This window comes from Bidens hawaiensis, unplaced genomic scaffold, assembly GCF_021521415.1.
Source record: "Bidens hawaiensis isolate Kalapana, Puna unplaced genomic scaffold, B.hawaiensis_p1.1 tig00010563_1, whole genome shotgun sequence".
Lineage (NCBI taxonomy): Eukaryota > Viridiplantae > Streptophyta > Magnoliopsida > Asterales > Asteraceae > Bidens > Bidens hawaiensis.
The window spans coordinates 370,881-442,969 of NW_027491806.1; the positions used below are offsets into that span (position 1 = coordinate 370,881).

The 72,089-nt window shown below is 37.3% G+C and overlaps 7 protein-coding genes across 7 annotated transcripts; 4 read left to right on the forward strand and 3 right to left on the reverse strand.

Annotated features, from left to right (window-relative positions):
- The first annotated feature begins 9,135 nt into the window (after positions 1 to 9,135).
- On the forward strand, positions 9,136 to 10,280 carry LOC143535519 (protein Asterix-like). Its single transcript, XM_077029745.1, has 3 exons — positions 9,136 to 9,275; positions 9,847 to 9,947; positions 10,078 to 10,280. Exons 1-3 carry the CDS (start codon positions 9,144 to 9,146, stop codon positions 10,136 to 10,138), a joined length of 294 nt encoding a protein of 97 aa, XP_076885860.1. The 5' UTR covers positions 9,136 to 9,143; the 3' UTR covers positions 10,139 to 10,280.
- A 2,759-nt stretch (positions 10,281 to 13,039) lies between these two features.
- LOC143535529 (biotin carboxyl carrier protein of acetyl-CoA carboxylase 1, chloroplastic-like) lies at positions 13,040 to 17,477 on the reverse strand. The gene is made up of 5 exons (XM_077029755.1): positions 17,408 to 17,477; positions 15,510 to 15,673; positions 14,654 to 14,710; positions 14,433 to 14,563; positions 13,040 to 13,382 (listed from the first exon to the last, which is right to left on the reverse strand). The coding sequence occupies exons 1-5, from the start codon at positions 17,475 to 17,477 to the stop codon at positions 13,040 to 13,042; spliced, it is 765 nt and encodes a 254-aa protein (XP_076885870.1).
- Positions 17,478 to 27,628: 10,151 nt separating this feature from the next.
- Positions 27,629 to 28,788, forward strand: LOC143535520 (protein Asterix-like). The gene is made up of 3 exons (XM_077029746.1): positions 27,629 to 27,768; positions 28,340 to 28,440; positions 28,586 to 28,788. Exons 1-3 carry the CDS (start codon positions 27,637 to 27,639, stop codon positions 28,644 to 28,646), a joined length of 294 nt encoding a protein of 97 aa, XP_076885861.1. The 5' UTR covers positions 27,629 to 27,636; the 3' UTR covers positions 28,647 to 28,788.
- Positions 28,789 to 30,535: 1,747 nt separating this feature from the next.
- LOC143535522 (biotin carboxyl carrier protein of acetyl-CoA carboxylase 1, chloroplastic-like) lies at positions 30,536 to 33,196 on the reverse strand. Its single transcript, XM_077029747.1, has 4 exons — positions 32,879 to 33,196; positions 31,195 to 31,266; positions 30,994 to 31,059; positions 30,536 to 30,690 (listed from the first exon to the last, which is right to left on the reverse strand). The coding sequence occupies exons 1-4, from the start codon at positions 33,173 to 33,175 to the stop codon at positions 30,667 to 30,669; spliced, it is 459 nt and encodes a 152-aa protein (XP_076885862.1). The 5' UTR covers positions 33,176 to 33,196; the 3' UTR covers positions 30,536 to 30,666.
- Positions 33,197 to 46,783: 13,587 nt separating this feature from the next.
- LOC143535530 (uncharacterized) lies at positions 46,784 to 47,848 on the forward strand. Its single transcript, XM_077029756.1, has one exon. The coding sequence runs from the start codon at positions 46,784 to 46,786 to the stop codon at positions 47,846 to 47,848; it is 1,065 nt and encodes a 354-aa protein (XP_076885871.1).
- Positions 47,849 to 63,999: 16,151 nt separating this feature from the next.
- LOC143535532 (uncharacterized) lies at positions 64,000 to 64,545 on the reverse strand. Its single transcript, XM_077029757.1, has one exon. It carries the CDS (start codon positions 64,543 to 64,545, stop codon positions 64,000 to 64,002), a length of 546 nt encoding a protein of 181 aa, XP_076885872.1.
- A 4,889-nt stretch (positions 64,546 to 69,434) lies between these two features.
- Positions 69,435 to 70,016, forward strand: LOC143535533 (uncharacterized). The gene has a single exon (XM_077029758.1). The coding sequence runs from the start codon at positions 69,435 to 69,437 to the stop codon at positions 70,014 to 70,016; it is 582 nt and encodes a 193-aa protein (XP_076885873.1).
- Positions 70,017 to 72,089: the final 2,073 nt, after the last annotated feature.

The window sequence follows — 72,089 nt, forward strand, 5'->3', positions numbered from 1 at the left end:
TGTTCTGGGGGAGTCGTTGGAAACTCAACTCCAAAGGTTCATATCTCTAGTGACTGAAATGAGATCTGCTAGTATTTATCTAGCAACTTCAGAGATAAACAACAAACTGGTGAACTCATTGCCAAAGAGTTGGGATATGAATATTGCTGTTATCAAAAAGACTAAAGATCTCAACAAAATGTCTATCTCTGAGATGATGGCTACTATCAAGGCATGTGATATGGACGACAAGCAACGTGAAATAAACCATGCGAATTCTTACAGTGCAGCTGGTTACAACGTTGCCTCCAACAATGCTCTTATTTCTCAAGATAGTTTCTCTATGCTCAAGGCCACTCAGCAACCTCCAACCCAAGGAAACTTTCAGATGTTTAAGTCCACTCAAGGCCAGTCTTACTCTACTCCGCCTCAGCAAACTCCAGTTTTCTTCACCAAGTCTGCACAACCTTCATCTGCTGGCACTGCTCAAGGTCAGAATTCAAGCTAGTTTCCCTCCATTCCGAAAGAGACTCAGGAGAACATAGCTCTAATGGCAGGATTCATGAACTGCTATAATGCATTTCTAGCTGGAGACTTGGTTCAACCAGTTGTGGCTGCTGAACTCGATCAGATTCACCCTGACGATGTTGAGGAAATGGATATTGCTTGGCAAATCGCCATGGCAGTGTTTTGTGCCAAGAAATTCATTAAGAGGACTGGTATAAACAATTGGAACATGCCTAATAATCAGAAAGTGGGGTTTAACAAGAACACTCTGAGATGCTATAACTGTCATGAGCCGGGTCATTTTGCTCGTGAATGCACTAACCCAGCGAAGGAAGGAAACACAGAAAAGGCGTTGGTTCCAGTGGGTAATGCTAGGGGAGATGTTGGTGAGAGTTCGGGAAATGGTGAAAGGGGATTGATTGCTCAACAGTTCTCTTGGGAGGATTAGATGGCTGCTCTCAACATTGGAAGTCAGACCGCAAATTTTGCAAATGTTGAAGACATTGAGGAGGAAAACGCTGCTGAGGAGCAAGTCAAGGAACTTCAATTCGCATTCATGGCGTTCACTTCCTCCAACTCATCTGAGGTAAGCTTTCAACCATTTTCTCTAGATTGTGTTGACAAAATCAACTTATATAAACTTCATAATGACAACTTGATTAGAGACATGGAAAGAGTAAAATCAGAAAACTTTAAACTTAAGAAAAATGAAAAATCCTTCTTAGATAAAATAGAAGCATATAAAAAGGATCTCTCTAAGCTTAAGTCTAAATTCAGTGTAAAGTGTTGTCACCACCTAGATGCCAAGCAGGAAATTGTTGAATTAACTGCTAAACTGGAAGCCTCCAAATTGGAAATTTTGAACTTAAATGCTAAATTTGAAAGAGCTGAACTTGATTTTAAAAAGTTCGAGGGTTCCAGTAAGGTATTTAATTCAATGATTGACAATCAATTATGGTGGAAGGAGAAGGAAGGTGAGGGATTAGGATACAGCAAGGTACCTCCACCTTACAATGACAACTATGTTCAACTTCCTGTCACCAAAGAACAGGAAGAAAAGGTACAGGACATGAAGTACGGTAAACATGATAAGAATGACATATCTGATCATGTGAGTGCATCCACCTCAGGAGTGAACGATACTAACGTGTTTACTTCATGTGCAGAGAAAGTAATTGTTGAGGATTGGAATGATGAGGATGATGAAGCTTGTGTTTCGTTTAATAAAGACTTTAATTCTGATGTTACTTTGAAACTACCTGCTTTGAATTCTGTTATTCCGACTGTTTGTGTGGGCTCTGTTTTAAAGAGCAACGATTCTTGTGTGGTTGATTCAGTTGAAACTTTAAATTCTGAAAATGTGGTTTCAAATAAAATTGAAAAATCAAAAAAATTCAACAAGTATCTACCACCTAAATTTGTTAAAGAGGGATGCTCTAATGACAAATAAGGTGATAAGTTTGACAATGTGAAACATGGTTCTCGCAAGTTTAAACAAACTGGTCCACACAACCAGTCCAGACAAGGATTTGCCCAAAATGATTTTTACATAAAGCGACAAACGTGTTTTAACTGTGGCACTCCCGGTCATATTGCCAAAAATTGTCCACATTGTCCATATGTTCCACATTATGGATTTATTAGAGGAATATGCCCTATATGCCTTACAATTCATACAGTCAAAGATTTAGGCATCATACGGCTAATCCCTCTGCCGGTGATTGAAACCGAAACAAATCTAGAAGGTCTAGTCCTCATCAGACCAAGCCTAACATGTCTCGGAAAAGGGGTGGAAACCATGTTCCTACTTCAAAAATTAACTCGATTTCTAAACTTCGGCATGTTGGGAGAACAAATTCGTTTGTTCCCTCTACACGGAAGCCAGAGACTAAACCATCCATTCGTACAAACAACAGTAAATCTTACAATGGTAAATATAAATGGATGCCTAAGTCTCCGGTAAAGAAGGTTTCTTCTTCCATGTTAGATAATCGAGAAGATATGTCATGGCAGCCCGTAACTAGTATAGATGAGTCAGGTGTACCCAGTGTCACTATGGACTGGGTGCCAAAATCTAACTAATCCCGCACTTTGTGCAGGAGCAGCTATGGAGGAATATCATCAGACCGTGGTATGTTGATAGTGGCTGTTCCAGGCACATGATAGGAGACATTTCCCAGCTACACGACATTCAAACTTTTAACGGCGGGTATGTGTCCTTTGCGGGTGGAGAAAAGGGAAAGATCACACAGAAGGGTACTGTAAGTAACGGTGTTCTAAAATTTGAAAACGTAAATTTTGTTCCAGAACTAAAGCACAGTTTGCTGAGCGTGTCACAAATCTGTGACAAAGGGTTTTCAACTCATTTTACTAAAAAGGAGTGTTTGATTTTGAAACCGGTATCATTATACCAGAAGACTGGATTCTTGTTCGATCACAACGAAAAGATAATGCTTACGTGATCGACATGAACAAAAATGTTCCTGATAAAATAACATGCTTGTTTTCAAAATTGTCAGAACACAATGCAATGCTTTGGCATCGTCGTCTTAATCATGCAAATGTGAAAAATCTAAACCAACTTACTAAAAATGATTTGGTACGTGGATTACCCGTTAAGGATTTTGTTATCATTGAAAAGTGTGTGGCTTGTGCTCTGGGCAAGCATCATCGTAAATCTCATAAGCCAAAACTGATCAACACCATCTCCTCAGTTCTTCAGCTATTGCATATGGTTCTTTTTGGTCCAGTTCACGTTTTAAGTCTTTCTCGCAGTTCTTATTGTTTAGTTATCACTGATGATTACTCATGTTTTACTTGGGTGTTTTTCTTGTCCAATAAGAGTGAAACTGCAGAGCTGATCAAAAGATTCATGGTGCTTATGGAAAATCAGTTGGATTTGAAGCTGAAAGGAATTCGTTGTGACAATGGTATGGAATTCAAGAATGCATCCTTAAATCATTTTTGTTCTGAGAGGGGAGTGCTTCGTCAGTACAGTTCAGCTCGGACTCCTCAACAGAATGGTGTGGCTGAAAGGAGAAACATGACTCTTATCGAGGCGGCAAGGACCATGCTATGCGATTCTAAGCTGCCATTATTTTTCTGGGCAGAAGCTATTAATACGGCCTGTTATGTTCAGAATCAGGTGATAATCAACAAATCACAAATGAAGACTCCTTATGAGATTGTCTATGGACATAAGCCTACTGTCGCGCACTTCATGGCTTTTGGTTGCCCATGCACTCTACTGAACCTAGAGTATACTCTGAAATTTGGGGCCAAAGCTGATGATTGCTACTTTGTTGGTTATGCGGGCCATACTGCTTACAGGGTCTACAACAAGTCTACCAAACAGATTCTAGAATCTTATGATGTTCGTTGGTTGGAAGAAAACGAGACTGATGCTCGTGTTGGTTCGGACTGGTTATTCGATTATAATGAACTCTTCAAACCGTTCAATGTGTTTCCGGTCATCAACACAGAACCTTCAGGCAGCACTATAGTGGATGCTCAGAAAGATGACTCACATGCAATATCCCACATCTCTCCACTTATGGATGACGACATCCCAGAACCAGTTAGTGACGACAAACCCGCATCCGTCTCTCAGCCGATAGCAGTTCCGGAAAATGAATGTTCGCCAAGTTCGCCTAAAGATACCGCGACAGTTGAGGGGGAGAGTCCTACTGGTCAGATTTTTGGGAGCACACTATTTCCCGATGTCATTCCAAATGAATATGTCGCCAGCACTTCGTACTCACATAGTACAGTGACCTCCGGATGGAAGAACCCCCTTGCTGACATTGACGTGACCTTGTCAAACTTGAATTCTACCAGTGATGTTTCCGATCAATTACTTCCTTCAAGAATTTAGAAAGATCATCCAATTGAGAACCTCATAGGACCTCTTGAAATGGGCGTGTCCACCAGAAGTCAGACTGGAAATATAAACAGTTGTTTGTTTTCCTGTTTCATATCTCAGATAGAGCCAAGTCTTTTCGCATTAGCTGGGTCGGCGTCGTCATAATGAGGATTAATAAAAAATATTACCATTGTAAAAACGTTTACAGCTAGCATATTTTTGGGGGACAATTGTTGTGGTTCGATTTCTCTACTAAGATCCTAACTAGTATCTTGAATGAGATCCTGACATCCGGGATCCTTAACAAGTTTCCGAATCCTAAACCAGTTTGATTTAAACTAACTAAAATGCTTGCAGGTTACTCTTTGGCTAACAACTTAAAACATGACTCAGTCTTGCTGGTAATTCGGAAGCTCAGTTGAACTAAACACGGGGTTGAAGAATAAGTCATACAACGGTCACATAGTTAGGGTTTTCGGATTTGTAGCTTAGTTTGTTATTACATTTTTCTATAAAAGGAGGCCGATAAGAACACTTAGACACGATCTCTGCACTCACTGCTTACACCTCTGTACTTAGTGATCGTTCTCATTCAGTTCTCGTGTTGTACTTCAAATTTTACTTATTAATAAATTAAGGCAGGAGATAATTTTTCCCTCCCGAGGTTTTTTTCTAAAGATCCTCACCTGGATCCTAGGTTTTTCCTCGCTACATCGTTGTGTCCACTTTACTTTTATCGCATTTACTTACCTGATTATTGAAAAGCACACTACCTCACTTAACGGCTTTGTTCAATTATTGCTTTGGTAATTTTTTACCAAAACAATATATATATATATATATATATATATATATATATATATTTGTCTCAATAAAGGGTTGCTCACCAACTATTCTTATAGTTGGCCGTCTTATTTTATACATGATGCAGGTTCACAAGTTTAATGTTTGCTTTGAAGTTCAAAACGTAGTACCACTATAGGCCTAGGCTAATAAAATAATAAACGGTGTTATCTTTATGCTATGTTATTACCTTGAACACTACTTGTAATGTGTGACATGTTTTAATGTGATGAATAAATATTATAACTTTAATTTGTGTCATGTGCTATGAACCATCACCGTTCACGCTCCGGCGTATAATCCGCTGTCGGTTGGGGTGTGACGGTTATGCTTGCTATTGTTGGTGAGGAACATGTTGAGCCTGCTCATTAAGAACCTGTTCCTACATTTGAGGTTCTTTCTGACGATGAGGCAAAGCTTCCTCCACCAACACCACATGTGGAGGAACAACACCATATAGAGCTGCAGCGTCCTGTACCTACCCCTGAACATATGACCGATGTTAAAGAAATGTTGTAGTGAGCAGCTTTGAAGCCTCCTCAAGCAGTTCCTATTGTTCAGGAGCAACCACCTGAGAGTGATCTAAAAGATAACACTGGTCTGATTCTAAGAAAGAGAAAAAGGAGAGATCCAAGACCAGGTTTTGGTTAGAGGGTCGAGTGTTGTACAAGCCACATATAAGTCGATTATTGCGACTCAGCCTATTGAAAGCCTAGAAATTGAGATGAAAATACCTCAAATGTTGAGCCCTCATGTTCATATGCTCAACATGTTGCTGGAAGTTCAAGTGCATCTAAGAAGTTAACCCATATTCTGTCATTGCAAGATCAGTTACTTTAAGACAAAGGTAAAGGAGTTGATATTGGTTCTACCGCTGTTGATGTTCAAGCTTTACAACGAAGAATGTTTGAGTTGGAATAGATTCAGTTTTTATTTGTGTGAGAATTAATCAGCTGGAAGAAGGGAATGCGGAAAAGGATACCAAGATCATGGAATTGCAAGCAAATCTGGGTGGTTTAACAGCTCTTTATTATGATATGAATCAGAAGCTGGTTAAACGATTTGGTGATTATTTCAAGAACGTTAATGTTCTAGAAGATCAAGAATCTGATGCTATACAAACAGAGGCTACAGATGATGTTCTTGACACTTCTAGTTTTAAAGAATATCTAGCTAGGGAACAAAAGTCTACAGAGCAACGGGTTGAACTGCAAAATAAATTGTTGATCATGAAGAACTCAAATCAGAATGTTACATCTTCCGATAATCCAAAACATTTTGTGTTTGAGATTGGAGAGAACTATTATGATAAATATGGTGATAGATCAGGGATTGTATCCTGGGGATATGATGGTGAGAAGGAGATGTGGTTGATTAAAGGAAAAAGTGGAAACATGGAATATTACAAGAAGGAAGAGGACTTTAGGTCGTGGACCAAAGTTGATTTAACTAAACTATCTAAATCTCCTTTTCATAATTCATGTGGTGAACCTAAGGCCCGAAAATTCTTTAATTTCTTGGATCTACAAGCTTCAAAGGGCTTTCCCGACATGCCTACTGCAGAGTCCTATGTTAAGAAAGCTAAAGGAGTCATTGATCCACATACTAACAAGACAATGAGGACAGTGATGTGGCCAGTTACCGATAAAGTGAAATCGATTCCCATCACCAAAAGATTCCCTGAAGGGGCGCTAGATAATATGCAGTTTTAGGCTTAAGATGGAGAAACCACTTCTGTTGTGATTAGATTCAATAAAGGACAAATCGTGGATCCTAAAGATTTACTAAAGTTTGGTGAGATGGATATCAAGAAACTTGCTACCTTTCAGATACAGGCTGATCCGTTGTACGAGCCTGCTGCCAAAGAATTCACGGGAATGACTACCTCAATTATTCGTACTAAACTGTGGGTTGGAGCATTAAGAGAAGCTCATGCGCATCTTATAAATAAACCGTAATAGAAGAAAACAATAAACCAAGGGGGAGATTGTTAGGGCATATTTTGTGGTTTATGCTTATATATGTATATATACATGTTGATGTAAGATAACTGAAGGTGGGCTTTTGGCTATTGGGCTTGATGTGGGCTTGGGTGGTTGTGGTTTGTAAACACCCTATATAGTCTTGTCTATTATTATTTAGGGTTACACGTCTAAAGGAATATCATTGTAATCGGTTCTCCAAGAAAACTTCTGTACCCGAAGTTTTGATTATAATAAATGTGTGCATTGAAGTTTATCTTGTTCTTTATTTATATTGCTCTTGAATCACCACGGTGTTTGGATTCTACGCATACATCGTGTTTACTTGATATCATATTGTATAGATCGGGATTTGGGACTTACAATATAGAGAAGCCATTGAGAATGCTCTTAGAAAATGTATGGAATCTTTGATTTGCTTTTACTTTGAAATGAATTGAAGTAAACAAACAATGGGCGACAGAGAAGAATGGGTTGTAATTAAAAATAACATAATTAAAACTAATATATAATAATTAAAATATATATATTTCGAATATTAAATATTAGAAGTTTTCATAAGAATAAAGTGCTAAAATCGTCTCTGAGGTTTGATCAATAATGCGATTTTGGTCCAAAAAGATTTTTTTTTTTGCATATGGACCACTGAGGTTTCCTAATTCTTGCCCATTACGTCCAAATCATTAACTACGTTAGTTTTCTTCGTTAACTCAAGGGTATAAATGTCATTTTAGCTTACTACATCCCTTTTCCCTTTTATTTAATTTCTTATAAAACTATCTGATCATTCTCAATTCTCAACTCCCAACTCAAAATTAACCTCCAAAGCAAGATCAAACCCTACAAAGCAAATCAAATCAAATTGCTAATTTGCTCTACACACAATTCCTTTTGCTTCATGTTTTTAACGACGAACAAGGAACAACAACAATCACCTTCACTCCCCTGCCATCAGTAAAGCCTAATATCATAGAAGTCGATTTGAATTCGAAGCACATAATTAATTTAGAACAAAATTGAAGCAGATATTATTGAAGGGGAAGAAAATAGGGTTCAAACGCACGATTGTAGGCCGTATAAACAGTCTTCTTTTATCAATTTCGCCGACGCCGCCTTCTAATTTCCGGCCACACTTGCCGGCCGTCGATTCGAGCACCATTTGAGATAAGTTTTATGTCAATCTACTCGTTTTGATCCACCAAATAAAAGCCCTAAGGTTTCGAGTGTCAAATGTGATGAACGGACACAAATTTTTTATTTGAAATTTGTGGAAATTCTAGGGTTTAGTGTGGAAAGATGAACTGAGCCTGGTAAATATCAGATAGCCTGGTGTGTTTTGTTGGAACTGGGGGTGCTGGACGGGAAAGGGTTAGAGGTGAGTTTGTTGATGAAGATGGGTGTGTGGAGATTAGGGTTTCGGTGGAAAAAGAAGCATGCCTTGTGGTGGTGATTTGGGATTGCCGCGTAGGCGGTGGTGGTATGGTCTTTCACCGGGGGAGGGGTGACGACTCCCAGCAGTGGGGTTGATCGGGGAAGGGGAAAATTGATTGTTGTTATGTATATAGAAGTTTTTTTTTACATTAATTTATGCTTTATGTAAAAAGACTGGAATGCCCTTCTAGTGAAAAGTCGTTTTTATCCTTAACCTAACGATAAGACTAAATGAAGTTAATGATTTGGACGTAATTGGCAAAAAGTGATAAACCTCAATGGCCCATATGCACAAAAGAAACTTTTTGGACCAGAGTTGCATTATTGACCAAACCTCATGGACGTTTTTGGCACTTTACTCTTTTCATAATTAGTAACCGATCCAAGTCCGAAAATTCAGATACGGATATCCGAATATTTTATGGTTATTTTTGTTTTGTTAATTAAATGAAAAAAAAAATGAATGGTTCCTTTGGTATTATATAGTGCGTCCGTTGGGTGTGGACAAGAAAGAAGGAAGCAAAGAGATCTCCGGAAGCATGTCGTCTGATCCCAGGCAGCCGTCATCGGCGAAGCCTTACAAGCCTCAGCCGGTTCACCCAGACAATCTCCCCATCGATTACTCTGGTTTCATCGCCATCATCTTCGGCGTCGCCGGCGTTATGTTCCGTGTAACTAACTAACTTATTATTATTATTATTATTATTGTTGTTGTTATTATTATTATTATTAGATTAGATTAGATTAGATTAGATTAGATCAGATCTGATCTGGAGGACAAACGCCTTGCCTTTGCCTTGATGTTATTTTCTTTAATTCTTTTTCTCATCCTTTTTTTTCTTGAATAAATGTTTCGCTTATGCTTGTAAATGTAACACGAAAGCGTGTTCCTTTGTTTAATGACAAACAGGGTTTTCTTGTTGGTGTCTGTTCGTTTCGAAAGGTACAATTTACAACAATGTGTTTTTGGTCTAAAAAGAATATTAATACTAGAGTAATTTGTAACGGGCCTAAAAAGTCTGATGAATATATTAATGAACGTAAACAAACGAATTTTAATAAATGTAAACTAACCAACATATATGAAGGTCGACGAATTTAAATGAGTGATGAACAAACCAAAAAATAGACGCGTGTTCATCTTCGTTTGTTTATTAAGTAAACGAACTTCCCGCTGAACGGTTCACTGAACGTTTGGTTGGTTTGCTAATTTTCATAGCATGATGGATATTTTTTGTGCAGTACAAGCTTGGTTCATGGCTTGCTCTCATATTCTGTGCTCAATCACTTGCTAATATGAAGAATATAGAGACGGATTTAAAGCAGATCTCTACAGGATTTATGTAAGTTTATTATTATTATTATTATTATTATTAATGTTAATTATCAATCTGTTTCTTTTTTTAGCTAAATATGATATTTGACTCGACATATTGGAGATAAAATATAACCTAATGAAATGGATCGATACAGGTTTGCTATTATGGGAATGGTGACAAATTATTTGAGCCCGACTCGGGGAGTGAAGACTTGAAGTTTCGACTAGGTTTGTATCTAGTCGTTGGAGATTTTATTCGTTTGTAATCGTTTAGTTTCTATGTTGTGACTTGTGACTTTTGGTGGTATTAAGAAGCTGAAACTTGATATGCTTTGAACACTTTGAATAAATGGTTATTTGATAGCTCTGAGTACCTTGTCATGCAGACAGCAAATGAAAATAGGTACTTGACTATGAGCCCCTCCATTGATTTCATTACGTTCATTTATAATTTGTTAAATCATATTTCTGTGCTCTTCAAATTCTGAAGTATGCTCTTCATGATTACTATGACAACGCGTTTTCCCCATTGATACTTTCCTAGCGAAACCTTACCAATAGCTAGCTATTTGTGGAATTTAGTAGACATGATTGTTATTTGTTATCAGAAGGTTGTGTTCAAACCTCCACCAATGCAAGTTTACGTATATAACATATGATTATCCTTCACCCTTTTTTGGCTTTGGGTTTTTTTGGATGAGATCATTCAGAGACAATTTACATTTTTAATCTGCACCTTTCGTCTTTAATCACTGATTGCCTTACATTAATTACACAAAACATCTTTTATGCTTAGGGCTTGCCTTTTTTTGTTAGATTTGCATCTTTATGAGAATAGAACTCCGTGAAGACGTAGGATAGAACTCGATTAGTTATTTAGTTTACTTGTTATTCATTTACATTTTAAGCAAATCAATTAGTTTATATCTGTTTTCAGTTGATGACAAACTGATAGCGGTCAACTTTATTTATTAATTAATTTTATAGATTTTGTCCCACGTGGTTTAGCTTCTATAACCCATTCAGCCAAAAGTAAAATTTTTGAACGAAGGAACCCATGACATGTAATTTTGTTAGGCGTTTTGGCCCATAAGCCGGCGTCCCCCTCACCTGAGGGGCAAAATTGTCTTTTCTGCCAAAGAAAAATATAACTTGGTAACTAAAAAAATGAAACAAAAAAACATCTTTAATCTTCACAACACATGTTAACATGATAAAAGGAAAGCATCTGAAAATAGGGCTGTAAACGAACTAAACAAACACGAACAAGCCTTGCTCATGTTCGTTTGTTAAGAAAATAATGTATTCACGAACGGTTCATGAAAACTTACCGAACGAGATTTTTTGATCGTGTTCGTTCATTAAGGAAATTAATATGTTCACGAACACAAACAAAATCGGCGGAGCCTAGATATTGAGACCGATGTATTCATCAATGTGAATAATGAAAACCTGTAAACGAATCGAATGAACATGAACAAGGGCATGTTCGTGTTCATTCATTTAACTTTAAAAGAACACGGACACTTAATCGAACAAATATTTATGTTCATGTTCGTTTATTTAAAAATGGATATTTGTGTTCGTTTGTTTAAAATCTAAACAAACATAACTAAACAAAGACAAGCGAACATATATGAACAAATGTAAATGAACTTAAAGGAACACAAATTAACAAATATAAACCTTTAAACAGATGACCTATCCAGATAATATTTAAATATTTTCTATTAATACATAAACGAACGTTCATGAACATAAATGAATGAACGAAATATGTGTTCATGTTCGTTCGTTTAATTAAACGAAACAGAAGGTAGATATACAAGGGGAAAACATAGCTCAGAAGCAGAATTTTAAAGTTTCATAAGGAGTTAATAATATCAGGTTGATTTATGTAAAGATGGCAAATTGTATTTATACTAGACAAGGCCACAAGGGCATGTTGGACCGGTAAATAAAGGGAAACCAGTTGAGCAAAAGAAACAAGACAATGGTATTGGGAAAAAAAATCAGTGTCAGAAGGTTTTCATCAGCATTGACATTTCTTGGTCAACTTTGTACAGAAAGTCAAAAGACATATCCCGGTTTTGTTCCTGTATGCGAGCAGAAGTGAGTGGGCTGAACCATATCTCTAGTATACACTTTGGGCTGGGAATTTGATGGGTGTGTTGGGCTGATAAGTTTGGGCCAGGTGATTTTAGATTGGAACCGACACTAAGAAGGAATTCGAGCTTTATTCTTGTAGGCTGTCCTTTGTCTTTGAAAATGTCATTAGATTTGCTTAATTGATGTTGTATAAGGGCCGAGTTTTAATTTTGTATGTTTCATGTTTGGATTGGGCTTAATTAGGTAGGCATGTTTAGAACCCTGTGATTGTTTTGTTGATAAAGTCATAAAGATGTGATTTCTTTTCTACTCGGGGACATGTCGCAAGAGAACAACTACTATCTCCGCCTTTTGTAAATCCTTTTTTGTTATATTTATATAACTACACCAGGGTACCATTCCGCTTTGCCCAATAAAACTGCATGTTGACTTCACCCAACCCCATTTCGAGCCGTACTAACACTAGCCCGTTTCAGCCCAGTCCCGTTTTGACCCATACTAAAGCCAACCAGTTCCAGCCCAATCCAGTTTTGATCCGTACTAAAACTGACCAGTTTCAGCCCAGTCCCAGTTTGGCCCAAACTAAACTGGCACGTTTCAGCCTAATCCAATTTTGACCCATACTAAAACTGACCCGTTTTAGCCCAGTCCCACTTTGAAGTTTGACCTGAACTACAACTGGCACGTTTCAGCCCAATTCAATTTTGACCTGTACTAAAACTGACCCGTTTCAGCCCAGTCCCACTTTGAAGTTTGACCCGAACTAAAACTGGCACATTTCAGCCCAATCCAATTTTAAGCCGAACTAAAACTGACCCATTTCAGCCCAATTTCATTTAGACCCGCTTCAACCCAATCAAATTTTAGCCCATACTAAAACTGGCCCGTTTCAGCTCAATCTCATTTTGGCCCACAATAAAACTGATCTGTCTCAGCCCAATCCCATTTTGACCCATAATAAACCTGATCCGGTTAGCCCCATCCCATTTTGACCCATTACCCAACCTTTCAGTTGCAGTGACAAATATTTACCTTGACAAACGGGGGTGCTCCAGGTGCTGGAGCCCGATAGAAAGTTCCAGCCATTGGGCATTTGAGAGGCGGATGCGAGGACTTTGGCTTTGCAGGGGCTGGTAATGCTGGCGGTGATGCAGAAGCCGCTGGTGCTGAAGTGGTAGGTGCCGCCTGTGGAGGTGGCAGATGTGAGTGGAACATAGGCTGAGGTTGTGAAGATTGCATCATAACAACAGGTGGTGCGGGAGGAGGCGGTAAAGCTTCTTTCTTTCTTATTATGACTTCACAATCATCTTGTTTTATTTGCAGCTCCATTATATCTCTTGAATCCAAATGCCTGAAAAGATAATAATAATATTAATAATAATAATAATAATAATAATAATAACAATAACAATAATAACAAATAATAAAAAAATAACAACAATAGTAATAATAACAAAAATATAATAATAACAATAATAAGAAATCTCTCTTTTATATGAACGGCCAGTTTGTATTTTCCTAAAAATTTTCAAGCCCAAATGTTAAAACTGAAAAACCAAAACCCAACGATATTCAAAAAGTCATACCCAATTCTCGGTTTTGTTTGGTTTTGGTATTTTCGGTTTTCGCATTTTGGTTGGAAAATTTGGTTCAAAAACTAGCCAGACAATTTGGATCCAAAATTTTTGGGCTACACTGTATATCAACTTCTTGTAAATTACTCGGTTTTTCAGTTCCAATCAGTTTGGTTCAGTATTTTTGGGGTTTTTTTTTATAGCAAAACCAACCGAACCACAAAATGAAGTTTTTAAAAACATATAACAGACCTAGGTTCGGTTATTTCAGTTTAGCTAAGTGGGTTATTCTGATTATATTCGGTTATTTCGGTTTCATGCACACCCCTACGAGTTTATACTTTATTAATTTCTTTAAATTACTTAAAATCGGTTTTTGGGTTCCAATCATTCGGTTTAGTTTTTTCAGTTTTGGTTTGACAGCAAAACCGAGTTGACAAATCGGTTTAAAAAGAACATAAATCAAAAGATCAGTTTTTTATAGGGTTCGTTTATAAAAGGTTTCATGCAAACCCCTTTGAATTTATATTTTATTATATTCTTATAAACTACATAGAAATGGTTTTTCCGGTTCAAATAGTTTGGTTCAGTTTTCTCGGTTTTGGTTGATGGCAAAACCAAAACCAAAATGAGAAAACGGTCACTTAAAAACATAAAAACAAACCAACTGTTTTTTATTGGGTTCGGTTACGTCGGTTATTCCGGTTACAGTTCAGTTATTTGGTTTCATGCACACTAATTTATATGGATAACAATCTACTAAACTATACTATTGAAAGATTCAGATTTATTATAATAATTATTATCTAAGAAAGACGTTGGCATACTCAACAAGCCCTGCAACTTGATTCATGAACGCGGTAATTGAGGCAACATCAGGTACCGTGGTCTTAAAAAAAGATATTTTGGTTGAATTTTCTGATGGTGCGGCGCAAACCGATGATTTCCCTTCATCAACCTGAAGATGAACACAAATTTAGTAAAAGGTTGCAAATTAGAATAAAAAATATTTGATGTTATGATGTTGGTATGAACATGTAGCTGTTACCTCATTAAGTTGAGCAGATACTTTCATAACACCACCATTCTGGTTCCTCTTTATTGCCTACAAATAGTTTTAAGATGTTAGCAAATTTGCGATTACAAATTTGCTTTTTATTATGAATTTAGTTGAATAAGTGATTCTTCTAACTTTATACACAGGTAAAGCAGCAAGCGATAGAAAGTCAAGTAAACGAACGGTTCAATGAATTGTTCACAAACCTTCGGTGGGAAGTTTGTTTATGTTCATTTATTTGCCAACGAACAAATTCTTTTTCAAATAGTCAAAAGAATGAACATGAACACGTGTCTCGTGTGAACGTTTGGTTATGTATATTAGTTTATGTTTGTCCATTTGCCTTCATTTATGTTAATTACTTTACGTTTGTTTAGGTTCGTTTGCGTGCGTTCGTACATTCATTTAATTCTTTTAAGACCTGTTACAATTAAGTCTAGTTTCATTCACTATTTTGGCCCAACTCATTGGTCATGATGTCTATACTATACTAGATTATAATACATATAAGGACAAAAAGGTAATTTTACATAATTTTAAGAGTTTAAGTAGATACAACTCTTAAAACATATGGTACAATCGTTTAAAACATATTGTTGACCAATTTTTAAAGCGGCCTTAACATTTTCATACACTAATAATTTTAATAAGAAAATTACACAATATAAACAAAGCATTATTTCCTTTTAACTTGCAATAGTATTTCTAATTTTAAAAAAACATTAACATGTTACGCCCCCCCCTAGTTTATTTTTATTAAATTGTAGCTCAATTATGTTTGCTCGCTTAGGCAGGTGGATGTGAACAAACGAATGGTAGATAGGGAATTAAACATCTGGAAAATTACCTGAATTCCAGCAGAAGAAGATCGAGAAAGCAAAGGTTTGAAATCGGAGTGGAAGAGAACAACAGCGGTGTTGGTGCGTGGAATTGTGTTTTGGATGCGGAGCGATAAGAGCACAGGAGGAGGTTTTAGAGAAACACCACGACGCCATTCACCACCCAAATTAGCTAAAACCAACCGACAGTAGGTGATACAAACACCTCACTCACTCACTCTTAACTCCGTTTCTGTGGGACTTGTCTTTATTTAATTCACTCTTTCTTTGTATGAGTTGTTTATAAAAAAAACACTTGGGTGATATTCAATTTTTTAGTGGTAGAAATTAGGAACATTGTAATTCTGTTGTAATAAAAAGAATGATTAAATAATGATAAAGTTTCAACTTTAGTCGCTGCTTCGTTACCAATAGAATTAGAATGCTTAAATGGTAAAAAAAAATGTTAAAATAGACCAAAAGCTCAAACGAATTCGATACGCTTAAAAGCATCTAAATACACCAAAATATCCAACAAACATAAACAAAATACACCAAAAGGCGTTCAAACAGGTCTAATCACCTAGTCTACCATGTCGCAAGCCACAATTCTTGACTCTATCTTTTTGTTTCTACCCTTTGTTCTCACCACCTTTGATTGTGGATATTTTTTTCCTCATTCGTGCGAGACCTGATGTTATTTCCGGTTCCTTGGAAATTTTTACAGGTCACTTTTCTTGCAGTTCTAGCCTTTTTGTTCATGTTTTCTTTCTCTAAAGGGTCTTTTTTTCCTTTACTGTCAGTCTACCGGGCATCCGTCTTTCTTTTGAAGGTATGGGTTTAATATCATTTATTTTAGGCCAACGTTGCCACACCCATGGGGGGTCTGGTCGTTTTATGGGCAAATTGGTACCAAATGTAAACTGTGGAATATTATTGATAAAGATAAGTTACAACATTTGTACAATGTATTTAAAATAAGGTGTAACCACACAATTATCTCTACCCTGGCACTACTGCAATGCCGTGTTAGAATCTACTAATCTTCTTAGAATCTAATCTTCACATTCGCTTGCACCTCTACCCTTAGTCATTTTCATTACAATGCTAGTCCAAATTCCTATCTACATGGTACCTGAATACATACTAAAAAGTTCCAACTAAAAAGTTGGTGAGTTCGTGAGTTTAGCTCACATACACATAACAGAGTTAAGTTATGAAAGCGTAGGAGTTGTGGGTGTGTAAATGAATGAGGTCCATTCGTTAAACTAAGGGCCATACGCTAAGGTGTTAGCGTATGGAAGCCCATTCGCTAATCTAGGAGCTCATACGCATAGGATTTGGCGTATGAAGGCTCATTCGTTATCTGGAAAGCCCATTCGCTAAGGAGTTTAGCGAATGGGAAGCTATTCGCTACGAGAACACCCCATTCGCTAGAGTGGTTTAGCGAATGAGGCTTGGGCCTATAAATAGGTTGTTCCTGTTCATTTGGGCTTAGAGTTTTGGCCTTATTATTTAAGAAGTAATGTTATGCTGCCAAAATCTCTCTAGAATGATAGGTAGCCTCAAGGTGCACATCGATGCGGATTAAGCTTAACCGTATGTATGTATTGCATTTATGAATCTGTAAGCATTCAGTTATTATGAATATACGAACAATCATTCAGCTTGATTATCGTTCTATTTATCGTCTCATTGATCTATCATACGTGTCATGTTATGCGATTGGATCCAATTAGAGGAAATAACGTTTCCTCAATATTGCCTACTAATATCTTCTAAGACCATAACCTCCAGAAATCTTGTTATAACGACTGTCTTTTGAAGAACACAGTTCTCATTTTTAGGCAAACACATGTCCATTATTCAAATATCAGACATCTAGCTAGATTCTGATTTCAACCAATTGGCATTCAAGTCTACTCACCAATTAGCCCGTATAACCATTGTGTACTCCACCATGTCACATGTTTGCAATTCTCCTTATTGCTAGGCATTCCATGTTCAAATGTAAGACACCCTCACATTGAAGTGTTATTTGATGACATCATCCAACTTATTGATGGTATAAAGAATAGCTCTTTCTTTTAATTACTATGGTAAGCTCTTTCTTTTAATTTATCTGACTTACCAATGGGATAAAGAAAAACTTTTCCTTTATACACAGGTTTGAGATATAATCTCAATTAAAGAAAAGCTTTCATCATAGGTTTGAGATATCATTTCAATGGTATCATCTCGATTACCATCCCCGCATTTCTTGTAGTTTGACATAGTTTGTTTAAGTTTACTTATGACCATACATCGGTACTCATGATTTGAAAAATACCACACCATTGTATTAGTGAGTTCACTGATGTTACCAATAAAGCAACGCATGCCTTATCATAAGTTTCAATCACTTTCTAGCGTCTAAGTTAATCCTTATCATATGGCAGTTAACAAGAAATCACAAACTTAGTCACATATAGGAGACCTTGGAAAGTTGAGATCTACTCAAGATTCTCAAGAGTTATATTATTACCTTAGATTAAATAAAATCCCTCTTTAACTTGTCTATACACATATTCATTCTTGTGTATGTTTTGATTGTTCCACGTTAATTAGTCTTCGTCAAGCATCATAACTGACAAGTACTAGTCTAACATGCTTAGACTATAATACTTAGGCCTTTGAACAGAAGATGCATCATTCTGATTCTTCACAACCTTAAGAGATAACACATTATCTCTTCCTAACATTCATTTCTTAGTTTAGACAAGATAATCCGATTTCATTTGCCGTTCCTAAACCTCACTTTTAGAACATCTTTACACCAAGTTAATCCCATTTCCTAAGGTTATAACTCGTTTTCCTTTAACCTACTATTGGGCTATATTTGTGGTTTATGCTTGTAGGTTGGACTTAGATAGGGTATATTATGTAAGCCGAGATCTTTAGTGGTTCTCGGTGGGCTTTGGGCTTTTGTTGGGCTAGTATACTGGTACCCTATATATATAGATGTCTTTGTATAGGGTTAAGTGGTTCGTTCACGGGTTTTTTGGCCGTCTAAGGGTTATCATAGACGAGTATTGTATTAATAGTGCTTAAGCACCCGACGTTAATATTAACATGTGTTTTGAAGCCATTCTTGTGTTCGACGTGGTTGTGTGTTTATTTGTGTTCTTGAATCATCTAGTGTTGGAATTCCGCACCAACACCTAGATTGTTGATATCATAATTGTAGTGATCCAGATTCGGGACTTACAATTGGTATCAGAGCCTTAGACCTATTCAGGCTCGTTATTGTGATATCAAGGATTCAAGATTTTGATCTTTGGTGGTTGTGGTTGATTTTCCGGTGATATTCGCGTCGGAGAAAGAAAATGTTTTTTTTTGGTTGAAGATTGACCTAATCTTGGTTAAAATTCAAATCCCAGAGATTTCGGGATTTAATTTGTCACCAAAATTATCTGGTCAAAGCATCTTTGGGTTTTCTTGGAAGTTCTCGGACAATTTTCATTGTTTTCGGCCATTATTTGGTCGTTCTCTGTGAAGTTTGTTGGTTCTTGGCCGAATCTGTGTTCTCGGCTACAACGAGTTTTCGGCCACAACAGTTCTCGGCTACAACTAGTTTTCGGCCACAATCAGTTCTCGGTCACACTTAGTTCTCGGTCAATCTTTGGTTCTCGGTTAAGTTTTATTTGGACCTGACACTTGGACTAGGACTATAAAGCTTCCTGGACTAAAATTATCATTAAATTAAAATAAAATGGAACAGTTAACCAACAGCAATGCGTCATCAAATGCCATACTTCATCAAGAACTGGATTCCATAATGGGGACAACAACTCGTGTACCTCGTCTATTGTCTCATGAGGGGTTCAGTGAGTGGAAATTTCGATTCGAGAAGTATGTTAAAATGAAAGATGCTAAGATCTGGAGAAGCATTGTTAAAGGACCCCAAATCATCATGTATTAACGTGAGAACTCAACTGAGGTTGTTGTGAAGCCGGTTGCACAGTATGATGATGATGATTTTTCCAAAGTTGAAGAGGATGAAAGGGCCCTATCAACTATAACCATGGCACTTTCACCTGAAATTGCCCTTGGTTTTAGAGAACTTCAATCTGTTAAGGAACTATGGGAGACATTAATCGAGGTGTATGAGGGAAACGAAGATATGAAAAGGAGTCGCCAAGACTTGCTGCGACAAAAGTTCAACATGTTTAACCATGTTCTGGGGGAGTCGTTGGAAACTCAACTCCAAAGGTTCATATCTCTAGTGACTGAAATGAGATCTGCTAGTATTTATCTAGCAACTTCAGAGATAAACAACAAACTGGTGAACTCATTGCCAAAGAGTTGGGATATGAATATTGCTGTTATCAAAAAGACTAAAGATCTCAACAAAATGTCTATCTCTGAGATGATGGCTACTATCAAGGCATGTGATATGGACGACAAGCAACGTGAAATAAACCATGCGAATTCTTACAGTGCAGCTGGTTACAACGTTGCCTCCAACAATGCTCTTATTTCTCAAGATAGTTTCTCTATGCTCAAGGCCACTCAGCAACCTCCAACCCAAGGAAACTTTCAGATGTTTAAGTCCACTCAAGGCCAGTCTTACTCTACTCCGCCTCAGCAAACTCCAGTTTTCTTCACCAAGTCTGCACAACCTTCATCTGCTGGCACTGCTCAAGGTCAGAATTCAAGCCAGTTTCCCTCCATTCCGAAAGAGACTCAGGAGAACATAGCTCTAATGGCAGGATTCATGAACTGCTATAATGCATTTCTAGCTGGAGACTTGGTTCAACCAGTTGTGGCTGCTGAACTCGATCAGATTCACCCTGACGATGTTGAGGAAATGGATATTGCTTGGCAAATCGCCATGGCAGTGTTTTGTGCCAAGAAATTCATTAAGAGGACTGGTATAAACAATTGGAACATGCCTAATAATCAGAAAGTGGGGTTTAACAAGAACACTCTGAGATGCTATAACTGTCATGAGCCGGGTCATTTTGCTCGTGAATGCACTAACCCAGCGAAGGAAGGAAACACTGAAAAGGCGTTGGTTCCAGTGGGTAATGCTAGGGGAGATGTTGGTGAGAGTTCGGGAAATGGTGAAAGGGGATTGATTGCTCAACAGTTCTCTTGGGAGGATTAGATGGCTGCTCTCAACATTGGAAGTCAGACCGCAAATTTTGCAAATGTTGAAGACATTGAGGAGGAAAACGCTGCTGAGGAGCAAGTCAAGGAACTTCAATTCGCATTCATGGCGTTCACTTCCTCCAACTCATCTGAGGTAAGCTTTCAACCATTTTCTCTAGATTGTGTTGACAAAATCAACTTATATAAACTTCATAATGACAACTTGATTAGAGACATGGAAAGAGTAAAATCAGAAAACTTTAAACTTAAGAAAAATGAAAAATCCTTCTTAGATAAAATAGAAGCATATAAAAAGGATCTCTCTAAGCTTAAGTCTAAATTCAGTGTAAAGTGTTGTCACCACCTAGATGCCAAGCAGGAAATTGTTGAATTAACTGCTAAACTGGAAGCCTCCAAATTGGAAATTTTGAACTTAAATGCTAAATTTGAAAGAGCTGAACTTGATTTTAAAAAGTTCGAGGGTTCCAGTAAGGTATTTAATTCAATGATTGACAATCAATTATGGTGGAAGGAGAAGGAAGGTGAGGGATTAGGATACAGCAAGGTACCTCCACCTTACAATGACAACTATGTTCAACTTCCTGTCACCAAAGAACAGGAAGAAAAGGTACAGGACATGAAGTACGGTAAACATGATAAGAATGACATATCTGATCATGTGAGTGCATCCACCTCAGGAGTGAACGATACTAACGTGTTTACTTCATGTGCAGAGAAAGTAATTGTTGAGGATTGGAATGATGAGGATGATGAAGCTTGTGTTTCGTTTAATAAAGACTTTAATTCTGATGTTACTTTGAAACTACCTGCTTTGAATTCTGTTATTCCGACTGTTTGTGTGGGCTCTGTTTTAAAGAGCAACGATTCTTGTGTGGTTGATTCAGTTGAAACTTTAAATTCTGAAAATGTGGTTTCAAATAAAATTGAAAAATCAAAAAAATTCAACAAGTATCTACCACCTAAATTTGTTAAAGAGGGATGCTCTAATGACAAATAAGGTGATAAGTTTGACAATGTGAAACATGGTTCTCGCAAGTTTAAACAAACTGGTCCACACAACCAGTCCAGACAAGGATTTGCCCAAAATGATTTTTACATAAAGCGACAAACGTGTTTTAACTGTGGCACTCCCGGTCATATTGCCAAAAATTGTCCACATTGTCCATATGTTCCACATTATGGATTTATTAGAGGAATATGCCCTATATGCCTTACAATTCATACAGTCAAAGATTTAGGCATCATACGGCTAATCCCTCTGCCGGTGATTGAAACCGAAACAAATCTAGAAGGTCTAGTCCTCATCAGACCAAGCCTAACATGTCTCGGAAAAGGGGTGGAAACCATGTTCCTACTTCAAAAATTAACTCGATTTCTAAACTTCGGCATGTTGGGAGAACAAATTCGTTTGTTCCCTCTACACGGAAGCCAGAGACTAAACCATCCATTCGTACAAACAACAGTAAATCTTACAATGGTAAATATAAATGGATGCCTAAGTCTCCGGTAAAGAAGGTTTCTTCTTCCATGTTAGATAATCGAGAAGATATGTCATGGCAGCCCGTAACTAGTATAGATGAGTCAGGTGTACCCAGTGTCACTATGGACTGGGTGCCAAAATCTAACTAATCCCGCACTTTGTGCAGGAGCAGCTATGGAGGAATATCATCAGACCGTGGTATGTTGATAGTGGCTGTTCCAGGCACATGATAGGAGACATTTCCCAGCTACACGACATTCAAACTTTTAACGGCGGGTATGTGTCCTTTGCGGGTGGAGAAAAGGGAAAGATCACACAGAAGGGTACTGTAAGTAACGGTGTTCTAAAATTTGAAAACGTAAATTTTGTTCCAGAACTAAAGCACAGTTTGCTGAGCGTGTCACAAATCTGTGACAAAGGGTTTTCAACTCATTTTACTAAAAAGGAGTGTTTGATTTTGAAACCGGTATCATTATACCAGAAGACTGGATTCTTGTTCGATCACAACGAAAAGATAATGCTTACGTGATCGACATGAACAAAAATGTTCCTGATAAAATAACATGCTTGTTTTCAAAATTGTCAGAACACAATGCAATGCTTTGGCATCGTCGTCTTAATCATGCAAATGTGAAAAATCTAAACCAACTTACTAAAAATGATTTGGTACGTGGATTACCCGTTAAGGATTTTGTTATCATTGAAAAGTGTGTGGCTTGTGCTCTGGGCAAGCATCATCGTAAATCTCATAAGCCAAAACTGATCAACACCATCTCCTCAGTTCTTCAGCTATTGCATATGGTTCTTTTTGGTCCAGTTCACGTTTTAAGTCTTTCTCGCAGTTCTTATTGTTTAGTTATCACTGATGATTACTCACGTTTTACTTGGGTGTTTTTCTTGTCCAATAAGAGTGAAACTGCAGAGCTGATCAAAAGATTCATGGTGCTTATGGAAAATCAGTTGGATTTGAAGCTGAAAGGAATTCGTTGTGACAATGGTATGGAATTCAAGAATGCATCCTTAAATCATTTTTGTTCTGAGAGGGGAGTGCTTCGTCAGTACAGTTCAGCTCGGACTCCTCAACAGAATGGTGTGGCTGAAAGGAGAAACATGACTCTTATCGAGGCGGCAAGGACCATGCTATGCGATTCTAAGCTGCCATTATTTTTCTGGGCAGAAGCTATTAATACGGCCTGTTATGTTCAGAATCAGGTGATAATCAACAAATCACAAATGAAGACTCCTTATGAGATTGTCTATGGACATAAGCCTACTGTCGCGCACTTCATGGCTTTTGGTTGCCCATGCACTCTACTGAACCTAGAGTATACTCTGAAATTTGGGGCCAAAGCTGATGATTGCTACTTTGTTGGTTATGCGGGCCATACTGCTTACAGGGTCTACAACAAGTCTACCAAACAGATTCTAGAATCTTATGATGTTCGTTGGTTGGAAGAAAACGAGACTGATGCTCGTGTTGGTTCGGACTGGTTATTCGATTATAATGAACTCTTCAAACCGTTCAATGTGTTTCCGGTCATCAACACAGAACCTTCAGGCAGCACTATAGTGGATGCTCAGAAAGATGACTCACATGCAATATCCCACATCTCTCCACTTCTGGATGACGACATCCCAGAACCAGTTAGTGACGACAAACCCGCATCCGTCTCTCAGCCGATAGCAGTTCCGGAAAATGAATGTTCGCCAAGTTCGCCTAAAGATACCGCGACAGTTGAGGGGGAGAGTCCTACTGGTCAGATTTTTGGGAGCACACTATTTCCCGATGTCATTCCAAATGAATATGTCGCCAGCACTTCGTACTCACATAGTACAGTGACCTCCGGATGGAAGAACCCCCTTGCTGACATTGACGTGACCTTGTCAAACTTGAATTCTACCAGTGATGTTTCCGATCAATTACTTCCTTCAAGAATTTAGAAAGATCATCCAATTGAGAACCTCATAGGACCTCTTGAAATGGGCGTGTCCACCAGAAGTCAGACTGGAAATATAAACAGTTGTTTGTTTTCCTGTTTCATATCTCAGATAGAGCCAAGTCTTTTCGCATTAGCTGGGTCGGCGTCGTCATAATGAGGATTAATAAAAAATATTACCATTGTAAAAACGTTTACAGCTAGCATATTTTTGGGGGACAATTGTTGTGGTTCGATTTCTCTACTAAGATCCTAACTAGTATCTTGAATGAGATCCTGACATCCGGGATCCTTAACAAGTTTCCGAATCCTAAACCAGTTTGATTTAAACTAACTAAAATGCTTGCAGGTTACTCTTTGGCTAACAACTTAAAACATGACTCAGTCTTGCTGGTAATTCGGAAGCTCAGTTGAACTAAACACGGGGTTGAAGAATAAGTCATACAACGGTCACATAGTTAGGGTTTTTCGGATTTGTAGCTTAGTTTGTTATTACATTTTTCTATAAAAGGAGGCCGATAAGAACACTTAGACACGATCTCTGCACTCACTGCTTACACCTCTGTACTTAGTGATCGTTCTCATTCAGTTCTCGTGTTGTACTTCAAATTTTACTTATTAATAAATTAAGGCAGGAGATAATTTTTCCCTCCCGAGGTTTTTTTCTAAAGATCCTCACCTGGATCCTAGGTTTTTCCTCGCTACATCGTTGTGTCCACTTTACTTTTATCGCATTTACTTACCTGATTATTGAAAAGCACACTACCTCACTTAACGGCTTTGTTCAATTATTGCTTTGGTAATTTTTTACCAAAACAATATATATATATATATATATATATATATATATATATATATATTTGTCTCAATAAAGGGTTGCTCACCAACTATTCTTATAGTTGGCCGTCTTATTTTATACATGATGCAGGTTCACAAGTTTAATGTTTGCTTTGAAGTTCAAAACGTAGTACCACTATAGGCCTAGGCTAATAAAATAATAAACGGTGTTATCTTTATGCTATGTTATTACCTTGAACACTACTTGTAATGTGTGACATGTTTTAATGTGATGAATAAATATTATAACTTTAATTTGTGTCATGTGCTATGAACCATCACCGTTCACGCTCCGGCGTATAATCCGCTGTCGGTTGGGGTGTGACGGTTATGCTTGCTATTGTTGGTGAGGAACATGTTGAGCCTGCTCATTAAGAACCTGTTCCTACATTTGAGGTTCTTTCTGACGATGAGGCAAAGCTTCCTCCACCAACACCACATGTGGAGGAACAACACCATATAGAGCTGCAGCGTCCTGTACCTACCCCTGAACATATGACCGATGTTAAAGAAATGTTGCAGTGAGCAGCTTTGAAGCCTCCTCAAGCAGTTCCTATTGTTCAGGAGCAACCACCTGAGAGTGATCTAAAAGATAACACTGGTCTGATTCTAAGAAAGAGAAAAAGGAGAGATCCAAGACCAGGTTTTGGTTAGAGGGTCGAGTGTTGTACAAGCCACATATAAGTCGATTATTGCGACTCAGCCTATTGAAAGCCTAGAAATTGAGATGAAAATACCTCAAATGTTGAGCCCTCATGTTCATATGCTCAACATGTTGCTGGAAGTTCAAGTGCATCTAAGAAGTTAACCCATATTCTGTCATTGCAAGATCAGTTACTTTAAGACAAAGGTAAAGGAGTTGATATTGGTTCTACCGCTGTTGATGTTCAAGCTTTACAACGAAGAATGTTTGAGTTGGAATAGATTCAGTTTTTATTTGTGTGAGAATTAATCAGCTGGAAGAAGGGAATGCGGAAAAGGATACCAAGATCATGGAATTGCAAGCAAATCTGGGTGGTTTAACAGCTCTTTATTATGATATGAATCAGAAGCTGGTTAAACGATTTGGTGATTATTTCAAGAACGTTAATGTTCTAGAAGATCAAGAATCTGATGCTATACAAACAGAGGCTACAGATGATGTTCTTGACACTTCTAGTTTTAAAGAATATCTAGCTAGGGAACAAAAGTCTACAGAGCAACGGGTTGAACTGCAAAATAAATTGTTGATCATGAAGAACTCAAATCAGAATGTTACATCTTCCGATAATCCAAAACATTTTGTGTTTGAGATTGGAGAGAACTATTATGATAAATATGGTGATAGATCAGGGATTGTATCCTGGGGATATGATGGTGAGAAGGAGATGTGGTTGATTAAAGGAAAAAGTGGAAACATGGAATATTACAAGAAGGAAGAGGACTTTAGGTCGTGGACCAAAGTTGATTTAACTAAACTATCTAAATCTCCTTTTCATAATTCATGTGGTGAACCTAAGGCCCGAAAATTCTTTAATTTCTTGGATCTACAAGCTTCAAAGGGCTTTCCCGACATGCCTACTGCAGAGTCCTATGTTAAGAAAGCTAAAGGAGTCATTGATCCACATACTAACAAGACAATGAGGACAGTGATGTGGCCACTTACCGATAAAGTGAAATCGATTCCCATCACCAAAAGATTCCCTGAAGGGGCGCTAGATAATATGCAGTTTTAGGCTTAAGATGGAGAAACCACTTCTGTTGTGATTAGATTCAATAAAGGACAAATCGTGGATCCTAAAGATTTACTAAAGTTTGGTGAGATGGATATCAAGAAACTTGCTACCTTTCAGATACAGGCTGATCCGTTGTACGAGCCTGCTGCCAAAGAATTCACGGGAATGACTACCTCAATTATTCGTACTAAACTGTGGGTTGGAGCATTAAGAGAAGCTCATGCGCATCTTATAAATAAACCGTAATAGAAGAAAACAATAAACCAAGGGGGAGATTGTTAGGGCATATTTTGTGGTTTATGCTTATATATGTATATATACATGTTGATGTAAGATAACTGAAGGTGGGCTTTTGGCTATTGGGCTTGATGTGGGCTTGGGTGGTTGTGGTTTGTAAACACCCTATATAGTCTTGTCTATTATTATTTAGGGTTACACGTCTAAAGGAATATCATTGTAATCGGTTCTCCAAGAAAACTTCTGTACCCGAAGTTTTGATTATAATAAATGTGTGCATTGAAGTTTATCTTGTTCTTTATTTATATTGCTCTTGAATCACCACGGTGTTTGGATTCTACGCATACATCGTGTTTACTTGATATCATATTGTATAGATCGGGATTTGGGACTTACAATATAGAGAAGCCATTGAGAATGCTCTTAGAAAATGTATGGAATCTTTGATTTGCTTTTACTTTGAAATGAATTGAAGTAAACAAACAATGGGCGACAGAGAAGAATGGGTTGTAATTAAAAATAACATAATTAAAACTAATATATAATAATTAAAATATATATATTTCGAATATTAAATATTAGAAGTTTTCATAAGAATAAAGTGCTAAAATCGTCTCTGAGGTTTGATCAATAATGCGATTTTGGTCCAAAATTCAGATACGGATATCCGAATATTTTATGGTTATTTTTGTTTTGTTAATTAAATGAAAAAAAAAATGAATGGTTCCTTTGGTATTATATAGTGCGTCCGTTGGGTGTGGACAAGAAAGAAGGAAGCAAAGAGATCTCCGGAAGCATGTCGTCTGATCCCAGGCAGCCGTCATCGGCGAAGCCTTACAAGCCTCAGCCGGTTCACCCAGACAATCTCCCCATCGATTACTCTGGTTTCATCGCCATCATCTTCGGCGTCGCCGGCGTTATGTTCCGTGTAACTAACTAACTTATTATTATTATTATTATTATTGTTGTTGTTATTATTATTATTATTAGATTAGATTAGATTAGATTAGATTAGATCAGATCTGATCTGGAGGACAAACGCCTTGCCTTTGCCTTGATGTTATTTTCTTTAATTCTTTTTCTCATCCTTTTTTTTCTTGAATAAATGTTTCGCTTATGCTTGTAAATGTAACACGAAAGCGTGTTCCTTTGTTTAATGACAAACAGGGTTTTCTTGTTGGTGTCTGTTCGTTTCGAAAGGTACAATTTACAACAATGTGTTTTTGGTCTAAAAAGAATATTAATACTAGAGTAATTTGTAACGGGCCTAAAAAGTCTGATGAATATATTAATGAACGTAAACAAACGAATTTTAATAAATGTAAACTAACCAACATATATGAAGGTCGACGAATTTAAATGAGTGATGAACAAACTAAAAAATAGACGCGTGTTCATCTTCGTTTGTTTATTAAGTAAACGAACTTCCCGCTGAACGGTTCACTGAACGTTTGGTTGGTTTGCTAATTTTCATAGCATGATGGATATTTTTTGTGCAGTACAAGCTTGGTTCATGGCTTGCTCTCATATTCTGTGCTCAATCACTTGCTAATATGAAGAATATAGAGACGGATTTAAAGCAGATCTCTACAGGATTTATGTAAGTTTATTATTATTATTATTATTATTATTATTATTATTATTATTAATGTTAATTATCAATCTGTTTCTTTTTTTAGCTAAATATGATATTTGACTCGACATATTGGAGATAAAATATAACCTAATGAAATGGATCGATACAGGTTTGCTATTATGGGAATGGTGACAAATTATTTGAGCCCGACTCGGGGAGTGAAGACTTGAAGTTTCGACTAGGTTTGTATCTAGTCGTTGGAGATTTTATTCGTTTGTAATCGTTTAGTTTCTATGTTGTGACTTGTGACTTTTGGTGGTATTAAGAAGCTGAAACTTGATATGCTTTGAACACTTTGAATAAATGGTTATTTGATAGCTCTGAGTACCTTGTCATGCAGACAGCAAATGAAAATAGGTACTTGACTATGAGCCCCTCCATTGATTTCATTACGTTCATTTATAATTTGTTAAATCATATTTCTGTGCTCTTCAAATTCTGAAGTATGCTCTTCATGATTACTATGACAACGCGTTTTCCCCATTGATACTTTCCTAGCGAAACCTTACCAATAGCTAGCTATTTGTGGAATTTAGTAGACATGATTGTTATTTGTTATCAGAAGGTTGTGTTCAAACCTCCACCAATGCAAGTTTACGTATATAACATATGATTATCCTTCACCCTTTTTTGGCTTTGGGTTTTTTTGGATGAGATCATTCAGAGACAATTTACATTTTTAATCTGCACCTTTCGTCTTTAATCACTGATTGCCTTACATTAATTACACAAAACATCTTTTATGCTTAGGGCTTGCCTTTTTTTGTTAGATTTGCATCTTTATGAGAATAGAACTCCGTGAAGACGTAGGATAGAACTCGATTAGTTATTTAGTTTACTTGTTATTCATTTACATTTTAAGCAAATCAATTAGTTTATATCTGTTTTCAGTTGATGACAAACTGATAGCGGTCAACTTTATTTATTAATTAATTTTATAGATTTTGTCCCACGTGGTTTAGCTTCTATAACCCATTCAGCCAAAAGTAAAATTTTTGAACGAAGGAACCCATGACATGTAATTTTGTTAGGCGTTTTGGCCCATAAGCCGGCGTCCCCCTCACCTGAGGGGCAAAATTGTCTTTTCTGCCAAAGAAAAATATAACTTGGTAACTAAAAAAATGAAACAAAAAAACATCTTTAATCTTCACAACACATGTTAACATGATAAAAGGAAAGCATCTGAAAATAGGGCTGTAAACGAACTAAACAAACACGAACAAGCCTTGCTCATGTTCGTTTGTTAAGAAAATAATGTATTCACGAACGGTTCATGAAAACTTACCGAACGAGATTTTTTGATCGTGTTCGTTCATTAAGGAAATTAATATGTTCACGAACACAAACAAAATCGGCCGAGCCTAGAGATTGAGACCGATGTATTCATCAATGTGAATAATGGAAACCTGTAAACGAATCGAATGAACATGAACAAGGGCATGTTCGTGTTCATTCATTTAACTTTAAAAGAACACGGACACTTAATCGAACAAATATTTATGTTCATGTTCGTTTATTTAAAAATGGACATTTGTGTTCGTTTGTTTAAAATCTAAACAAACATAACTAAACAAAGACAAGCGAACATATATGAACAAATGTAAATGAACTTAAAGGAACACAAATTAACAAATATAAACCTTTAAACAGATGACCTATCCAGATAATTTTTAAATATTTTCTATTAATACATAAACGAACATTCATGAACATAAATGAATGAACGAAATATGTGTTCATGTTCGTTCGTTTAATTAAACGAACACAAATTTTTTGTTCTTTTTCGTTCGTTTATTAAATAAACGAGCTTCCCGCCGAACGGTTCACAAGTAGTTCACTAAACGTTCGGTTCATTTATTTGAAAATATTTGAGAGCTTTCGGTGTGTAGTATAAGATGTTTATATTGTGTATCATTTGCCTTCCTTTCAAAAGCAACTGGTTATCAACCCGAAATCAATGGTTACCAAATACAAAGCGGTAAACCACCATACAAACGACAAATCGAAAGAAACTTTCATTTATAAAGATCAAAAACTTATTTTTAATTAGACAGAAAGATGTATATAATGTACTATTCCATGCATAGCAAACCAAACCAGCTTGCTTCATAAATGACCAATAAAAAAGGAGAAAATGTTGCCACATTACTTTACCTATGCACTCATCACATAACTTCATGATATTCCTCCTTATGGCTCAATAACAAGTAGAGGCTGCAAACAAAAAAACACGCAGAACAAAAGAAATTATTCATTGTTTTAATCTTAAATTATTTTGAAGTGAAAGAAAATGATAGATATGCAATGTTACTTTGTTTATCCTGAAATTAATACATATATATGAACAAATTTCGTTTATGTATATAACGTACACATAACCTATGCATGTACATAGGTATATACATACAGTTACAAGTTTAACACACACAAAGAAACAAGTTTGATGATTTTTTTACGCACATAAGCATACACATTTGTATTTTAAGTATAAAATTTTAAATAAAAGGAGAGAAATACCGTATCCAAGCTCACGGGTTTCCCGTCCTCAGCAATAATATCAACTATCGTTCCTGATTGATCAGCCTAACAAAATAACAAAGGAATATCAATAGCGATAAATCTTTCAAGAGAATTTCAAGCTAAAATTAACAATCTGCCACAGTAGATATCATGACAATTTGGATTATATTCCACAAGTTGTGTAAGAAAGTGAGTTACCTCAATTTCATTCATCAACTTCATTGCCTCAATAATGCATATTACTTGACCTTTTTGAACTTTGTCTCCAACCTTGTAAAACACACATTAAATATATTTCATAAGAACTCAAATTTATATCACTTTTAAATTAAGAAACAAATAACCAACAAGATTATTAGCATAGCTTTAATTATTTACAAGGATAAAAGTGTAAAAAAAAAAAAAGGAATTGGGCTGACTCGTACTGAAACTGACCCATTTCAGCATAAACCCATTTTTTGACCCGTACAAAACTGACCCATTTAGGTATGTTCTTTTTCAGGTTCAAAACTGAACAGGGGATGCATAAAGTCATGAAGGCAGGCCAGAAACAGAAGGTAGATATACAAGGGGAAAACATAGCTCAGAAGCAGAATTTTAAAGTTTCATAAGGAGTTAATAATATCAGGTTGATTTATGTAAAGATGGCAAATTGTATTTATACTAGACAAGGCCACAAGGGCATGTTGGACCGGTAAATAAAGGGAAACCAGTTGAGCAAAAGAAACAAGACAATGGTATTGGGAAAAAAAATCAGTGTCAGAAGGTTTTCATCAGCATTGACATTTCTTGGTCAACTTTGTACAGAAAGTCAAAAGACATATCCCGGTTTTGTTCCTGTATGCGAGCAGAAGTGAGTGGGCTGAACCATATCTCTAGTATACACTTCGGGCTGGGAATTTGATGGGTGTGTTGGGCTGATAAGTTTGGGCCAGGTGATTTTAGATTGGAACCGACACTAAGAAGGAATTCGAGCTTTATTCTTGTAGGCTGTCCTTTGTCTTTGAAAATGTCATTAGATTTGCTTAATTGATGTTGTATAAGGGCCGAGTTTTAATTTTGTATGTTTCATGTTTGGATTGGGCTTAATTAGGTAGGCATGTTTAGAACCCTGTGATTGTTTTGTTGATAAAGTCATAAAGATGTGATTTCTTTTCTACTCGGGGACATGTCGCAAGAGAACAACTACTATCTCCGCCTTTTGTAAATCCTTTTTTGTTATATTTATATAACTACACCAGGGTACCATTCCGCTTTGCCCAATAAAACTGCATGTTGACTTCACCCAACCCCATTTCGAGCCGTACTAACACTGGCCCGTTTCAGCCCAGTCCCGTTTTGACCCATACTAAAGCCAACCAGTTCCAGCCCAATCCAGTTTTGATCCGTACTAAAACTGACCAGTTTCAGCCCAGTCCCAGTTTGGCCCAAACTAAACTGGCACGTTTCAGCCTAATCCAATTTTGACCCATACTAAAACTGACCCGTTTTAGCCCAGTCCCACTTTGAAGTTTGACCTGAACTACAACTGGCACGTTTCAGCCCAATTCAATTTTGACCTGTACTAAAACTGACCCGTTTCAGCCCAGTCCCACTTTGAAGTTTGACCCGAACTAAAACTGGCACATTTCAGCCCAATCCAATTTTAAGCCGTACTAAAACTGACCCATTTCAGCCCAATTTCAATTAGACCCGCTTCAACCCAATCAAATTTTAGCCCATACTAAAACTGGCCCGTTTCAGCTCAATCTCATTTTGGCCCACAATAAAACTGATCTGTCTCAGCCCAATCCCATTTTGACCCATAATAAACCTGATCCGGTTAGCCCCATCCCATTTTGACCCATTACCCAACCTTTCAGTTGCAGTGACAAATATTTACCTTGACAAACGGGGGTGCTCCAGGTGCTGGAGCCCGATAGAAAGTTCCAGCCATTGGGCATTTGAGAGGCGGATGCGAGGACTTTGGCTTTGCAGGGGCTGGTAATGCTGGCGGTGATGCAGAAGCCGCTGGTGCTGAAGTGGTAGGTGCCGCCTGTGGAGGTGGCAGTTGTGAGTGGAACATAGGCTGAGGTTGTGAAGATTGCATCATAACAACAGGTGGTGCGGGAGGAGGCGGTAAAGCTTCTTTCTTTCTTATTATGACTTCACAATCATCTTGTTTTATTTGCAGCTCCATTATATCTCTTGAATCCACAAGCCTGAAAAGATAATAATAATAATAATAACAATAACAATAATAACAAATAATAAAAAAATAACAACAATAGTAATAATAACAAAAATATAATAATAACAATAATAAGAAATCTCTCTTTTATATGAACGGCCAGTTTGTATTTTCCTAAAAATTTTCAAGCCCAAATGTTAAAACTGAAAAACCAAAACCCAACGATATTCAAAAAGTCATACCCAATTCTCGGTTTTGTTTGGTTTTGGTATTTTCGGTTTTCGCATTTTGTTTGGAAAATTTGGTTCAAAAACTAGCCAGACAATTTGGACCCAAAATTTTTGGGCTACACTATATATCAACTTCTTGTAAATTACTCGGTTTTTCAGTTCCAATCAGTTTGGTTCAGTATTTTTGGGGTTTTTTTTTTATAGCAAAACCAACCGAACCACAAAATGAAGTTTTTAAAAACATATAACAGACCTAGGTTCGGTTATTTCAGTTTAGCTAAGTGGGTTATTCTGATTATATTCGGTTATTTCGGTTTCATGCACACCCCTACGAGTTTATACTTTATTAATTTCTTTAAATTACTTAAAATCGGTTTTTGGGTTCCAATCATTCGGTTTAGTTTTTTCAGTTTTGGTTTGACAGCAAAACCGAGCTGACAAATCGACAGTAGGTGATACAAACACCTCACTCACTCACTCTTAACTCCGTTTCTGTGGGACTTGTCTTTATTTAATTCACTCTTTCTTTGTATGAGTTGTTTATAAAAAAACACTTGGGTGATATTCAATTTTTTAGTGGTAGAAATTAGGAACCTTGTAATTCTGTTGTAATAAAAAGAATGATTAAATAATGATAAAGTTTCAACTTTAGTCGCTGCTTCGTTACCAATAGAATTAGAATGCTTAAATGGTAAAAAAAAATGTTAAAATAGACCAAAAGCTCAAACGAATTCGATACGCTTAAAAGCATCTAAATACACCAAAATATCCAACAAACATAAACAAAATACACCAAAAGGCGTTCAAACAGGTCTAATCACCTAGTCTACCATGTCGCAAGCCACAATTCTTGAATCTATCTTTTTGTTTCTACCCTTTGTTCTCACCACCTTTGATTGTGGATATTTTTTCCTCATTCGTGCGAGACCTGATGTTATTTCCGGTTCCTTGGAAATTTTTACAGGTCACTTTTCTTGCAGTTCTAGCCTTTTTGTTCTTGTTTTCTTTCTCTAAAGGGTCTTTTTTTCTTTTACTGTCAGTCTACCGGGCATCCGTCTTTCTTTTGAAGGTATGGGTTTAATATCATTTATTTTAGGCCAACGTTGCCACACCCATGGGGGGTCTGGTCGTTTTATGGGCAAATTGGTACCAAATGTAAACTGTGGAATATTATTGATAAAGATAAGTTACAACATTTGTACAATGTATTTAAAATAAGGTGTAACCACACAATTATCTCTACTCTGGCACTACTGCAATGCCGTGTTAGAATCTACTAATCTTCTTAGAATCTAATCTTCACATTCGCTTGCACCTCTACCCTTAGTCATTTTCATTACAATGCTAGTCCAAATTCCTATCTACATGGTACCTGAATACATACTAAAAAGTTCCAACTAAAAAGTTGGTGAGTTCGTGAGTTTAGCTCACATACACATAACAGAGTTAAGTTATGAAAGCGTAGGAGTTGTGGGTGTGTAAATGAATGAGGTCCATTCGTTAAACTAAGGGCCAGACGCTAAGGTGTTAGCGTATGGAAGCCCATTCGCTAATCTAGGAGCTCATACGCATAGGATTTGGCGTATGAAGGCTCATTCGTTATCTGGAAAGCCCATTCGCTAAGGAGTTTAGCGAATGGGAAGCTATTCGCTATGAGAACACCCCATTCGCTAGAGTGGTTTAGCGAATGAGGCTTGGGCCTATAAATAGGTTGTTCCTGTTCATTTGGGCTTAGAGTTTTGGCCTTATTATTTAAGAAGTAATGTTATGCTGCCAAAATCTCTCTAGAATGATAGGTAGCCTCAAGGTGCACATCGATGCGGATTGAGCTTAACCGTATGTATGTATTGCATTTATGAATCTGTAATCATTCAGTTATTATGAATATACGAACAATCATTCAGCTTGATTATCGTTCTATTTATCGTCTCATTGATCTATCATACGTGTCATGTTATGCGATTGGATCCAACTAGAGGAAATAACGTTTCCTCAATATTGCCTACTAATATCTTCTAAGACCATAACCTCCAGAAATCTTGTTATAACGACTGTCTTTTGAAGAACACAGTTCTCATTTTTAGGCAAACACATGTCTATTATTCAAATATCAGACATCTAGCTAGATTCTGATTTCAACGAATTGGCATTCAAGTCTACTCACCAATTAGCCCGTATAACTATTGTGTACTCCACCATGTCACATGTTTGCAATTCTCCTTATTGCTAGGCATTCCATGTTCAAATGTAAGACACCCTCACATTGAAGTGTTATTGAATGACATCATCCAACTTATTGATGGTATAAAGAATAGCTCTTTCTTTTAATTACTATGGTAAGCTCTTTCTTTTAATTTATCTGACTTACTAATGGGATAAAGAAAAACTTTTCCTTTATACACAGGTTTGAGATATAATCTCAATTAAAGAAAAGCTTTCATCATAGGTTTGAGATATCATTTCAATGGTATCATCTCGATTACCATCCCCGCATTTCTTGTAGTTTGACATAGTTTGTTTAAGTTTACTTATGACCATACATCGGTACTCATGATTTGAAAAATACCACACCATTGTATCAGTGAGTTCACCGATGTTACCAATAAAGCAACGCATGCCTTATCATAAGTTTCAATCACTTTCTAGCGTCTAAGTTAATCCTTATCATATGGCAGTTAACAAGAAATCACAAACTTAGTCACATATAGGAGACCTTGGAAAGTTGAGATCTACTCAAGATTCTCAAGAGTTATATTATTACCTTAGATTAAATGAAATCCCTCTTTAACTTGTCTATACACATATTCATTCTTGTGTATGTTTTGATTGTTCCACGTTAATTAGTCTTCGTCAAGCATCATAACTGACAAGTACTAGTCTAACATGCTTAGACTATAATACTTAGGCCTTTGAACAGAAGATGCATCATTCTGATTCTTCACAACCTTAAGAGATAACACATTATCTCTTCGTAACATTCATTTCTTAGTTTAGACAAGATAATCCGATTTCATTTGCCGTTCCAAAACCTCACTTTTAGAACATCTTTACACCAAGTTAATCTCATTTCCTAAGGTTATAACTCGTTTTCCTTTAACCTACTATTGGGCTATATTTGTGGTTTATGCTTGTAGGTTGGGCTTAGATAGGGTATATTATGTAAGCCGAGATCTTTAGTGGTTCTCGGTGGGCTTTGGGCTTTTGTTGGGCTAGTATACTGGTACCCTATATATATAGATGTCTTTGTATAGGGTTAAGTGGTTCGTTCACGGGTTTTTGGCCGTCTAAGGGTTATCATAGACGAGTATTGTATTAATAGTGCTTAAGCACCCGACGTTAATATTAACATGTGTTTTGAAGCCATTCTTGTGTTCGACGTGGTTGTGTGTTTATTTGTGTTCTTGAATCATCTAGTGTTGGAATTCCGCACCAACACCTAGATTGTTGATATCATAATTGTAGTGATCCAGATTCGGGACTTACAATTGGTATCAGAGCCTTAGACCTATTCAGGCTCGTTATTGTGATATCAAGGATTCAAGATTTTGATCTTTGGTGGTTGTGGTTGATTTTCCGGTGATATTCTCGTCGGAGAAAGAAAAAGTTTTTTTTGGTTGAAGATTGACCTAATCTTGGTTAAAATTCAAATCCCAGAGATTTCGGGATTTAATTTGTCACCAAAATTATCTGGTCAAAGCATCTTTGGGTTTTCTTGGAAGTTCTCGGACAATTTTCATTGTTTTCGGCCATTATTTGGTCGTTCTCTGTGAAGTTTGTTGGTTCTTGGCCGAATCTGTGTTCTCGGCTACAACGAGTTTTCGGCCACAACAGTTCTCGGCTACAACTAGTTTTCGGCCACAATCAGTTCTCGGTCACACTTAGTTCTCGGTCAATCTTTGGTTCTCGGTTAAGTTTTATTTGGACCTGACACTTGGACTAGGACTATAAAGCTTCCTGGACTAAAATTAACATTAAATTAAAATAAAATGGAACAGTTAACCAACAGCAATGCGTCATCAAATGCCATACTTCATCAAGAACTGGATTCCATAATGGGGACAACAACTCGTGTACCTCGTCTATTGTCTCATGAGGGGTTCAGTGAGTGGAAATTTCGATTCGAGAAGTATGTTAAAATGAAAGATGCTAAGATCTGGAGAAGCATTGTTAAAGGACCCCAAATCATCATGTATTAATGTGAGAACTCAACTGAGGTTGTTGTGAAGCCGGTTGCACAGTATGATGATGATGATTTTGCCAAAGTTGAAGAGGATGAAAGGGCCCTATCAACTATAACCATGGCACTTTCACCTGAAATTGCCCTTGGTTTTAGAGAACTTCAATCTGTTAAGGAACTATGGGAGACATTAATCGAGGTGTATGAGGGAAACGAAGATATGAAAAGGAGTCGCCAAGACTTGCTGCGACAAAAGTTCAACATGTTTAACCATGTTCTGGGGGAGTCGTTGGAAACTCAACTCCAAAGGTTCATATCTCTAGTGACTGAAATGAGATCTGCTAGTATTTATCTAGCAACTTCAGAGATAAACAACAAACTGGTGAACTCATTGCCAAAGAGTTGGGATATGAATGTTGCTGTTATCAAAAAGACTAAAGATCTCAACAAAATGTCTATCTCTGAGATGATGGCTACTATCAAGGCATGTGATATGGACGACAAGCAACGTGAAATAAACCATGCGAATTCTTACAGTGCAGCTGGTTACAACGTTGCCTCCAACAATGCTCTTATTTCTCAAGATAGTTTCTCTATGCTCAAGGCCACTCAGCAACCTCCAACCCAAGGAAACTTTCAGATGTTTAAGTCCACTCAAGGCCAGTCTTACTCTACTCCGCCTCAGCAAACTTCAGTTTTCTTCACCAAGTCTGCACAACCTTCATCTGCTGGCACTGCTCAAGGTCAGAATTCAAGCCAGTTTCCCTCCATTCCGAAAGAGACTCAGGAGAACATAGCTCTAATGGCAGGATTCATGAACTGCTATAATGCATTTCTAGCTGGAGACTTGGTTCAACCAGTTGTGGCTGCTGAACTCGATCAGATTCACCCTGACGATGTTGAGGAAATGGATATTGCTTGGCAAATCGCCATGGCAGTGTTTCGTGCCAAGAAATTCACTAAGAGGACTGGTATAAACAATTGGAACATGCCTAATATTCAGGAAGTGGGATTTAACAAGAACACTCTGAGATGCTATAACTGTCATGAGCCGGGTCATTTTGCTCGTGAATGCACTAACCCAGCGAAGGAAGGAAACACAGAAAGGGCGTTGGTTCCAGTGGGTAATGCTAGGGGAGATGTTGGTGAGAGTTCGAGAAATGGTGAAAGGGGATTGATTGCTCAACAGTTCTCTTGGGAGGATTAGATGGCTGCTCTCAACATTGGAAGTCAGACCGCAAATTTTGCAAATGTTGAAGACATTGAGGAGGAAAACGCTGCTGAGGAGCAAGTCAAGGAACTTCAATTCGCATTCATGGCGTTCACTTCCTCCAACTCATCTGAGGTAAGCTTTCAACCATTTTCTCTAGATTGTGTTGATAAAATCAACTTATATAAACTTCATAATGACAACTTGATTAGAGACATGGAAAGAGTAAAATCAGAAAACTTTAAACTTAAGAAAAATGAAAAATCCTTCTTAGATAAAATAGAAGCATATAAAAAGGATCTCTCTAAGCTTAAGTCTAAATTCAGTGTAAAGTGTTGTCACCACCTAGATGTCAAGCAGGAAATTGTTGAATTAACTGCTAAACTGGAAGCCTCCAAATTGGAAATTTTGAACTTAAATGCTAAATTTGAAAGAGCTGAACTTGATTTTAAAAAGTTCGAGGGTTCCAGTAAGGTATTTAATTCAATGATTGACAATCAATTATGGTGGAAGGAGAAGGAAGGTGAGGGATTAGGATACAGCAAGGTACCTCCACCTTACAATGACAACTATGTTCAACTTCCTGTCACCAAAGAACAAGAAGAAAAGGTACAGGACATGAAGTACGGTAAACATGATAAGAATGACATATCTGATCATGTGAGTGCATCCACCTCAGGAGTGAACGATACTAACGTGTTTACTTCATGTGCAGAGAAAGTAATTGTTGAGGATTGGACTGATGAGGATGATGAAGCTTGTGTTTCGTTTAATAAAGACTTTAATTCTGATGTTACTTTGAAACTACATGCTTTGAATTCTGTTATTCCGACTGTTTGTGTGGGCTCTGTTTTAAAGAGCAACGATTCTTGTGTGGTTGATTCAGTTGAAACTTTAAATTCTGAAAATGTGGTTTCAAATAAAATTGAAAAATCAAAAAAATTCAACAAGTATCTACCACCTAAATTTGTTAAAGAGGGATGCTCTAATGACAAACAAGGTGATAATTTTGACAATGTGAAACATGGTTCTCGCAAGTTTAAACAAACTGGTCCACACAACCAGTCCAGACAAGGATTTGCCCAAAATGATTTTTACATAAAGCGACAAACGTGTTTTAACTGTGGCACTCCCGGTCATATTGCCAAAAATTGTCCATATGTTCCACATTATGGATTTATTAGAGGAATATGCCCTATATGCCTCACAATTCATACAGGCAAAGATTTAGGCATCATACGGCTAATCCCTCTGCCGGTGATTGAAACCGAAACAAATCTAGAAGGTTTAGTCCTCATCAGACCAAGCCTAACATGTCTCGGAAAAGGGGTGGAAACCATGTTCCTACTTCAAAAATTAACTCGATTTCTAAACTTCGGCATGTTGGGAGAACAAATTCGTTTGTTCCCTCTACACGCAAGCCAGAGACTAAACCATCCATTCGTACAAACAACAGTAAATCTTACAATGGTAAATATAAATGGATGCCTAAGTCTCCGGTAAAGAAGGTTTCTTCTTCCATGTTAGATAATCGAGAAGATATGTCATGGCAGCCCGTAACTAGTATAGATGAGTCAGGTGTACCCAGTGTCACTATGGACTGGGTGCCAAAATCTAACTAATCCCGCACTTTGTGCAGGAGCAGCTATGGAGGAATATCATCAGACCGTGGTATGTTGATAGTGGCTGTTCCAGGCACATGATAGGAGACATTTCCCAGCTACACGACATTCAAACTTTTAACGGTGGGTATGTGTCCTTTGCGGGTGGAGAAAAGGGAAAGATCACACAGAAGGGTACTGTAAGTAACGGTGTTCTAAAATTTGAAAACGTAAATTTTGTTCCAGAACTGAAGCACAGTTTGCTGAGCGTGTCACAAATCTGTGACAAAGGGTTTTCAACTCATTTTACTAAAAAGGAGTGTTTGATTTTGAAACCGGTATCATTATCTCAGAAGACTGGATTCTTGTTCGATCACAACGAAAAGATAATGCTTACGTGATCGACATGAACAAAAATGTTCCTGATAAAATAACATGCTTGTTTTCAAAATTGTCAGAACACAATGCAATTCTTTGGCATCGTCATCTTGTTCATGCAAATGTGAAAAATCTAAACCAACTTACTAAAAATGATTTGGTACGTGGATTACCCGTTAAGGATTTTGTTATCATTAAAAAGTGTGTGGCTTGTGCTCTGGGCAAGCATCATCGTAAATCTCATAAGCCAAAACTGATCAACACCATCTCCTCAGTTCTTCAGCTATTGCATATGGTTCTTTTTGGTCCAGTTCACGTTTTAAGTCTTTCTCGCAGTTCTTATTGTTTAGTTATCACTGATGATTACTCACGTTTTACTTGGGTGTTTTTCTTGTCCAATAAGAGTGAAACTGCAGAGCTGATCAAAAGATTCATGGTGCTTATGGAAAATCAGTTGGATTTGAAGCTGAAAGGAATTCGTTGTGACAATGGTACGGAATTCAAGAATGCATCCTTAAATCATTTTTGTTCTGAGAGGGGAGTGCTTCGTCAGTACAGTTCAGCTCGGACTCCTCAACAGAATGGTGTGGCTGAAAGGAGAAACATGACTCTTATCGAGGCGGCAAGGACCATGCTATGCGATTCTAAGCTGCCATTATTTTTCTAGGCAGAAGCTATTAATACGGCCTGTTATGTTCAGAATCAGGTGATAATCAACAAATCACAAATGAAGACTCATTATGAGATTGTCTATGGACATAAGCCTACTGTCGCGCACTTCATGGCTTTTGGTTGCCCATGCACTCTACTGAACCTAGAGTATACTCCGAAATTTGGGGCCAAAGCTGATGATTGCTACTTTGTTGGTTATGCGGGCCATACTGCTTACAGGGTCTACAACAAGTCTACCAAACAGATTCTAGAATCTTATGATGTTCGTTGGTTGGAAGAAAACGAGACTGATGCTCGTGTTGGTCCGGACTGGTTATTCGATTATAATGAACTCTTCAAACCGTTCAATGTGTTTCCGGTCATCAACACAGAACCTTCAGGCAGCACTATAGTGGATGCTCAGAAAGATGACTCACATGCAATATCCCACATCTCTCCACTTCTGGATGACGACATCCCAGAACCAGTTAGTGACGACAAACCCGCATCCGTCTCTCAGCCGATAATAGTTCCGGAAAATGAATGTTCGCCAAGTTCGCCTAAAGATACCGCGACAGTTGAGGGGGAGAGTCCTACTGGTCAGATTTTTGGGAGCACACTATTTCCCGATGTCATTCCAAAATAATATGTCGCCAGCACTTCGTACTCACATAGTACAGTGACCTCCGGATGGAAGAACCCCCTTGCTGACATTGACTTGACCTTGTCAAACTTGAATTCTACCAGTGATGTTTCCGATCAATTACTTCCTTCAAGAATTTAGAAAGATCATCCAATTGAGAACGTCATAGGTTCTCTTGAAATGGGCGTGTCCACCTAAAGTCAGACTGGAAATATAAACAGTTGTTTGTTTTCCTGTTTCATATCTCAGATAGAGCCAAAGACTGTAGACATGGCCCTCCAGGAACCCAGTTGGGTAGACGCTATGCATGAAGAGTTAAATTAGTTTGATAAGTTGAAAGTTTGGAGATTGGTTGAGTTGCCGGAGGGAAAGAAAGCACTTGATACGAGATGGGTGTTCCAAAACAAGCAAGATGACACGGGGGTTATTGTTCGAAACAAGGCTCGATTGGTAGTTCGTGGGTTTCGTCAAGTTGAAGGGTTGGATTACACTGAGGTTTATGCTCCAGTGGCTAGACTTGAAGCCATAAGAATCTTTTTGGCCTACGCTTCATTTATGGGGTTCACAGTGTATCAAATGGACGTTAAGACTGCATTTCTGTATGGCGAGGTCAAGGAAGAGATATATGTGGATCAGCCACCAGGTTTTACTGATTCCAAGAAGCCAAATCATGTTTACAAGTTAGACAAGGCATTGTATGGGCTTCATCAGGCTCCTCGAGCATGGTATGCTACATTGACAGCATATCTTCTAGATCATGGCTATAAGCGAGGAACCATTGATCAAACTCTGTTCCGCAAAACTGTCGGAAAAGATTTGATCTTAGTCCAGATCTATGTAGACGACATCATTTTCGGATCCACCAGTGCTGAGTTGTGCGCGGAGTTTGAAGAAGTAATGAAGAAACGTTTTGAGATGAGTTCGCTGGGTGAAATGACAACATTTCTGGGATTACAGGTTCACCAAACCTCGGCAGGAATTTTACTGCATCAAGGGAAGTATGTTGAATATATGCTTGCAAAGTTTGAGTTTCAAGACTCCAAGAGTGCAAACACTCCCATGGCGGAAAGGCCTTTACTGTCATCTGATCCGAAAGGGAGTCCCGTAGATCAAACATACTATCGATCAATGATCGGGTCTCTAATGTACCTCACCGCTAGCCGACCCGATATCATGTTTGTAGTTTGTCAGTGTGGGCATTTTCAGGCTAATCCTAAACTCTCTCATTTAATTGCTGTCAAACGTATTTTTAGATATCTTAAGGGACAACCGAAGTTAGGTCTTTGGTATCCCAAACAATCAGAATTTGATCTTTATGCTTTTGCTGATAGCAATATTGACAGGAAATCTACATCTGCCGGATGCCAGTTCTTAGGAGATCGACTCATTTCATGGCAGTGTAAGAAACAACAGACGGTGTCAACTTCGACTGCCGAAGCAGAGTATGTTGCTGCATCAGCCTGCTGCTCTCAGGTTATCTGGATGCAAAATCAACTGCTGGATTACGGTTTGGAATTTCTTGATACTCCCATTTTTTGTGATAATGATGCTGCCATTACAATTGTTAAGAATCCCGTTCAGCATTCTAAAACCAAGCACATTGACATTAAAATTCATTTTATCCGTGACTGTTACGACCGGAAGCTAATTCATCTTGAACAGGTCCACACTGATAATAATGTGGCGGACATATTTACGAAGCCGGTCGGAACAGCCAGATTCAATGTGCTTGTAGGGTTTCTCAAGATGCTGCGTTTTGAAGACTGAATTTTTTTGAGGTTTAAATTGTGTACAAAATTTTTTTTTTTCATAATTTCTGTACAAATTTAGGGGGAGAAAAAGAAAAATACAAAAAGAGTGTGCGTGAGTGTGTGTGCGCGTTTACTTAAAAAAATCAAAATTTCTGTTCTCTTGCTTAAAATCATGCCGGTTACTCAAGTTCAACGGAGATATTTCATATGTTTGGTCCTGTCATCAACTCTTGACTCACGGGATAGCCATTAACCTTAGGACTGAAAGTGACCGGGGCAACTGAACATACATAAAAAATTAATTTTTGGTTTAATTATCGGTTTAAGTTCTTTCACTGAAAATCATGTCGGCCACTTAAAGTTTGATGGACACATTTTATTATGTGCTTGGTCCTATTGTCTACTTGTAGACACATAGGATAGCCATTCACCTGAAAACTGAAGGCAGATGGGGTGATTGGATTTAAATCGTCTTTGGAATATCATCTGGGAAGTGATATTATTATTCAGCTAAAAGTTTTTCAGATAGCTTAAAGTTTTTCAAATGAAAATTGATCCAACCTTTGAGAAATGATAGATAAATTGATTTTGAGTGCCTAACGTGTGAAGTTATTAGGCTAAAAAGGCTTTTGATTAGTTATTGATGTGTGTGAAAGCTTTTCATGATACGTAAAAGTTGAAGTGATATAAACTAAATCTGCTAAACTTATTGTGGAGAGTCATTTTGAAAATTTCTGCATATCCCTAGACACATCTTTCCGAATGATAGGCAGAAAAACAATTATACAGTCATACACGAGCCCGTTAGTATCTTGATCGCCAAAAAGGTTATATTTCATATCAAAAAAAATAATAATAATAATAAAAAATTAAAAAATAAAAAATAAAAAAAATTATTATTTAATTTATCATTAAATTGTTTTCTAAAAGCTTAAAGGGGTCTCAGGGAGCTACAGGGGTGGGGCACTCAAATAAGTCATAAACACCCTGAATGTAAAGCTTGTAAGTCCGGGTGGCATGTAAGTCCAACGTTCAACCTTAAAGCTTAATAATCATTTTGTATAGAGAAAAATATTTTGATCAAGTACTAAGGGGTTGGAGTCAAATTGGGGTGATCTGGGAAAAGCCAAATATGCCTTGAGAATAGATAAGGGGCATCAAAGGTCCATAAGTGATGTCCATGTCAGTTTTATGCCTAATCGAATCTCATCATATCATATCACTATCGCAATGAAATTCATGAAAATTACCTACTATCAGCCTTTTCATTATGTCACAATAATGCTGAAAATGAATCATTGTGAAAGTACCTTAGTCAATATGATCTCATGTTCGGATCTTTTCAAGGTGGTTTTTTTTAATATAGCTGAAATTTGATCCCAATATACTTTGATTTTCTAAAGACTGGGTAAGAAATTTTTGTTTTAGTTCAGTTTTATTTTATTTTTTCTATTCTCATCTACTTTCATTTATTTTATTTTTGCCTCGTGTTTACTCATGTCTAAACAAAGCTTTTAAGAGATCGTTTTTCACATAAGTCGGGATACTTTTCAAAGTGCACTGAGATATTTTTAAAGAATAATCGTTCTCGGTTAGAGTTCTCGGGACCAACAATGCTTGGTTTTTGTTACCATATGGGTTTTACCAACCTACCCCGGCGCAATGCGCCGAGTAATACCACTAGTCTATAGTAAATGTGAAAGTTGGCGCCAAAGAGTTGTAATAAGGCTTTAAAGTTGATATAATTTATATAAATGTGGACAGAGAAAATAGATGTTTCAAATGGCTTGGTGGTGATTCTGATGTTAGTTGTTTGTCCTTATAAGCTGGCTGCTCAAGTTCGAGTCCAGCTTTTGAAAATTGTTTTTTTTTAGTATGGTTTTTTTATCTGGTAGATATTGGTGGGCCAATGTACTGTAAAGGGTTTTCTGCCACGTGTATGTCAACCGTCATCTGCATTTTTTAAGCTTTACTGTCTGTTTCTTTGTATTTCTGTCTTCCAATTTTTATTAGTGTAGTGTTTGGCGTTGGGATAATTTCAAAAGGCTAGGGTTTTTATAGAATAAACAAGAAGTTTAGTGACGCTTGAGCTCCCATTGGTTTAAGTAGCGCCATATCATTGAACCACCTCATTATCAAGTTTTTCATGAATGTAATTAAAATCGACTGAATTCGCATAGACTCACCGTTTCAACATTCGCCACCGACAACGTTCAGGTTTTACCAACGTCTTTGTATTACCAGTCGAAAAAATGTCATTTTAAATATTTTAATCTTTTTATATGTTAACTTGACGAACTTATTTTTTTAAAGTTTTGATGCTCGGATTTTACCAACATTGTTTATACAGTAACAAATGTAACCGAGGTTGACGAAATTCGGCTCGACTCGACGTCGTAACGCTCGGGCTTCAACGTCCAGCATTTTATTAGAATATTAGAATATATATTTGTATAAAATAGAGAGATTTCCTATTGATATAATGATCTTCTGTATCATTGCTTATTTGAGATTTTGTATTGTGTATATAAGGCATATTATCAATGACAGAAGGCAACAATTGTTTTACCAAATATACTAGTTCTATCATGGTATCATACCTCTACAAACCCTAGCGCCGTAATCATTCCTTCTTGGCTCCTCCTTTGATCCTGCAACCTGTTTTCTGTAACATCTTCTTCTTTACAAACCATCAATGGCGGCAATACAACTAGCCCTAACAGTCAATAACATCCGCAACTATATCCCGCTCATTCTTGACATAGAGAACGGCCAATATACTTCCTAGGTCGAATTATTCACGATTCATTGTACCGTCTTTGAGGTGCTCGATCACATCATCCCTTCTGATGCATCCTCCTCTTCTACCAATGATAAAGAAAACGAGAAAGACAAGGACAAAGCGTCGTTTCATGGGATCGGTTGGACGCCATTGTTAAACAATGGATATACCGCACGATCTCTCAGAGCCTTCTCATGAATGTTATCAAACTGAAAGCTACTGCGAAACTGACCTGGGATGCCATTGCCCATCTCTTTCAAGATAACCACGCAAATCGAGCCATAGCCTTAAAAACTCGTTTAACCAACACCAAACTAGAAGCTTATCCCAATATCTCAGCCTATTGCCAAGAACTAAAAGTATTATCCGATCAGTTGGCTAACGTGGAAGCACAAATTTCCGATGCCGATTTGGTGTTACAACTGGTCACCCGTCTCACAAATACCGAATATGATGCCATCGGTATGTTCATTAGTCAAACGGTTCCACTTCCCACCTTCTCTCAAGCCAGATCTCGCCTCACTCAAGAAGAAACTAGGCGGACCGGGTATAACTCAAATCAAATTGCTGGAACTGCCCTACTCACTATCGTAAATAACCCGACTCATGAAGCTTCTGGTCGTGGCTCTCATGGAATGGTTAATGAAAGCCGTGGTTCACACGATATATCCCAGCGCGGCCGTGGACGTGGTACCCATGGTCGGGGCCGTGGCCAGTCTCGCGGAAGAGGATACACTACCAGTAACCAAAACAACATACACGGCCAACCTGCTCAAGGCACTTACTATCCAACTTACACCACTCTGTGGGGCTACAACATGCCATGCACCAACATGCACACCCCACCCACACCCCATCCTACTTTTCCCATAACTAATCGTCCTCAAGCCACTACTGGACTCAACTCACAAGCCGGCATCTTAAGCCCACCACCTCAGGCTCATTATAGCCAAGCTCATTACAATACCTTGCCACAACAGTGTGCTCCACAACAGTTTGTTCCCACCAATCTTGAGCAGGCATTTCAAACTACGACTTTGAACCCGGATTTACGTTGGAACCTGGATTCTAGTGCGACCAGCCACATGACCAACACGACAGGTACACTTTCTTCTTATTTCAATAACAACATTCCGAATAATATTGTCGTGGGCAACGGGTTCCAAATTCCAATTCTCGGGACTAGCTATACCAAACTCAATACAGCCTTTAAACAATTACATGTCAACAACATTCTTTATGCACTTAATCTCATTTAAAACCTTCTATCTGTTCGTCACCTTACTATTGATAATATGATTTCAATTGAATTTGACCCATTTGGTTTTCTTGTGAAGGACTACCTCACGCGGATTCCTATCCTCCGCAGCAATAGTACAGGCGATCTCTATTCACTCACTCTCTCCACCGACACCAAGTTTACAAGTCCAACAACCTTTGCTGCGCTCTCTCAAGACCTCTGGCACAAAAGACTAGGGCATCCTGGAATCTCTCTATTGCAACATTTGAATAAACATAAATTTATTTCTGTTACTAAACCGTCTGTTAATCGTACTTGTCAGTCTTGTGTTTTTGGCAAACAAATTAAGTTACTATTTTATGATTCCCTGTCAATTACACATCTTCCATTTGATATACTACATAGTGATTTAAGGACGTCTCCAGTGCTTAGCACCGGCGGACACCGCTATTACATATTATTTCTTGATGACTTAACAAACTACTTATGGACGTTCCCCTCACAAATAAGTCACAAGTTTTCTCTATTTTTCTTAATTTTCATAAGTTCATACTCACCCAATTTAATATTTACGTTAAAACTTTCCAATGTGACAATGGAACTGAATACAATAATAAGTTATTCCATGATTTTTTTGCCAAAAACGGCATGTATTTTCGTTTCTCTTGTCCTCACACCTCTTCTCAAAACGGTAAAGCGGAACGAAAAATTCGTTCCATTAACAACGTTATTCGTACGCTCCTAACACACGCCTCCGTTCCGGGGAACTTTTAGCATCACGCTCTTCAACTCGCCACCTATCTCATCAATATCCTACCTAGCAAAACCAAACAAAACCGTACCCCCACTTCCCTTCTGTATCATAAAGACCCTATTTATTCTTATCTTCGCACCTTTGGTTGTCTTTGCTACCCTCTACTTCCATTAACAAATTACAAAATCGTTCATCTCCTTGTGTCTTTCTCGGTTTCCCCTCTAGGGGTTACAAATGCTATGAACTCTCCACCCGAAAAATCATTTTATCTCGACACGTTGTATTTGACGAGACTATATTTCCCTTTGCCACACTACAAAATCCACCTCCCTCATATGATTTTCTCCATTCAAACCTCTCGTCTGACACTTCTCCCTTGTTTTGGACTTCTCCCCATCCACCTTCTAATCATGAGTCCACTATCCATCATACTCCATCCACACCACCTCTAACCCAATCAACACAACCCTCCTCACCATCCATTATGGCCCAACCCATTTCATTACAACAAAAAGATATCATCTCTCCTCCATCCACTCCAACTCACACAATCGATAATGCCACCCCACCCGATTCACCACTGGTCACCACATCCCTTCTCACACCTACTCAATCCTCTCCGCCCATGACTACCTGTGCCATGGCTGGGATTAAAAAACCAAAACCCATCTTTAATCTTCATACTCACACCACACTTGAAGCCCTTCCCCGTAACCCAACCGATGCCTTAGCCAACCCGATATGGACTCGCGTCATGACAGATGAGTTCAATGCTCTTATTGAAAATGAGACTTGGGAGTTGGTACCTCGTCAACCGAACATGAATGTGATTCGGTGCATGTGGATATTTAAACACAAAACAAAATCGGATGGTACACTTGAACGGTATAAGGCTCGTTTGGTGTGTGATGGCAGGTCTCAACAGGTTGGAGTTGATTGTGACGAGACCTTTAGTCCGGTAGTTAAACCAGCTACCATCCGACTTGTATTATCTATTGCACTATTTCACGGGTGGGACATCAATCAGTTGGACGTCAAAAATGCGTTCTTACATGGAAATCTATCTGAAACTGCGTTTATGCATTAACCTATGGGTTTTCGGCACCCTCACTTACCGAATCATGTGTGTCGTCTAAAGAAATCTCTATACGGTTTAAAGCAGGCCCGCCGGGCATGGTATCAACGGTTCACAGATTATGTGACCATTTTGGGTTTTCGTCACAGCTCGTGCGACCACTCATTGTTTATTTATACTCATGGTTGTGACACGGCTTATCTTCTCTTATATGTGGATGAAATTATCCTCACTACTTCATCGACCTCCCTCAAAGAACGTATTTTGATGCGGCTCTCCAGTGAGTTTGCGATGAAGGACCTTGGACCGTTGAGCTATTTCTTGGGCTTATCTGTCTCTCGGGATCCCAGTGCATTTTTCTATCTAAGTCCATCTATGCCATGGATATACTTCAACATGCAAATATGGCTCAGTGTAATCCAGCTCACACACCCGTTGACACCACCGGAAAGTTTAATGCTGATGTCGGCACATTACTTGATGATCCGACCATGTACCGTCGGTTAGCAGGCGCTCTTCAATACTTAACCTTCACGCGACCTGATATCTCATACGCTGTGCAACAAGTCTGCATGCACATGCATGCACCGCGGTCTGATCACCTACAAGCTCTCTGTCGGATCCTACGATACGTAAAGGGTACAATATCTAAAGGCCTATACATGCGTCGTAGTCAAATTTCCACCTTAATATCTTACACAGACGCTGATTGGGCAGGATGTCCAGACAACCGCCGGTCCATTTCGGGATATTGTGTCTACCTCGGTGACAATCTAATCTCGTGGTCCTCGAAAAGACACTCAACTATTTCTCGATCAAGCGCCGAAGCAGAATATAGAGGGGTTGCTAATGTCATGGCTGAAATCTGTTGGATCCGCAATACTTGAACTAGGGAGCCCCCCCCCCTCGTGCGTCACTGGTATATTGCGATAATGTTAGTGCCATTTATCTCTCGGGCAACCCGGTTCAACATCAACGCACCAAACATATAGAGATTGACATCCATTTTGTACGAGAAAAGGTTCAACGAGGTCAGATTCGTGTCTTGCATGTTCCCTCACGTTATCAGTTTGCTGACATCTTCACCAAAGGATTACCGCGAGCTCTGTTTGATGATTTTCGAGCCAGTCTAAGCATCCGTGATCATCCAGCTTAGACTGAAGGGGTATATTAGAATATTAGAATATATATTTGTATAAAATAGAGAGATTTCCTATTGATATAATGATCTTCTGTATCATTGCTTATTTGAGATTTTGTATTGTGTATATAAGGCATATTATCAATGACAGAAGGCAACGATTGTTTTACCAAATATACTAGTTCTATCACATTTACTGACCGAATAATCTTCGTCTTAATATGTTAATTTTTCTATACATTAATTTTATGAATTTATTTTTTGGTGTTTAATTCTAGTATCCCCACGAACGTAAGTCCGATCCCGAGCGAATACGAGTCGACTCGTCGCTGCAACGCTTAGGTTTTACCAACATCCGGGCTTTACCTACCGAATAAACATTGTTTTAAATTTGTTATGAGCGAACACGCGTCATCTCGCCACTGCAACACTCGGATTTTACCAACATCTGGGCTTTACCTACCGTGGCTACTGTTTTCTGTGGCACATATTAGTTTTTTTTTTATAATTTAGTGTTGGTATCTTAACAAACTTAACTTATACCAATTGACTCGACATCAGTGCACCACCGTAACACGACGGGTACATAAGCGGATCCCAACTGCCTGGCACAATGCGCCGGGTTAAAACACTAGTTTTTAGCAAATGAACAACGTAAGGCAACCACAATATATTACGAACATGAGAACATTGGTGACTTAATTATTTATACATGCACTAAATGGTCGAATTTGTATATTTTTCATTCATTCATTTATACACACACATGTAGAAAGAAAGAATTTAGATCTCGATCAATTAGTTCGTATAAAAGTGCCTTTAACCTTAGCCCAGAGACGCCATACGAGTCCCTTGGCGTGTGGTGAGGCTTCCGTCTTTGTGCACAAAACCCTATTTCCCGTACTTGATCCGCAGATTCGTCTCACTTGCTTTGAGTAAAAAGGAGTTGCTGATTTGAGATAAGACGAGTAAGGAGACAAGGGACTATTAGAGCCTTTGATTGCACGGTTGAGTTGTTTTGAGATGGCACGGAATTCATAAGAGTCATGATGGCGGCGGTGGTGGTGGTGGAGGGAGGTTGTTTTGGTGGTGGTTTTTCCATACTGTGAGGATGCAGGATGGTGTTATTTGTGAATGTGTTATGTGCACATGTGATTGTGCTTTGCAAGTAACGTGGAGTTTTCTTGTTTCCAAGGAGAACATAGTTTCCTACGCTTCCTATGTTTGACTTGTTGATTCCTTGACTTTAATAATAGTTGTATGTTTGTTTATTAGTTATCTCATTTGGGTATTAATCAATATATGCTTTTTTATTAACTAGTCTTTTGGCCCACGCGTTGCAGCGCTAGCGTGGTGTCTTTGAACCATTAAGCAGACAATCGGAATTCAACGTTTAAGTCGATTAGTAAAAAGTATGTAACCCGTACCGAACTTGTGGCCTAAATGTTCCTTTGTCGTGAATCTAATACTGTCCTAACATACACTAATATTTACACTTAGACCTGAATCTAATACTTTGTCCTAACATACACTAATATTTACACTTAGACCTGAATCTAATACCTTGGCTTAGCATACACTCATAAATAAAACAACCATCAATTTCGAGTAACCATTATCCAAACATACACGAACTTTACTAATAACAATATGACTATGTTTAATGGTAATTACATACAGGATGGTGTATTCCATTAGTTGCCGTTGGTGTACCTGCACAAAGAAGAAATGAAATTGGTGTCAGTTTCTTTTCAATAGTTATATTCATCCGCGTGTTGTATTTGAAAAGGTTAACTTCATCAAAGCCTTTCAAAATATAACATACGAATAAACTACTAATCCAAACCAATGGGGAAAACTTTTGACAACTTCAAATTGGCTTAGCGTAAACAAAAAACTTCTTAAGCAGTATGTTTAAAATTCGTTTACAAATTGGTTTCTAAGTCTTTAATAAAACAAAATAGTTTTGAAATGCCAAACCAAAAAGAGAAGCCATTTAACTACTTTTATATTCAAGTCTCGTAAGAGTTTTCAAGCATCCCAAATTATGCAGCCCAGATTGTTACATAATTAAGGTTTAATTACCTGTTCTGCAGTCCGTTTACAACAACAATTTTGCAGCCCATTTACTGGTCAAGGAGCTAACTCGTTTAACGATTAAAACTGGCCCGATTACACCCGAGCACCAACTGCTGCTACTTTGTTGTCCACTCGAGTGTGACTGCAGTATGATAGAAAGAAGCTGAAAAAAAAATCGGGTCGATAAAATGGACCAAAATAATGAATTAGGCCTAACTTTACTTTTAACCTAATATGTATGTGATACGAACCCTATGAAGCTGGATAGAGGGAAACATGATGGAGGGAAATCATTTGAAAGTTTAGGAAGTGGGGGGTGATCCACTAAACCACGAAGTGGGGATAACCGCCCACTAGCCTTTTGTTTTGTAGTTCATGTTTTATTTATAAAAAATGGGTTCTTAACCTTTGTAATTTGGAGACCTAATCCTTTTCGAATTGAATTAAAATCTATCAATTCCATCTATTATTTTCCGGTCTCTATCATTGGTTCCATTGGAGATGTTATTCGTTGCAAACGGGTTTGTACAGATGTTAACCTAAGCTAGGGGACCTTCAAGTGATTCAAGACCTCAACCCTTTTGCTTTGGAAGGGGCGGATGTTGTCCTTGGTATTAAGTGGTTAGCAACACTCAATACCGTCTAGGCAAATTAGCAACATATTGTCACACCCCCGAAAATTTTAACTTACGCAGCGCAAGATTTGACTAAGTCGTTTCGGTGGTGACAGACGCCTTTTCAGCCAGTCACAAACAAATTTATGTATAATACATATGTTGGACTTTATTCAACCATCAGAGTTTTTACACGTGTTCAAATACATGATTTTTATTCAAAGTACAAGTCCAACTAAACAAAAGTCAACATTCTTCCCATTCAAACACATGTCACCATTTTTCCTACACGCTCCATGAAGCTCCAAATTATTATTTACCTGAAAAGTATATTAAAATATTTGTCAGCACAAATGTTGCTGAGTTCTCATTTAAGAACCATGATGTAATAGCTCTTGACTTTTACGTCAATTATTTCTCCATTTTAATCAATGAGGATATCATTATTAACGTTTAATCTTGCTTTTTATTTCTTAAACAAATCGTATTAGTTGTAAACGAGCAAAGAGTACAACACATGTATGATTATCAAATGAACAACACGAGACATACCAAACTCGAAATATTCCCCCTTTCGTAACCAGTATCTCAGGCTAAATGAGGGGCGTCACCCCGATAGATCTATCAATATTTCTACACCCTAGACCAAGGTTAACGGTTTTCCCGTTCAAGAGACTCATCCCATTTAATATGTTTTGTAAAATAAAATGGATCAATTAAATATACTTCCCCCCCAAAACAATTATATGTAAAGCGTTATAAAAAAATGAGGGGATTTATGAGATACTCACTGCTTTCAGTAGATGATCGGTTTTGTCCACAATTCAACTCGTGTCCTATTCATTTAGTACACGTTTTTATTAATTTATTCCCACAATAACCTTAAGTTGTTCTTTCAACTTAAAGCGTTCACACCAACGTTTAGTCTTTCAGAACGTTTATCTTGTTTATTAGTTTTATTGTTTAAATTATCCACTGGTGGTTTTGGTTTGGTTAAGTCCAATATATATACTTTCACTCAAGCACACATCACAAATATTTATAAGCACATATATGTATATATACTCCTTATATTAACTAAGCATGCACATAATACACTTAGCATCAATTTTTGCAAATAAGACACTTAAACAATTTTCTCAAAATTGTTTATTAATTAGAAATTTAATATTTAAATATAAATATGGTAAAAACACCTTTTTATTTGCTGAATTATTTAAGTCTTTCAAAATTTGCAATTCTTTACGTTTTAGGCGACATTTTACCGGTTTTGTCGGTTTCGCGTTTAACGGCAAACCGATTAGCATTTTTATTACATTTTAATTTTTTTAAGGTGAAATGTAGTTTTTATAGCTAATATATATATATTTTGTAAGTTAGTTTGTAAAAATATATTTGTTATCGGTTTAGTTTAAATCTTAATAGAAATGATCATTTTTAACGTTTTCGCGTCGTCTTAAGCGGCGCGACTTGTTTATTGTCAAGTCTTATCATCTTGACCTCATTACACATATTATATAGTGTAATGTATATGAGGTTTTAGGTTTTAGGGTCTGTTTCAAATCAGCTCCTAAAAACCATGTCGGTTTGCGTTAAAAAGCCGATTTTTCGACTAGTTAAGTAGCCGACACTCATTTTGAACCAAGTAAAGCATGTAAATCATATAACACACAAATTATGGTTATTCTAACATGTAAAAATATATAAATTTTCAGATTTCATATGATATCATAAATTTATATTTTTATTGATTATAAACTTGCATTTAGTTTTCATTATAAATTTATCAGTCTCATATTAATGTCTACAATTATAAGGTCATTCTCCAATAACGCATAACATTTAAATATCTAATAAAAATTAGATTTTAATATTACTTTTTCTAATGTTATAAATATTATTTTCTAATTATTGTTAATAATTGCAATTTAACATTAATAATATTAACAATAATAATTTATGTGTAGCAAACACTTAAGTGTGTTACATGCATAAAGATCCTATATCATGCATATATCATCAAATCTTAAGCATGCATAACAATAATCAAATATAAATCATCAAGATACACACATGCATCTAACATTGAATACTTGAAAACACACACATACTTTATAGGGGTGGACGGCCTGGGGGTTAAATATAGGAGAATTATTTTATTTTTTTGCATAATATATGTATTATTCTAAGCCCTCTTTGTATTAGTTTGTAATTTATATCTAGTTAAGGTTGTTTTTATGTAAAACCAATAACATATTTGGATTCCTCATAAAATTAGCTTCAAAACCATATAAAGATGTAAATATTTAGAGTTGGTTGGTTTCGGATCTTTACGGTGTCCGTTGCCGGCTTTTACTTGCTTATTTTCCAGTTTTCGCGAACCGAACATTCTAAACTTATGTTTATGGTCTAATATTAATATTTTCTCTATGTTTATGTTATTTTAGGTTATTCGTGACCTTTAGGAATTTTTTTGGATTTTTAACCTTACTTGGGTCACCGGCGGTGTCACTTTTGCGCAGTATTTGCTACGCGCCAAAACTTAACTTTTTGAGTACCATAAAATATAGCACATATTTTTTTGGAGTTTTTGGACTAAAATAACATATTTCATTAATTATAATATTTTATTTATATAATCACGGATTATATTAGTACCGGATTATGCTTAAAATAGCAGGGTGTCACATTCTCCCCTCCTTTAAGAAATTTCGTCCCGAAATTTAGGAGGTAGCATTCGCGTCTAATTGTTTAGGAAGTGCTGAAAGTATTTTCTTTTCATCTGATCTCGTCATTCCCATGCTATTGCAGGGTTACGACCTGAATTTAATCCGACTTTGACCAACTCGATTTTGTTTTGCTTGAGTTTCTGGATCTTCCAATCCATGATCTCGGCATGTTTTACAATAAATCGAAGCTTGTTGTCCACATGGACTTCGTCAGATGGAATGATCAGTGATTCATCAGGTATGTGTTTCTTCAGTTTTGATACGTGGAACACCTCAAAATTTTTACTAAATGATAGAGGTAATTCAAGCTTGCATGCTGCTGGACCGTCTCGATTGGCGATTTCGAAATGTCCAACATAATGGAGACTCAACTTCACTCTAGTTTAATTTAGTAATGTGATGACGAATTTTATTCCCGTATAATGCTCCCAACACTGGAAGATGATTGTTTAAGGAAACTAAGCCAATGGTAGGCGAGTATTCCATACATTCTTGGAGAGTTATCCCAATCCCTGACATAGCAAAGCCATATTAGAGTTCAAATGCACCTGTAAATTCACAATTACTCTAACATCCTTTCCATCATGAACTGGTAATTTCTCCATCTTGTATTCTTCTTAAGGGGTAGAGAAAAAGCAAATCGATCTACCATTATCCAGATAGTGTCGCACTTACTAGATATTCATGGTAAATTGATTATAAGGTCTACGGTGATAGGTTCCCGTTAGGAAAGTTCAGATTATTGCAGAAGTTTAGATGGCTCCTGATGTTCTACCTTAATCTTGGAGAATGTTACACGCTTGTCTACAATATCTTCTTGTATTGGTTCATCAATATAACTCTTGGAGCTCCTTTTTATATTTTGGTAGAACTTGAACTAATTGAGTATCTAGACTTATGCGTTCGTCTAGTACCAATTTACGCAAGTTCCTAGATCAAGGTACCTAATTTGGTTCATTAAGCATATCGTTTCATTAGCCTTTGGTGCAACTTCACATTCAATTTCTCTTGACTTTTAACCTTTGAATTTCTCTCTTCAAGGCTTTGTATCGAGCATCACGACTTCGGATTGTAAGAATTATTTTGAATTATTAATCACAAAGTGCATATGCGTAACAACTTTTCTCTTTCCTTTCTACTTAAGAATCAACTACATTATTCACCTTATCTGGGTGGTAATGAATATCGCAGTCATAATCATTAATTAGCTATACTCAATTTCGTTTTCTCTTGTTGAACAAAACTGAAGACTCTTAGGATTAGTGTAGAATGCACCTTGCATAGTAATGATAATGTCTCAAGATTTTGAAAGCGAGAATGATAGTTCCTATTTCCAAATCATGAGTTGAATAATTCTTCTTGTGCAGTTTATGTTTTCATATCGTATAGGCTATCCGCATTTGTCTTTTTGCATACGTATGCATCCAAGACCTAAGCATGAAACATCACTATAAACTCAAATTTCATCTGTTCTTTATAGGAAGAACAAGATAGGTGTACCACACCACTTTTGTTTAATAACTGAAGAGTTTCAACTTATGTCTTGTTCTAGTCACATTTCTTGTCTTTATGGGTTAATAGCCTTCAAAGGTTGAGCTATCTTAGAGGAATTCTCAAGAAATCTCTGACAATGCCCAAACAAGATCGATCATTGCACTTCAGTTGGGAACTTTAGTATCTTAAATTCTTAATTGTTTTAATATTTAATAGATCTACGCGTATGTCTTCTTTATAGATTACATTTCCTAGAAATTGAATTTCCCAATTCCAGAAATCATACTTAGAGAAATTCCTAATATCGCCGCGTATGACATTGATGAACTCTATTATGAATTAGTTCAAGTAGGGTTCGCATACCCTATTTATGAGATACATAAACCCAACGGGCATATTTGTCATTCCTAGCGGTATGACTAAAACCTTACCATAGCCCTATCACACTCTAAAAATGCCTCATTATGCTAATGGTAACTAGAACGTAAGTCAATCTTCGAATAGGAATCTAGGTCCCTATAACTGATTGAACACATAATCAATTCTCGGTAATGGGTACCAAAATTTTATGGTTCGTTTATTCAGTTCTTGATGATCGATACTTGATTGAACTATCTTTCTTTTTCATGAATAAAACTAGTGCTCCTCAGAGTAAGAAGCTTGGTTTTATGGAACCATTGTCTACTAGTTCTTGAAGTTGATTGGACAGTTTCTGCTCTTCCGATGTCGTCAATCTATGCGGAGACTTAGCTATCAGTGCAAAATTTTGGATAAGATCGATTCTAAATTCAACTTAATGCGGTGGGGGTAATCCAGGTAAGTCATCTGGGAAGACTTCTAGAAAATCGCGAACAACAGGAATGTCTTCTATCTTTCGTTCCTTAGCCTTTGTATCGATAACAATGACAAGGAACGCCGGATATCCTTGCGAAGCATCTTACGAGTTTTCGTAATACCGGTGAGCTTCAAATCAGAAATGCTTCGATCGCTAAGAATTGTTAGCGTTTCCCCATTTGGGAGGGGCAAACGAACCAACTTTTCTAAACAAATGATCTCAGCAAGGTTTTTAGACAACCACATCGAAAATGCCTAATTCTGCTGGTAAAAGATCAATACTGAACTTATGGTTTTCTAAAAGAATATTACATCCATGAATAACCTCTCCAGTTTCGATCAAATTCCATTGGCTAATTCAATTGAATATTTATTATCTACTTTAGTTGTTTTCATACCAAGTGAGCATTTGAATTGTTTAGAAACAAAACTTAGATCAGCTCCGGTATCGAATAATATGAAGGCATAATGGTTGTTTATGAGAAACGTACCAGTGACCACTGAGGAATCCTTACGGGTGGTCACACCCCGGTCCAGGGCCTAGAGGTGTGACCAACAGTTGATACCTGTTTTGTAAATATATCAGAGTAGCGAGTTCATTTTGGCGGAAGTCTTTAAATATTAAAATATTAATTTACATTATCAAAATTACTCGGGAATTAAACACCCGAGTTTCAGTTATACAAAACAGTGTTATTAATAATACAAGGATTTATGATTTTCAAAACGAGCCATCTCGAGCGATCTTCTATGACTCCAATCCTTGTATACCATATACGGTAATCTAATTACCTGCAAGAGTGGGAAAAACACGTCAGCTATATGTTGGTGAAACGTTGACTCGATAAAACATTTATAACAGTCGTTAAATACATACATAGTTTTCTATTTCACAAACTCAGCAGGCATGCCTGTCCATTCCTAGAATTTGTACCACTGCCCTACACACACCATTCAAAGGTTCCCCGAGTACATAGCCCCTGTTCGGAGACAACCTTCCCCTAGGATATGTAATCCTTATGGAGAACTGGTTATGACTGACTTGGTTTTGTATGCCAATTATCAGTTATGTATGGATCCAGACACATGTGTATTCGGTCTGAGTTGCTTTTTATTATCTATTTTGTATTATAACGATTTTAGAGATTTTATCTCATGCAAACATTTATCAGACTCTTTGTAATAAACAACCAGTCTATTACAAGAGTAAAATCAGTTTAGACAGTAAAAGGTTAACGTGTTCACCTTGTATAATCAGTAGGTATTATCAGCCTCTTTGACTTCAGTATGCTATTCACCTATATTCATAATAGGTATGCATATGTACCTAATTGGTATTATTCAGCAGACTTTAAGTCTGTAACAGTTTCAGCAGACTCGAGGTCTGATCAGCAGACTTGAAGTCTGATTCAGTTCAGTAGACTCTTAGGTCTGCCCTAACCTTAGTATAGTTATAGTCGTTTTATGAAAATACTTTGGATTTACATATGACGTTTGGAATAGCACACTTTGGCCTAATAAAGGATATCACGTTGGTAAACTTTTCCAGGTAAGCAAACGGGTCCCGCGGTTGATTGGGATGTATACGAATTGCTTTCCTTAGGCAAGAAGAGTCTACTAATGATACCCCCCTTCCAGTTACTACATGCCCGTCAAAATAATAGTTTTGGTAACAGTACTTCACGTGGAAGCAACGTTTTTCCTTTATAAAACATTATTTGGAAAATATTAACAGTTTAACGACTATACCCTTTACCTAACTAAGTTGTAACTAGATATTTAAAGTAACTAGTAGAGTAACTTAACCTTAATCCTACCTTAAGCGGCTAGGCGGAACTGAAGAACGTAGGAAATCAGCAGCAATTCAGCTTGTACTTTGTCTACGTGATCAACAGCTCGTTAAACAGCGTAACGACTCCTCGTTTCTTCACAAAAACAGCCCTCGGCACCTCGGAACTCTCTTGCACGCTAACCAAGGTTAACTATGTGAAAAAAAGGTGAAAATGGGATGAAATGGCTTGAACCCGTAGCTGCCCTTTTATAGGCGAGTTTTGCAGACCATCACGTAGCGCGATGGCCTTTTCCCTAAGGCCGTCGCGTAGCGCGACACCGCAATTAATCAGAAGCTGCCACGTGTTGACACGTGGTTGGCCACGTGTCCCGGGTTACTTAACCTGGTCATCGCGTAGCGCGATGGATTAGTTGGGTTTGGCCGTCGCGTAGCGCGGAGCCCCCCATTTTTCTTGAACTGTGTGATTCTCTGTCGCGTAGCGCGACGAAGTTCATCAGGAGACAAACCCAAAATTTTTATTTTCAGTCCTTTAACTTTCAGAATTGACATTTTTAGCCCAAAATTAGATGGGGTATTTTCACGGTGTTATATCCTCCCCACCTTTAGAAAAATCTCGTCCTTGAGATTTATGTAAAGAGATATGGATATTTCCGTTTCATTTTGGACTCAAGTTCCTAAGTGAATTCCAGACCCCTTCGTGAATTCCATCTAACTTTCACCAATTTTAACCTTTGACGTTTCAGGAACTTGGTTTGACTATCTTCTATCTGTATCAGCTCTTCTACAAATTTGAGTTTCTCATTCACTCGTACGTCTTTTAGAGGCATAGAAAGTGTCTCATCGGCTAAACATTTTCGTAGATTTGATACTTGAAACACGTCATGTATTCCTTGCATCTATTCGGGTAACTCAAGGCGATAAGCTACAAGACCTATTCTTTCAACAATTTTGAATGGTCCAACAAAATGCGGACTTAACTTCCCTTTCTTTCCAAAACGAACTACACCATTCCAAGGTGATACTTTGAGCAACACTTTATCTCCTTCTTTGAATTCTAACGGTTTTCGTCTTACATCAGCATAACTCTTCTATCTGTCACGTGCTGCTTTCAATCTTTTTCGGGTTTGTATCACTTGGTCAGTTGTCCTTTGAACAATCTCGGGACTTGATAACTGATTATCATCAATTTTGGACCAATATACAGGTGTTCTGCATTTCCTTCCGTATAGTGCTTCATATGGTGCCATTTGTATGCTTGTATGATAACTGTTATTATATGAAAATTCCATCAATGCTAGGTGAGTTTCCCAACTACCACCTAAATCTATAATACAAGCGCGAAGCATATCTTCTAATGTTTGAATTATTCTTTCGCTTTGTCCATCGGTCTGTGGATGATAAGCAGTACTTAAATTTAACCGTGTATTAATTGCTTTTTGAAAACTTCTCTAGAAATTGGAGGTGAAACGACTATCTCTATCAGATATGATTGACAACGGCACACCATGCAATGATACAATGTTTTCCACATATAGTTGTGCCAATTTATCCATGCTATATGTTTCTTGAATCGGAATGAAATGGGCTGATTTGGTTAGTCTATCAACAATGACCCAGATAGCATCATTTTATCATGATGTCTTAGGTAATTTCATAATAAAATTCATGGTAATCATATCCCATTTCCAGATTGGTATTTCTGGTTGTGTTAACAACCCTAATGGCTTTTGATGCTTGGATTTGACCTTTGAACATGTTAGACACTTAGCCACATACAAGGCAATCTCTTTCTTCATTCCGATCCACCAATAATCATCTTTAAGATTATGATACATCTTGTCACTTCCCGGATATATCATATACTTAGATTTGTGAGCTTCTTCCAATATCTTTTCCCACAAGCTTCCAACCATTGATACCCAAATTCTTTTCCCTAATCTGAGTATATCATCGTCGCCTTTTACTAACTGATCTATTGTTCCATTTCCCTTTTCGGCCTTTATATTTTCTTGTTCTAGTGCCAACTTATGAGCTTCCTTAATTTCAGTTAATAAATCAATTTTGAGTTCTAATCTCAAAGCTCGTACTCGTTTTGGCTTTTCATGCTCTTTTCTAGTTAAAGCATCAGCTACCACATTAGCTTTACCTTCATGGTAAACTATTTCACAATCATAATCATTCAACGTCTCCATCCATCGCCTTTGTCTCATGTTCAATTCTTTCTGATCAAATATATGCTTCAAACTTTTGTGATCAGTATAGATGGTAAATTTTACACCATATAAATAATGTCGCCATAATTTCAACGCGAAGACTATAGATCCAAGTTCAAGATCATATGTGGTGTAATTCTTTTCATGAACTTTTAATTGTCGTGAAGCATAAGCAATTACTTTCTTCCCTTGCATCAAAACACATCCCATTCCTGTATGCGAAGCATCACAATACACAAGGAAATTATCTTGTCCCTCAGGTAAGGCTAAGACAGGTGCATTTGTCAATTTCTGTTTAAGAGTCTCAAACGCCTCTTCCTGTTTCGATCCCCATTCAAATTTCATAGATTTTCGAGTAAGTGAAGTTAATGGAACCGCTATTCTTGAAAAGTTTTGTATGAATCTTCTATAGTAACCGGCTAGCCCCATAAAACTTCTTACTTGAGTCGGGGTCTTGGGTTTCTCCCATTTCGTAATAGCTTTAATCTTTGCCGGATCCACTTGAATACCTTTCTCATTAACAATATGTCCAAGAAATTGGACTTCGGATAGCCAGAACTCACATTTAGAGAATTTAGCATACAACTTTTCCTTTCTTAATGTTTCCAGTATGATCCTTAGATGGGTCTGATGATCCTCCTTTGTTTTGGAATAGATAAGAATGTCATCAATGAAAACAATATCAAACTTATCTAAATAAGGCTTGCAGATTTGGTTCATCATGTCCATAAAAGCTGCTGGAGCATTAGTGAGTCCAAAAGGCATAAAGTGAACTCATAATGTCCGTATCGGGTTCTAAATGCAGTTTTGGATATATCTTCTTGTTGAATCTTCAATTGATGATACCCTGATCTAAGATCAATTTTCGAAAAACAACTTGCTCCTTGTAATTGATCGAAAAGATCATCAATTCTCGGCAACGGATATCGATTCTTGATCGTGACTTTATTCAATTCCCGGTAGTCAATACACATTCTCATTGATCCGTCTTTCTTCTTGACAAACAATATTGGAGCTCCCTAGGGTGAAGAACTTGGTCGAATAAATCCTTTTACCAATAACTCGTCCAACTGCTTTTTTAGTTCCTTCATCTCAGTTGGTGCTAATCTATAAGGAGATTTAGCAATTGGAGCTGTTCCCGAAACTAAGTCAATTCTAAACTCAACTTCTCGATCGAGCGGAATTCCAGGCAACTCGTCAGGAAATACATCCTTGAATTCAACAACAATTGGGACCTCTTCCAGTTTCTTAGGATCTGGCTCCTTGGTTACACAAGCCATGAATGCTAAGCAACTTTTTCCCAAACAATGACTAGCCTTTATTTTTGAAATGGTTCCTATTTTACCAGAATCTTTATCGCCAGCTATTCGCATCATTCTCTTATTTGGAGTTAAAATTTCAATAGCCTTTTCGTTACATAGTATTCGAGCTTGGTTGGCGGCTAATCAGTCCATCCCTAAAATAACATTAAATCTAGCTAACTCCATTGGTAACAATTGAACTGGCATTTCATATCCGGCTAAGGTGATATAACTACTTAATACCTTAGATATTTTGATTAATGACCCATTAGCCGTTTCTACTTCATATTGCTTACTTAATTTAGCTAGAGGTTCATTTAGTAAATCACAGAATTTATAATCTATAAAACTCTGATTAGCTCCAGAATCAAATAAAACTCTAGCATAAGCATTATTAATAGGGAACGTACCAGTGATCACGTCTGGTAATTCTCCAGCTTTTTGAGTGTTAAGCATGAAAGCTCGTGCATTCCCTCTATTGGCTTCATTCCTGGCACCACTACCACTGGCGCCTCCAGCTGCCGGTTTCTTTTTAGTGCATTCCGCACTAAAGTGCCCTTTCTCACCACAATCAAAGCAAACGATTAACTTCTTCCGACAATCCTCCTCCTTGTGCCCTGGTTTCTTGCAGAAATTACAAGTCGAGAATGGATCAAATTTACGAACTTCGGACCTCACAATCGGTCTCATGCACTTTCCCTCGTGTCTTTTTCCACAATTTTTACACAGTGGTCGATTAAACACACTTGTCCCTTCTCTGTTTTTCCAAACTTCTGTCTACCATCATTCTCTCTATTCCTTTCTACCACCATCTTTTTCTCTTCATCCTTATTTCGAATCATACTTTCCATCAGATATCCTGCTAATTCAATTGCATATTCAATACTAGCAGGCATGTGTGATCTTACATGATCACGAATTTCTTTTGGTAACCCATAGATGTATCTGGTTACTTTGTTATACTCCGGTGTAACCAGATGCGTTACAAGTCTACAGTATTCAAGGAACTTCGTGTTGTATTCCTTGAGATTAGTGCCGATGACTTTATGATTCCATAACTTGGTCTGAATATGATCAACTTCATGTATCGGGCAGAACCTTTGTTTGACCAGCTCCTTGAAAGTTTTCCATTCCAGATTGTACATGTTATTCCTTCCCTTGATTTCAATTAACGTGTTCCACTACTCCAGTGCCTCTCCTTTAAACATTTGAGAAGAGTACTGGATGCTTTCTTCCTCGGTACATTTGCTTATGATCACAATAGATTCCATTTCTTCCAACCATCGGAGCGTTGTTATTACCCCTTTATCCCCATAAAATTCTTTTGGTTTATATACTTGAAAATCTTTAAGGTACATCCCGTGCTAACTTTTGCTCTTTTTATTTTACTTGGAATGTGTTCAGCAGTGGAACTTTCACAACCTTCTTGTTTCTTTTCTTTCTCATCTTTTGTCTTTTCAGTTTCTTTTCTTTTTGAATGTACCGATATGCTATGGCTTGGCTGCTTTGGTTTAACCGATTTTGACTTGGCTAAACTTTTAGAATTAATTGTGTGGTCTTGCACCATCTTGATTACTAACCGTGTGGTCTTGCATAACAAGACCCGGTGCATATCTGCCTCTATTCGGTTCAACCGGGCCTCTGTCTGGTTTGACCGGGCCTCTAACTGCAACACCCGATGTGCTATTTGGTCCAAGATTAAGCCTCCTGCTATCTCCCTATTTTCCATGCCCTGAAACCGTGCCTTCAAACTTTCCAAAGCACCAGCATGATGAGCTAACCTCTGCCCATGGTAAGTTAGTTCATCCTGATAACGGACATAACGAGAAAGCCAGTCGTGCCTTTCCCTAGGCGCTGGCTGGACAACTGGGATACGAGTAGAGGGCCCCGCACCCGGTGTCTGGTACTTAGGTGAGATGCGTGAATCAGAATGCTCAGTCTCAGGTGTGGCTGGTTGCTTTCGTTTGCGGTCATTCACCTGAGCTAGTGCATTAGTCAAGATAGTGGGGGCAGTAGTAACAACTGTGGGCTGAATGGGTGTGATGAGAGGTGGGGGTAACTCCCCATCTTCATCAGAGTTAGTCAGGTCAACAAAAGTCTTGGGTGAAGCCATCTGTGACAAGTAACTTAAAATAATAATGGTTACATAATTTTTATATGAGGATTTCCTAAATTTTAATAATTAATATAAATGGTACTTTAACAATTTACCTTTAGCTTTGCTTCGTGAGGCGGGGAAAAACGTGTGTTTGAATACTTGGTTATAGTTTAGAAATTCTTAACAAAATTTCTAATTCACTATAACGATTGGCTCTGATATCAACTTCTGTCATACCCAGAAAATCTTAACTTAAGCAACAGAAGATTTGACTAAGTCATTTCGGTGGTGACAGACGCCTTTTCAGCCAGTCACAAACAAATTTGTGTATAATACATATGTTGGACTTTATTCAACAATCAGAGTTTTTACACGTGTTCAAATACACGATTTTTATTCAAAGTACAAGTCCAACTAAACAAAGGTCAACATTCTTCCCATTCAAACACATGTCACCATTTTTCCTTCACGCTCCACTAAGCTCCAAATCATTATTTACCTGAAAAGTATATTAAAACATTTGTCAACACAAATGTTGTTGAGTTCTCATTTAAAAACCATGATGTAATAGCTCTTGACTTTTACGTCAATTATTTCTCCATTTTAATCAATGAGGATATCATTATTAACGTTTAATCTTGTTTTTTTATTTCTTAAACAAATCGTATTAGTTGTAAACGAGCAAAGAGTACAACACATGTATGATTATCAAATGAACAACACGAGACATACCAAACTCAAAATATTCCCCCCTTTATAACCAGTATCTCTGGCTAAATGAGGGGCGTCACCCTAATAGATCTATCAATATTTCTACGAGCAAAGAGTACAACACATGTATGATTATCAAATGAACAACACGAGACATACCAAACTCGAAATATTCCCCCCTTCGTAACCAATATCTATGGTTATTATAACATGTAAACATATATAAATTTCCAGATTTCATATTATATCATAAATTTATATTTTTATTGATTATAAACATGTATTTAATTTTCATTATAAATTTATCATGTCACATATTAATGTCTACAATTATGAGGTCATTTTCCAATAACGCATAGCATTTAAATATCTAATAAAAATCAGATTTTAATATTACTTTTTCCAATGCTATAAATATTATTTTCTAATTATTGTTAATAATTGTAATTTAACATTTATAATATTGACAATAATATTTTTATGTGTAGCAAACAACTTAAGTGTGTGACATGCATAAAGATCCTATGTGTTTTCATATGATTTTACATAAACTGAATCTAAAAATTCATACAACTAACATCATAATCATATCAATCTATCTCTTACAATATCATGCATATATCATCAAATCTTAAGAATGCATAACAATAATCAAACATAAATCATCAAGATACACACATGCATGTAACATTGAATACTTGAAAACACACACATACTCATATTCTCTCTCACTCACGGATCTCTCTCTATCTTTTCCATATTCACACTTTTAAACCCATTTTCAAGTCTTTTATATCTTAAAATCATCAAACCAAACTTAATAAATATGAAAATGGAAGTGATATGCATGTGTGCTTGTATGTGCATGTGGATTTGGGTTCCACACACACACACATAAACCCACAGCTCACATGCACACACACACACTTGATTTTCAAAGTTCCATTTTCACATGAGTTTTGTGGTTTAATGGCTTGTGTGAATCCTTTTAAGGTGCAAGAACAAGTGTTTTGCATCCAAAGCTTAAAGAGCAAGATTAAGTTCGGACTTTACCTTAGGGTTTGAGAGAGAGATGAAAGAGAATGAGTTTGGTGGTCCCTAGAGGTGTGTTTTAAGCTCCATTCCTTCCTATCTTGCTCCTTACTTCATGTTTCTTGGTTTAAAGTTAGGGTTTTAATGATTTTATGGAGATTATGACATGAAATGGAAGAGAGAGGGAGGAGGGAGAGGGTGGCCAGATTTTAGGAGAGGGAGGAGAGAGGGGATAGTGGTGGTGGTCTTGGGAAGCTGAGAGGTGATTATGTAATGTTCCAAGACACCACTTGTCCATATGCAAGCATATGGAGGTGACTTGGGAGGATAAATTTCTAACAACACATTAAGTAATCAAGGCTAGGATGACAGCCGGGGGGGGGGGTTGGACGGCTAGGGCGTTAAATATAGGGGAATCATTTTATTTTCTTGCATAATATATGTATTAATCTAAGCCCTCTTTGTATTAGTTTGTAATTGATAACAAGTTAAGGTTGTTTTTATGTAAAACCAATCACATATTTGGATTCCTCATAAAATTACCTTCAAAACCATATAAAGATGTAAATTTTTGAAGTTTGTTGGTTTCGGATCCTTACTGTGTCCGTTGCCGGCTTTTACTTGCTTATTTTCCAGTTTTCGCGAAACGAACATTCTAAAATTATGTTTATGGTCTAATATTAATATTTTCACTATGTTTAAGTTATTTTAAGTCATTCCCGACCTTTAGGAATTTATTTGGATTTTTAACCTTACCTGGGTCACTGTTGGTGTCAGTTTTGCATAGTATGTACTACGCGCCAAAACTTAACTTTTTGAGTACCATAAAATATAGCATATATATTTTTGGAATTTTTAGACTAAAATAACATTATTTTATTATTTATAATATTTTATTTATATAATCACGGATTACATTAGTACCGGATTATGCTTAAAATAGAAGGGTGTCACACATATGTCCCTTACGTTTACCATTGATGACAGGGAGTACAAATTGCAGGGGCTGTCACCGGAAGACCAACAAATTGCTACCTTTTGACACCTCACTATTGAACCTTTTGAGATGCACACCACTGGACCAGGAGCTCCATTTTCTATTACCCAACTGAGGGCAAGTCGATTCTCTAAGCAGGCTGCATTGATACGAACCCTATGAAGCTGGATACAAGGAAACGAGATGGAGGGAAAACATTTGAAAGTTTAGGAAGTGGGGTGATCCACTAAACCAGGAAGTGGGGATAACCGCCCACTAACTTTTAGTTTAAGTATTTGTTTTAGCCATTTGTTTTGTTGTTCGTGTTTTATTTATAAAATTAGGGTTCTTAACCTTTGTAATTTGGAGACATAATCCTTCTCGAATTGGATTAAAATCTATCAATTCCATCTATTATTTTCCGGTTTCTATCATTGGTTCCATTGTCGGGAAACACCATTCACCCAATTTAATAAAAAATATAAATCAATCTTCAATTTCATTCACCAATCTTATCCTCCAATTAATATCAATCGATGGCTCCTAAAACCCGAAGTAATGCAAACCTAGCTTCTTCAAACCTTGACCCGGTAGCTGCCCAACTGGCAGTTATCGCATCATTAATGGAGTCCCTACAAAATGACGTTACTGCTCTAAAGGCACGTGACAAGAAGGAAAAAAACTGGCCGGGGTTTTAATCGATTTAACGAAGAAGATTCTTCTTCAGGAAGCTACAATCGACACTTCAGGTCTTACAACAAAATGGATTTTCCAAAATTTAGTGATGGAGATCCTTGTGGGTGGATCCTTAAGGCTGAGAAGTATTTCTGGTACTATGATATACCCGATATGGAAAAGTTTGACATCGCTTCTATGCATCTAGAGGGAGACGCTTTGGACTTTTACTCATGGTTGTCAGCCAAACAGCCCATTTCCATTTGGGAAGAATTAGTTCAAGCCCTAACCAAACACTTTGGCCCAGCCGAGTTTAAAAACCCAAACGAGTATCTCTGTGCGATCCGACAAACGGGGACAGTCCAAGAATATCAACAGGAATTTGCTAAAAGGTCATATAGGGTTTTGGATTGGCCAGAGCATTGCCTCTTAGGAGTGTTCTTGAACGGCCTCAAAGAAGAATTAAAAGCTGATGTTAGGATTCATAAGCCTCGAACCATTTACAATGCTCTGAGTTTAGCATTAGAATTCGAGTCAAAGTTAAACCACACTCACAAGGGAGTGCAATCACAGGTCATAACCAACACTCAACCAGCCCCGTTCACCACTACATCAGCAGGAAGAACCACCCCTATTTCTTCCCTTAGCATCTCAGAAATAGAGAAGTAGGCTAGGTATGCTAAAGGTGAATGTTATAGATGTGGGGATAAGTTTAGTCGGGGGAATTGTTGCAAACCAAGGAGTCTCAAACTGTTAGATATCATAGATGGGACTGAGGGACAAGCAGCGGAAACTGAGCAGAATTCTTCTAGCGAATTAGCCAAGATCAGCCTTCATGCTCTCTTTGGTCAATCAACAACATCTACCATGAAGCTAAAAGGGGTTCTTGAGTTAACAGAGGTTCTAGTTCTATTCGACAGCGGATCGAAACCCAACTTCATCTCTGATAAGTTGGTGAACGACTTAAGGATCACTACACAGCCTATTGCTCCTTTTGGTGTCCATATCGGGAATGGAGATGTTATTCGTTGCAATCGGGTTTGTACAAATGTTAACCTTAAGCTAGGTGACCTTCAGGTGTTTCAAGATCTCTGCCCTTTTGCTTTGGGAGGGGCAGATGTTGTCCTTGGTATTAAGTGCTTAGCAACACTCAATACCGTTCAGGCAAATTGGCAACATATGTCCCTTATGTTTACCATTGATGAAAGGGAGTACAAATGGCAGGTGCTGCCACCGGAAGACCAACAAATTGCTACCTTTTGACACCTCACTATTAAACCTTTTGAGATGCACACCACTGGACCAGGAGCTCCATTTTCTGTTACCTAACTTGAGGGCAAGTCGATTCTCCGGGCAGGTTGCATTGATACGAACCCTATGAAGCTAGATAGAGGGAAACGAGATGGAGGGAAAACATTTGAAAGTTTAGGAAGTGGGGGGGGGGGGGGTGATCCACTAAATCAGGAAGTGGGGATAACCGTCCACTAACTTTTAGTGTAAGTATTTGTTTCAGCCTTTTGTTTCGTTGTTCATGTTTTATTTATAAAATTAGAGTTCTTAACCTTTGTAATTTGGAGACATAATTCTTCTCGAATTGGATTAAAATCTATCAATTCCATCTATTATTTTCCGGTTTCTATCAGTATGGGTTACATCATTTATTAGTTTTCCTATTAATAATCTAAATTGGTTTTTTCGGTTCGGTTCATTTTTTCTTTGGTTTTGATTGATAGAAAAACCGAACCAAAAATTTGGTTTGTGAAAATAAAGAAAAAATTGCGTTTGTTACTTTAGTTCAAATTTAAGCCAATTGTTTCCAAATGTCACTTTTGACACAGATAGTCAAACTTGACAATAAAATCAAATTTGATCAATAAAAAGTCAAGATTGACAAATAACTTATGATTAGTCAACAAATATTTAACAGCCAAATATCTAAAAAAAACATATTGCCAATTGTGTTTAAAACCTTCATCATCAATATGTGATCGTTAGCTATATTTCTATATGTTTAAATAGGACAAAATTTTAACACAAAGTATATCAACCATGAAAAAAACAAGACATTGAAGTCCGCATCATAAAATAACTCAACTTTTATGGCTCTACTTCTCTCTAGCAATAACATACATGTGTATATATTAAAATCAATATTCACATAGGGTGTAATTTTAGACTTTTTGGCATGAACAAGATTAATATGTGATGCAATGTAAGACCTCGAATCCCGGGAATCCTACAGTTGGTAAACATGTCAAAAACTTATAAAAATTTAACCAAGAAAGACTTCGTTTTATTTAAACCGATTCAGAGTAAATAACAGCGGAATAATTAGTGTCTAGATTCCCAAAAACTTAAACAACATTTGTAAACTCAAGGCAATCCATTTCATATAAAAAAAACTAGTTCAGAGTATAAAATCAGCGGAAATCATAAGTGCAAAAAACAAAATCCCAAAAACCAGAAAATATGCCCAAAACCGAATTTAAATGCATTAAATAGTAATTAAAAGTAACAGTCTTCATTATTAATTTCCCGACTAGCTATGCCTTCAACTGACCAAGTAGTCTCGAGCACGTCCCAGCGGTAAGCATCCTCCCATTAACCTGAAACTCACACTAACATACACACAAAGTCAGCTTGAGCTGAGTAAGTTCAAGTTTTAATAAATGACCTTTATATATCCAAGAGTTTAGATATAATACGGGATATGAACTATTAGGCCATAATAAATGATAAGTA

Excerpts from the sequence above, each read along its gene's own strand:
- LOC143535519 (XM_077029745.1), top strand. The coding sequence starts at position 9,144 with ATGTCGTCTGATCCCAGGCAGCCGTCATCGGCGAAGCCTTACAAGCCT. Across the intron at positions 9,276-9,846 it reads TCGCCGGCGTTATGTTCCGT|TACAAGCTTGGTTCATGGCT; the intron begins GTAACTAACTAA and ends TTTTTTGTGCAG. Across the intron at positions 9,948-10,077 it reads CAGATCTCTACAGGATTTAT|GTTTGCTATTATGGGAATGG; the intron begins GTAAGTTTATTA and ends GGATCGATACAG.
- LOC143535529 (XM_077029755.1), bottom strand. The coding sequence starts at position 17,477 with ATGCCTAGCAATAAGGAGAATTGCAAACATGTGACATGGTGGAGTACA. Across the intron at positions 15,674-17,407 it reads ATGGTTATACGGGCTAATTG|CTAATTTGGGTGGTGAATGG; the intron begins GTGAGTAGACTT and ends GGTTGGTTTTAG. Across the intron at positions 14,711-15,509 it reads CTTCTTCTGCTGGAATTCAG|GCAATAAAGAGGAACCAGAA; the intron begins GTAATTTTCCAG and ends AACTATTTGTAG.
- LOC143535520 (XM_077029746.1), top strand. The coding sequence starts at position 27,637 with ATGTCGTCTGATCCCAGGCAGCCGTCATCGGCGAAGCCTTACAAGCCT. Across the intron at positions 27,769-28,339 it reads TCGCCGGCGTTATGTTCCGT|TACAAGCTTGGTTCATGGCT; the intron begins GTAACTAACTAA and ends TTTTTTGTGCAG. Across the intron at positions 28,441-28,585 it reads CAGATCTCTACAGGATTTAT|GTTTGCTATTATGGGAATGG; the intron begins GTAAGTTTATTA and ends GGATCGATACAG.
- LOC143535522 (XM_077029747.1), bottom strand. The coding sequence starts at position 33,175 with ATGGAGCTGCAAATAAAACAAGATGATTGTGAAGTCATAATAAGAAAG. Across the intron at positions 31,267-32,878 it reads GAGCACCCCCGTTTGTCAAG|GTTGGAGACAAAGTTCAAAA; the intron begins GTAAATATTTGT and ends GTGTTTTACAAG. Across the intron at positions 31,060-31,194 it reads AGTTGATGAATGAAATTGAG|GCTGATCAATCAGGAACGAT; the intron begins GTAACTCACTTT and ends TTATTTTGTTAG.
- LOC143535530 (XM_077029756.1), top strand. The coding sequence starts at position 46,784 with ATGAATGTTATCAAACTGAAAGCTACTGCGAAACTGACCTGGGATGCC.
- LOC143535532 (XM_077029757.1), bottom strand. The coding sequence starts at position 64,545 with ATGAGACCGATTGTGAGGTCCGAAGTTCGTAAATTTGATCCATTCTCG.
- LOC143535533 (XM_077029758.1), top strand. The coding sequence starts at position 69,435 with ATGGATTTTCCAAAATTTAGTGATGGAGATCCTTGTGGGTGGATCCTT.